The 70,061-nt window shown below is 34.2% G+C and overlaps 11 protein-coding genes, 2 non-coding genes and 1 pseudogene across 19 annotated transcripts; 5 read left to right on the top strand and 9 right to left on the bottom strand.

The window, feature by feature from the left end:
- Positions 1–18,731: 18,731 nt before the first annotated feature.
- Positions 18,732–22,663, bottom strand: LOC109193132 (U-box domain-containing protein 13-like). The gene is made up of 4 exons (XM_019343959.1): positions 21,833–22,663; positions 20,987–21,103; positions 20,416–20,868; positions 18,732–19,992 (listed from the first exon to the last, which is right to left on the bottom strand). The coding sequence occupies exons 1-4, from the start codon at positions 22,100–22,102 to the stop codon at positions 18,859–18,861; spliced, it is 1,974 nt and encodes a 657-aa protein (XP_019199504.1). The 5' UTR covers positions 22,103–22,663; the 3' UTR covers positions 18,732–18,858.
- Positions 22,664–28,886: 6,223 nt separating this feature from the next.
- LOC109192925 lies at positions 28,887–31,023 on the bottom strand (annotated as a pseudogene).
- A 473-nt stretch (positions 31,024–31,496) lies between these two features.
- On the top strand, positions 31,497–32,192 carry LOC109192879 (sugar transport protein 8-like). Its single transcript, XM_019343586.1, has 3 exons — positions 31,497–31,532; positions 31,665–31,758; positions 31,876–32,192. Exons 1-3 carry the CDS (start codon positions 31,497–31,499, stop codon positions 32,190–32,192), a joined length of 447 nt encoding a protein of 148 aa, XP_019199131.1.
- Positions 32,193–32,502: 310 nt separating this feature from the next.
- LOC109192775 (18.1 kDa class I heat shock protein-like) lies at positions 32,503–33,165 on the bottom strand. Its single transcript, XM_019343477.1, has one exon. The coding sequence runs from the start codon at positions 33,089–33,091 to the stop codon at positions 32,630–32,632; it is 462 nt and encodes a 153-aa protein (XP_019199022.1). The 5' UTR covers positions 33,092–33,165; the 3' UTR covers positions 32,503–32,629.
- Positions 33,166–33,594: 429 nt separating this feature from the next.
- LOC109192774 (ACT domain-containing protein ACR9-like) lies at positions 33,595–36,205 on the top strand. Its single transcript, XM_019343476.1, has 6 exons — positions 33,595–33,890; positions 34,223–34,435; positions 34,520–34,625; positions 34,805–35,162; positions 35,372–35,656; positions 35,794–36,205. The coding sequence occupies exons 1-6, from the start codon at positions 33,746–33,748 to the stop codon at positions 35,938–35,940; spliced, it is 1,254 nt and encodes a 417-aa protein (XP_019199021.1). The 5' UTR covers positions 33,595–33,745; the 3' UTR covers positions 35,941–36,205.
- A 1,753-nt stretch (positions 36,206–37,958) lies between these two features.
- LOC109193064 (THO complex subunit 4A-like) lies at positions 37,959–40,342 on the bottom strand. Its single transcript, XM_019343858.1, has 5 exons — positions 40,062–40,342; positions 39,789–39,947; positions 39,364–39,432; positions 39,109–39,284; positions 37,959–38,369 (listed from the first exon to the last, which is right to left on the bottom strand). The coding sequence occupies exons 1-5, from the start codon at positions 40,224–40,226 to the stop codon at positions 38,201–38,203; spliced, it is 738 nt and encodes a 245-aa protein (XP_019199403.1). The 5' UTR covers positions 40,227–40,342; the 3' UTR covers positions 37,959–38,200.
- Positions 40,343–40,439: 97 nt separating this feature from the next.
- On the top strand, positions 40,440–40,513 carry TRNAV-AAC. Its single transcript has one exon. It is a non-coding gene; the product is annotated as a tRNA-Val (tRNA).
- Positions 40,514–40,589: 76 nt separating this feature from the next.
- On the bottom strand, positions 40,590–40,661 carry TRNAC-GCA. The gene has a single exon. It is a non-coding gene; the product is annotated as a tRNA-Cys (tRNA).
- A 2,297-nt stretch (positions 40,662–42,958) lies between these two features.
- Positions 42,959–43,318, bottom strand: LOC109192876. The gene has a single exon (XM_019343585.1). It carries the CDS (start codon positions 43,316–43,318, stop codon positions 42,959–42,961), a length of 360 nt encoding a protein of 119 aa, XP_019199130.1.
- Positions 43,319–43,467: 149 nt separating this feature from the next.
- On the bottom strand, positions 43,468–44,123 carry LOC109193066 (histone H2B-like). Its single transcript, XM_019343861.1, has one exon. It carries the CDS (start codon positions 44,054–44,056, stop codon positions 43,595–43,597), a length of 462 nt encoding a protein of 153 aa, XP_019199406.1. The 5' UTR covers positions 44,057–44,123; the 3' UTR covers positions 43,468–43,594.
- A 5,359-nt stretch (positions 44,124–49,482) lies between these two features.
- On the top strand, positions 49,483–51,784 carry LOC109193065 (DNA-directed RNA polymerase III subunit RPC7-like). 4 transcript variants are annotated; one of them, XR_002056193.1, is made up of 3 exons: positions 49,483–49,887; positions 50,362–51,058; positions 51,326–51,784. XR_002056193.1 is itself a non-coding variant. In XM_019343859.1 (3 exons), the coding sequence occupies exon 2, from the start codon at positions 50,370–50,372 to the stop codon at positions 50,991–50,993; it is 624 nt and encodes a 207-aa protein (XP_019199404.1). In that variant the 5' UTR covers positions 49,483–49,887; positions 50,362–50,369; the 3' UTR covers positions 50,994–50,996; positions 51,326–51,784. The 4 variants fall into 4 exon arrangements, 2 of the variants coding, with proteins under 2 accessions (XP_019199404.1, XP_019199405.1); XR_002056194.1 differs by having other exon boundaries at positions 50,224–51,058; XM_019343859.1 differs by having other exon boundaries at positions 50,362–50,996.
- A 3,863-nt stretch (positions 51,785–55,647) lies between these two features.
- LOC109193101 (ras-related protein RABE1c) lies at positions 55,648–59,056 on the top strand. Of its 2 annotated transcripts, none has more exons than XM_019343918.1 (9): positions 55,648–55,835; positions 55,968–56,121; positions 57,052–57,124; positions 57,212–57,312; positions 57,815–57,880; positions 58,116–58,213; positions 58,379–58,441; positions 58,517–58,657; positions 58,692–58,730. In XM_019343918.1, exons 2-9 carry the CDS (start codon positions 56,049–56,051, stop codon positions 58,713–58,715), a joined length of 639 nt encoding a protein of 212 aa, XP_019199463.1. In that variant the 5' UTR covers positions 55,648–55,835; positions 55,968–56,048; the 3' UTR covers positions 58,716–58,730. The 2 variants fall into 2 exon arrangements, with proteins under 2 accessions (XP_019199463.1, XP_019199462.1); XM_019343917.1 differs by lacking the exon at positions 58,692–58,730 and adding an exon at positions 58,742–59,056 and having other exon boundaries at positions 55,651–55,835; positions 58,517–58,609.
- Positions 59,057–59,156: 100 nt separating this feature from the next.
- Positions 59,157–62,068, bottom strand: LOC109193100. 3 transcript variants are annotated; one of them, XM_019343916.1, is made up of 6 exons: positions 61,870–62,068; positions 61,655–61,716; positions 59,860–60,921; positions 59,714–59,779; positions 59,429–59,627; positions 59,157–59,349 (listed from the first exon to the last, which is right to left on the bottom strand). In XM_019343916.1, exons 2-6 carry the CDS (start codon positions 61,655–61,657, stop codon positions 59,285–59,287), a joined length of 1,395 nt encoding a protein of 464 aa, XP_019199461.1. In that variant the 5' UTR covers positions 61,658–61,716; positions 61,870–62,068; the 3' UTR covers positions 59,157–59,284. The 3 variants fall into 3 exon arrangements, with proteins under 3 accessions (XP_019199461.1, XP_019199460.1, XP_019199459.1); XM_019343915.1 differs by having other exon boundaries at positions 61,899–62,068; XM_019343914.1 differs by having other exon boundaries at positions 61,655–61,718; positions 61,902–62,068.
- Positions 62,069–64,039: 1,971 nt separating this feature from the next.
- Positions 64,040–64,697, bottom strand: LOC109193103 (zinc finger protein ZAT12-like). The gene has a single exon (XM_019343919.1). It carries the CDS (start codon positions 64,608–64,610, stop codon positions 64,098–64,100), a length of 513 nt encoding a protein of 170 aa, XP_019199464.1. The 5' UTR covers positions 64,611–64,697; the 3' UTR covers positions 64,040–64,097.
- Between the last annotated feature and the right edge of the window lie 5,364 nt (positions 64,698–70,061).

Genomic DNA, 70,061 nt, shown 5'->3' with positions numbered 1-70,061 from the left:
AAACCTTTGTGGCTATTTCCGATCACTTTTTGGTATTAAATTGATTTAAAATCACTTTCAGGTGGTCAAAAATTCCATAATTTCCAGTAGTAAAATACTCATATTGATTGTTAATTTAACTAAGTTAAACAACTAATAATCATCAAACAAGTTAAAATTGACTGATAAACTAACTATATTACCAAATACAGTCATACCAATGAAAATTTATCAGTACATAAAAGTGATAAATTTTGAGAAAATCCAAACAATAACTACCCAGAGTACCCGCTCCTCAAACTTGGAAGTAACATGGGACCTCGAGGCATCGTCACTCCTCAACCAATTAAAATTACAAGGGAATATTTTATTTTATTTTTTTTCTCATCACGTTTTCATTACATTTCTATAAAGTGGATGGAGCTAGTATATAATAATAATTGACTACTGACAAGTTATAATGAAGATTATATGCATGCATGATGATGACAAATAACGTAATAAAGAGATGCTATATTGCTATTGAATATACAAACACCAAACTAAATGCAAATTATATATGTAGGTATGCCGCCAACTAATTAAATAATTATCATCAAGAATCAAAATAAAGCTAGATTTGACAGGTTTCCTAATTTTTCTTTAAGACCGGACGACAATTTTAATTTTTTTTTTTTAAAGATTAAAATTAACAACAGTAATATTTGAAATTCAAATAAAAAATAGAAATATAAAGAAAGTAAAGTACATATGTCAACACATATTGAATACTTGTAGCTGAGGATTGAAATTAAAGGAGAAAGTTGAGAATGCGGCAAAGAAAAATATATACCAAAAGGTCTAAGATGAAGACTTCAATTCCTCCCTCTTGATAATTTTGATATTTTAAATCTTGAAAATTAAGTACCCTAGCAAGACCTCATTGTTTCTCCCTAATTGCTTTTAATTCGGATGAGCAGACAAAGATTCTTATTATTAGTACACAACACACGCACATTAAGCACACAAACAAAATACCTTTAGAACACAAATCACGCACGTTAAACACAAACTCACGCATGTTAATCACAAGCCTCAAGCACCTTAAGCACAGAACTCAGACACCTTTTAAGTTTCAACAACTACTAACATTAACACAAACCCACGCACGTTAAGCACAAAACTCACGCATGTTAAGCACAAAACTCATGCACCGTAAGCACAAAACTCACGCACTTAAGCACAAAACTCACTCACTTAAGTTTCAAAAAACTCACATTAAGCACATATCCATGCACATTAAGCACAAACCCCACGCACATTAAGCACAAGACTCATACACTTGAAGTACAAAACTGACGCACGTTAAAACCGCACAACCGCACGGGAAACACTTAAATGCACTAGAACTTAATTATATATATATCGATTCTCGTGCGGGTGAGCACTTCAGGTGCGATTGTGCAGTTTAATCTGAGCCATTCATTTCGCTTTAATCAACGTCCAAGATTACCAAAATTAAAAAAAAAAAAAACGTGGTGGCAATTTTGTAATTTTTGCATCTAGGTCAAAATTAAGGTGAGTGGTTTTGTGATTAATGTGCGTGAGTTTTGTATATAAGGTGCGTGAGTCTTGTGCGTAATGTGCGTGAGTTTTATGCTTAATGTGTGTGGGTTTGTGCTTAATGTGAATAGTTGTTAAAACTTAAAGTGTGTGGGCTTTTGTGCTTAAGGTGCGTGAGATTTATTCTTAAGGTGAGTGAAGTTTATGATTAATGTGCATGGGGTTTGTGCTTAATGTGCGTGGGGTTAGTGATTAATGTTAGTAGTTGTTGAAACTTAAAGTCTATGAGTTAATACTTAAAGTGTGTCAGTTTAATGCTTAATGTGCGTGAGGTTTGTGCTTAATGTGCGTGGATTTTGTACTTAATGTGCGTGAGTTTGTGCTTAATGTGAGACATTTTAAAATCTTAAGTGTGTGAGTTTTGTGTTCAATGTGCTTTGTTCTGTGCTTAATGTGCGTGGTTTTTGTACTTAAGGTAAGTGATTTGTGTTCTTAAGGTGCTTTGTTTGTGGACTTAAGGTGCGTTCAACCGCACGGGAAGTATTAACCGCACGTGAAACCTTCCCTATATATATATATATATATATATATATATATATATATATATATATAGTTATAGTTATAGTTATAAATAAAGTGTAATATTTTGATGAGCCAAATGTATTTTTGATAAATTAGAATTCTCCAATTTTATTTCAATTGAGTCAGTCTTGGTTCATGAAGTATGGTGCACCCATGTAATGCAATTCTCGTCAAATGCTAAGTCTTGAAGTACATATTTTGGTTGAGGAGAATTAAGCGGGATTATAGCTTAAAAATTTTTGGAGTACTCTTGTAACTAAAGGTTTAGTTAGAAAAGTTGGAAGAAGACTTAATATGGTCCATAGTTCAAATCCTAGTTTAAGCATTTTGTAAAATCCACATAGTTCGAATCCCAGTTTAAGCATTTTGTAAAATCCACAAGACGAGGTATTGCAACAAATACAAGATAAGCAATACTAAAAAGTACAAGACGATGCAACACAAGACCATGCAAAAATAGAAAGGAGTGCACTAGTCTTGAGCAATGCACAAGACGAGGCAAGTCAAAATTTTAGTCAACAAGACAAGATACCATGCCTAGACAAAGAAGAGATGCACAAGTATTACAAATGCAATACACGAGACAAGGCAAAAGTAGTATTACAAATGCAATACACGAGACAAGGCAAAAGTAGAAGGAGTGCACTAGTCTTGAAGAAGCAATGCACAATACGAGGCTAGTCAACATGTTAGTCAACAAGACAAGGTACCATGCCTTTGACAAAGAAGAGATGCACAAGTATTACAAGTGCAATACACAAGACAAGGCAAGTCAAAGGAGAAAGTCAACAAGACGATGCCCCAATATTCTACTAGACGAGATATACTACGAAGACATGATCTTTTACACGCACAACTACAAAGTCTTCACTGAGGTTCCAACACAACATAACTAATGGATGAAGATGACTGATTTAATTATGAAGGATACATATATATCAGCATTTACGATGGAATCAGAGACACACGAAGATGGCTGATTCGCAAAGATATCATTTCATACTCAAGCAATAATCAGCATATGAATTATTTGATCAATTTGATATGTCAGAACATTTATGAAGGACAAGAAATGTCAAGATAGTCACGCCTAACTTATGTTTTAAAAAACATTTTTAATCATAAATTCTATATTTGATATTACTTTTAAATATGTATAAAGTAAAAAAAAAAAAAAAATAGTTAATACAAAAGATTAAATTATATGGAGATTAAAATGAACTAGGTAGCATTTTGTTCTAGATATTAACTATTTTTTTAATCTTTTGTATTAACTATTTAAAAATTTTTTTTTTTACATATTTAAATTTCATATCAAATATAGCATTTATAATTAAAAATTTCTTTTAAAACATAAAATTAATAGAAATTAATTTTTCATTCAAATAATATGTACAATAGGGTAGAATGTGAAAAATTAAAAAGTGAGTACCTTAAGCATTCAAATGGCGCACCTTAAGTATACAAATTACGCACCTTAAGCACATAAACAAAGCACCTTAAAAACACAAATCACACACCTAAAGTTTTAAAATGATGAACCTTAAGTACAAAAATCACGCACTTTAAGCACTATCTAAACATTTGTTTATTTCAAAACTATTTACTTCGTATAATTTAATCTTTTGTATTAACTAATTTTTTTTAATATTTACATATTTAAAAATCATATCAAATATAACATACTCCGTACAATTTAATCTTTTGTATTAACTTTTTTATTTTTACATATTTAAAAATCATATTAAATATAACTTATAATTAAAATTGTCTTTTAAATTAGGCAAATTATATCGTGCACCGCGGTGCATAATCGATTATGCACTGAGCTTCAAAACGACGTCGTTTTGTTTAATGAAAAGAAACGACACCCGTTTCCCGCCGTTCCGCAAAAAGTATCTTTATTATCCAGTTTTATTTTGTATATACACTGCAGTTTCAGTTCAACACAATTACAGTTTTATTTCGATATAACTACAGTTTCATTCGACATTTATACACTCAAATATGTGAAAATATTATTTTATTTTATTTTATATACACTATAGTTTCATTAAAATACAAATACATGATTATTTCGATATAATTACAACTTCATTGTATAATATATACTCAAATATGTAAAATGTTATTCAATTTCATTTCACCACAACTACAGTATCATTTTAATATAACAGCAGTTTCATTTCATAATATAAAAATAATACGTGAGAAGCACAGCCTTATCTACACGCGTCACTAGACGCATCCTCATCCTCACACTCCTCACGCTACCAGATCTGGAAACTTCATTCTCTTCCTATCTTCCTATTTGATGTTGATAATCACAGGTTTCATATCTTGTTTGTAAAGCTTCGAAATCAATTCAGTATTAGCTAGATCTTCTCAGAAGTTTGTGATTTTATTGTTTCGTTCTTTAAGCGAGAATATGCTGGTGTTTATCGTTAGTCATCAGTTCATCAGTTGTTAGAGTATATATATATATATATATATATATATATATATATATATATACTCTAACAACTGATGAACTGATATATATATATAAAATTTAAACCGATTGGGTTCCAATTATGATTTTAGTTCGTACTATGTCTGGAAATAATTATCTAGGTTTTTTATATTTATCGTATAAACTAATTGATTCTACATGTAGAGGATCTCATGTTGGAAATTTATATAGTAATGGAGATTAAAGTTTCAGATGTACTACTGTGAAAAGCTTAAAATAATATTTGGAGTTGTGGAGTTATAAATATTATTTTAGTTTGATAGAAAGTTAATTGGAGAATGAGTTTGTTGGAAGGCTTGGTCTATTCCCCAACATTGGGAATTATTCCCCAACATTGGGGAGTTATTTCCCAATATAGGGGAATTATGTGTTTCATTTGGAAAATGATTATACAACACGTAAGCTTCCAATTTTCCAAACTTACATGCAAAAGTGTGCTAGAAAATTATAATATATATAAATATATTTGCACAGTTATTTGCATGCGGTTCACAACCTTAGAAAGGTTCATAATTACATATATATTCATGTTGAACATGATTTATGTAATTAATATTCTCCTATGATAAATATATCATTTAAGATATATTTTATGGAAGTTAAGTTTTAAATTCAAATAATTAACTTCAAATAATTAACTTCCAAGCAACTTCTCCAAACTTATTTATTTGCATCTATAAATATTTGGAGAATCATCTGAAAAAGATATGCAAAAGCAAAATTGCAGTACATTGGGATATTTCACAGTTCTACATCTCAACAAGAAATTCTCAAACAAAGCAACTTGAGAATTTCATTCATCTTCTTGTATCCCATAAGATTATATCTTGAACCTTGTTGCTTTTATAGAGGGAGATTTAAAGCTTATAGGAAAGTGATTACACGCTTGAAAATATCAAATGATCTAGTTTTGTTCCATGTTGTTTTCTGTATTTTGTTGTATTTCAAATGTATTACATATTACAAGTAATTTTTTCCAACATCTCATGCAGTCAGGCAGAGAAAATAGGAGTCTCGAACTTGATCCAGTCAGGATGACAAATTTTTGTAAGGAAAGCTTCATTGACATTTTCTTTAATTTGAAGCTCACTTCTTGATCTGGAAATGAACTGTGTGTCGTATATGCAAAATTTCTTTTAATTATTAATCATTTTTATTTCGGTAAAAAGAAAACCATAATTGACTCTATAGCCTATAGGTATACATCAACAGTAATGCATGCGGATTTCAAACATAAATTTCAACTTTAAACAGTAATGCAGGTTGATTTCAAACTTAGTAGATAGGTATTCATTTACCTTTATTCTCTGCTATATGTTCCCATAACTGCAGATTTTGTCTGTGAGTATTATTATTATTATGATTATTCTTGTATAACCTATATTTAGTTTGTATGGTGTTAGAATAAGTCTACAGTTAGTATCATATTAGATAGGAGTGATTAGAGGTATACTCAGATAATATACACTTTCGTAATCTGGTTATTGTAACTGTATTGTAATTTCAATTCTCATCTGGTATCAGAGCCTAAACGATCCATCCTCTCTACTCTCTCATATTAGAATTTCTTCATAATACTTTAAAAGAAAAAGAAAAAGAAAAGCATGGTTAGTTGGTTACTATATATTTAAACACATCAATGAAGGATTGTATATGTTACATAATAGGTAGGTATTCATTTACCTTTATTCTCTGCTATATGTTTCCCATAACTGCAGGTCTAGTCTGTGAGTATTATTATTATTATTATTATTATTCTTGTATAACCTATAGTTAGCTTGTATGGTGTTAGAATAAGTCTACAGTTAGTATCCTATTAGATAGGAGTGATTAGAGGTATACTCAGATATACAGTCTTGTAATCTGCTTGTTGTAACTGTATTGGAATTTGAATTCTCATCTGGTATCAGAGCCTAAACGATCCATCTTCTCTCATCTCTCATATTGGAATTTCTTCATAGTACTTTAAAAGAAAAAGAAAAAGAAAAGCATGGTTAGTTGGTTACTATATATTTAAACCCATCAATCAATGAAGGATTATACACTCTTGTAATCTGGTTGTTGTAACTGTATTAGAATTTGAATTTTCATATGGTATTAGAGCCTTTCATATGGTATCAGAGCCTTAACCTATAGTTAGCTTGTATGGTGTTAGAATAAGTCTACAGTTAATATCCTATTAGATAGGAGTTATTAGAGGTATACTCAGATATACACTCTTCTAATCTGGTTGTTGTAACTGTATTGAAATTTTAATTCTCATATGTTATCAGAGCCTAAACGATAAATCATCTATCCTCCCTCATATTGGAATTTCTTCCATATTGGTTAGGAATGAAAATATAACACAAAACTTATTCAATCCCAGGAAAAGGCCAAAAAGATGAATTAGAACAAAAAATGCTGAGTCCAAACTTGTTTTAAAAAAATCAAACTTCGAAAAGACATAACTGCCTTGGGTCACAACCACACAAACATGCACTATGATACTATCTATCACTGCCCTAATCAGATCTTGCTAATCAAATCTTCCAAAAATACAGAAATGTCCATGAACATCAAATCTTGCTAATCAAATCTTCCAAAAATGCAGAAATGTCCCTGAACGATGGGTGGTCGTCGAGTGTATCTGCCCAGCAGGTGATAATGAAGTCCTCCTAATACAACCTGCAGAAATTGTTTAATAAATACTATTATCTTATCTTATTTTAAAAATTAAAAAAAAAAAGTGAAAAACATATTTAATTAGGGCATACTGGATCTCTGAATGGTGACCCGTGGAAGAGCAGCTCCCATAGTACGTGGGAGAAACTGTAGACGTCAGCTTTGCTTTTCCCAGGGCTGCAGCTTGTTGTGTTGGCTTATCAATTCAGCACTACAATTTTTAGGGTGAATGGCAACTTCTTTCATGGATGCCAAAATCTGCATTAAGAAGTGTGATGATGTAAATTAAAGTTACATGTTTTATAACTGGAAAATTAAATAAAGGGAAAATTGCATCTTTAGTTCCTGAGTTATAACCAAGTTCCGACTCAGTCTCTAAGTTAGGACCATTTTCGAGTTTAGTCACTCAGTTATGAGCAAAGTGACGAGTTTGGCCCCTCGTATTAATATTCTGTCTACAACTAACGGAAAACTTTAAAAAAAATTAATAATAGAGCGGTAAAACAGGAATTTCAAATTATAATACTTATTCAATCCCATGAGTTATTTCAAAAGTATAACTTAAAAAATAAATATTTTTTTACTTATCTTTTGTGTGATGTATTGGAATTTGAATTCTCATCTGGTATCAGAGCCTAAACGATCCATCTTCTCTCCTCTCTTATATTGGATTTTCTTCATAGTACTTTAAAAGAAAAAGAAAAAGGAAAGCATGGTTAGTTGGTTACTATATATTTAAACCCATCAATCAATGAAGGATTATACACTCTTGTAATCTGGTTGTTGTAACTGTATTGGAATTTGAATTTTCATATGGTATCAGAGCCTTTCATATGGTATCAGAGCCTTAACCTATAGTTAGCTTGTATGGTGTTAGAATAAGTCTACAGTTAATATCCTATTAGATAGGAGTGATTAGAGGTATACTCAGATATACACTCTTGTAATCTGGTTGTTGTAACTGTATTGAAATTTTAATTCTCATATGGTATCAGAGCCTAAACGATAAATCATCTCTCCTCCCTCATATTGGAATTTCTTCCATATTGGTTAGGAATGAAAATATAACACAAAACTTATTCAATCCCAGGAAAAAGCCAAAAAGATGAATTAGAACAAAAAATGCTGAGTCCAAACTTGTTTTAAAAAAATCAAACTTCGAAAAGACATAACTACCTTGGGTCACAACCACACAAACATGCACTATGATACTATCTATCACTGTCCTAATCAGATCTTGCTAATCAAATCTTCCAAAAATGCAGAAATGTCCATGAACATCAAATCTTGCTAATCAAATCTTCCAAAAATGCAGAAATGTCCCTGAACGATGAGCGATCGTCGAGTGTATCTGCCCAGAAGGTGATAATGAAGTCCTTAATATTCATAGGAAGTCCTCCTAATACAACCTGCAGAAATTGTTTAATAAATACTATTATCTTATCTTATTTAAAAAAAAAAAAACAAAAAAAAATAAAAAGTGAAAAACATATTTAATCAGGGCATACTGGATCTCTGAATGGTGACCCGTGGAAGAGCAGCTCCCATAGTACGTGGGAGAAACTGTAGACGTCAGCTTTGCTTTTCTCAGGGCTGCAGCTTGTTGTGTTGGCTTATCAATTCAGCACCACGATTTTTAGGGTGAATGGCAACTTCTTTCATGGATGCCAAAATCTGTATTAAGAAGTATGATGATGTAAATTAAAGTTACATGTTTTATAACTGGAAAATTAAATAAAGGGAAAATTGCATCTTTAGTTCCTGAGTTATAACCAAGTTCCGACTCAGTCTCTAAGTTAGGACCGTTTTCGAGTTTAGTCACTCAGTTATGAGCAAAGTGGCGAGTTTGGCCCCTCGCATTAATATTCTGTCTACAGCTAACGGAAAACTTTTTACAAAAAAATTAATAATAGAGGGGTAAAATAGGAATTTCAAATTATAATACTTTTTTTTATGTTGAAACTCGTTGCGCAACAGTCATTCTTTTCTTCTTATACTTACAATTGAAGGTCTTTTTCTTCCCCAAACTCTGAAATCTCTTTTTTTATGTTGAAACTCGTTGCGCAACAGTCATTCTTTTCTTCTTATACTTACAATTGAAGGTCTTTTTCTTCCCCAAACTCTGAAATCTCTCACTTCCGTTAGATATAAGAAAGAAAATAATAACGGTTGCGCAATGGGTTTCAACATAAGGGTATTATTAAATTATTTTTAAATTTTCCGTTAGCTGCTGACAGAATATTAACGCTAGGGACCAAACTCGCCACTTTGCTCATAACTGAGGGACTAAAGTCGGATACTGTCATAACTTAGGGATGGAGTCGAAACTCTGTTATAACTCATTGACTAAAGATTTAATTTTCCCTTAAATAAATATAATAATACAAAGATCATTACCTCTGGGGCGGTCCACAAGCCCACATCATTTTCCTGCTCAGTTCGGAACAGAAATTCTCCAAATCTTTAAGTGGTTTAAGTCTCCAGTTAAAAAGATGTTGTCTGAAATTAAAGAAACAACATATATACATCAAGTTGATGAGAATTGAAAGTCTGGAATCACATTAACAACTACTCATTAGATGAAGATTGAAAGTTTGAATCACATTACTAAAGGACTGTACAGAAATAACATTAATAACTACTGATTAGATGAAGATTGAAAGTTTGAATCACATTACCAAAGAACTGTACAGAAATAACATTAACAACTACTAATCAAATGAAGATTGAAAGTTTGAATCACATTAACAACAAAGGATTGTACAGAAATAACATTAACAACTACTGATCAGATGAAGATTGAATGTTTGAATCACATTGTATCACATTAACAGATGAAGATTGAAAGTTTGAATCACATTAACAAAGAACTGAACAGATGAAGATTGAAAATTTGAATCACATTAACAAAGAACTGTACAGAAGTAATGAGTCCTAATACAATAGGACTATTTGATTAGTACAATAATATGAGTCCTAATACAACACAACTATTAGATTTCTAACAAAGTCATCCTAATACAACACAACTATTAGATTAGTACAATAATATGAGTCCTAATACAACCAAAGTTTGAATCACATTAACAAATGACTGTACATAAATAATATAAGAGTATAGTAATATATTTGAAAGTCTAATAAAGTCATCCAAAACAGTGGATTATAGTATTGTACTATATATGAAAGTTAATTGCAAGTCAAAATACTTGGTTGGAGACACCGGTGAACATGGAGTGAAAATGCTCCATTGCTCTACTAATATCCACAGCAAAACTCAACCATTTTTAAAAAGTCAAAATTGTAGCAGAATTGTTGTTGTAGCAGAATTGTTGAGAAACTCGTGAACAGAACCCTTCCCCATGTACTCTGTAACATAAACCAAATTGGGTTTAATGCTTGCTCCACTGCAGGTATAGCATTGTATTAATTGTTTAGTCGTAAATCCATCAAGTATAAAATTGAAGAATAAAATCTAAAATTTACTTACGCCTACAATGTTGGGATGGGTTCCCACTCTAGAACGCGTGCTGGCATATTTACAAAATAATTTCTTCAACCTTTCTTCATATATATCTCCAGTGATTGTCTTTATCACAACATCATCTTCAAAGTAGCTGTAATCACCATCATCATTTCATAGCGTGACTAACTTGGTCAGCACTCTCACACTATGTTGCGTGTTCGTCATCAAACATGACCATGCGTTATTCAGTGCATGTGAGACTTACTCGTTTTTGTGAATACATAAAAACATTCACATGATCATATCCTATCAAATGTAGACATCGTAATTAATCATTCATGGCCTAATACTCACATTCTATGCAATAAAATTTTGTCCACACTGTGTAAGTGTAATGCATGCTCTGTATACGTCATATTATACATAGGTTTACCTTATCACATTATTGTGATATCTGCGCAAATAGTATTTATGCATTCTTATATGCTATGTGTTGCAACTTCCCTATACTACTCAAGGTGCTCTTTTTCTGCCTGCTTGCCATTTGACATCTCTGTTGTATATACTTAATGTGTTCTCTATTATGATTGCCTCATACTCTTTAGTGTTAAAATTGTCTATTCACCTTATTCTTCTGCTTCAATGTGTCGTTTTTATATAATGACTGTTTCTCTCTATATGTTTCGATATACTACTTCCACTATGTGACCCATTTTCAATGCAGTGCCCATGTTGCAGTTATCCTCTTCACCATATTATACTTGTGAATATTAATACTGATTTCTCTTTATTTTTACATTCTCTAAAAATATTTACTCATTTGTGCTCTATAAATTGAAAACAATTTTTATTATTATTATTATTCTTATTTTTTGCAATCAGACATTAAAAAAAAAAAAAAAAAAAAAAATCTTTTAGATATGAGATCAATTATGTCAACTTGATTAAAAAGAATACTAAAATGGCATGCGGTATTGTCTTCCCTTCTCCCCATAATGAACTTCGGATTCCCTTCAAATTTCTGGAAATTTTAGACTGTATATGTGAAAGTAATGAACTTTGGATTCCTTTCAAATTTTTGGAAATTTTAGTAATAACATTGGTACGGCTAAATGTGTATATAATTAATTATTTATTGATTTAGGATCAAATAGTGTCCTATATGATTTTAGAGCTCAAATTTTACTTCCAGATATATTATAAATAATCAACCTACATCAGTACTATCTCATCTTCATATGAACAAAACTCATCATCCTTGAAATGGTGAAAACAATTAAGAGCCCCTCACTACAATTTTCCTCTTTGTAATCACAGTTTCTTTTGTATAACTTAAAAAATAAATGTTTCACATATAATAGTAAATGGAATTATAATATAGTAGAAAATAGGAATTAATATTATTGGTAAAGTATATATTGGTTGAATTTTGAAATTGTACTTATCTTTAGTAAATCTTTTTTTATACTTCTGGAAGATCCTTTTGCGCCTTCAACATGTGTGCATGTACACATACAGAACTATAAACTGCCATTTTTAGATTGAATTCATCTTTCATGTGTAGCTCACCAACTAATTTAATAAAGCTTATTTTGTAAGCAAATGTAAAATGAGTATTAACTAAAATCTTGGTAATATTGTTTCCATATTCACGTATTAATGTAATAACATAATACCATATAGAAAAGACATATTAGTTATATTCTATAATATAATAATATTTTTTGTAACAATATTGTTTGCAAATTCTCCGTATTTTTTTTACGTATTTATAATACCATGTAGAAAAGCATTGTTAGTTGGTTACTATATATTTAAACCCATCAATCAATGAACTTAGTACATAGTAGGTAGGTATTCATTTACCTTTATTCTCTGCTATATGTTTCCCATAACTGCAGATCTTGTCTGTGAGGGGGCGTTTGGTTCACGGAATCTTGGATTACCCCAGGTAATAGGATTACCTCCTGGAAGGTAATGTGAGATTTTGGGAATGTAAGATTACCTTGTGTGTTTGGTTTGGATGGTGTAATATAATATTATCTTGTTTGGTTCAGGGTTATATTTTAGGTTATATGAATCAATTTACAATAATGCCCTCAATAATATATATATATATATATATATATATATATATATATATATATATATATATATATATATATATATATATATAGAAGAGCGCTCATATGCGGCGGGGTCTTACGGTGCGGCGGTGCGGTCAAATTCCAGAATACACCAACAGTGTTAACAATATGCACCAACAGTGTAATAAAAACACACCCCAATGAAATGTAATAAAACATCACAAAATACACCACAGACTCAAAAAAACACACCATATAACTCACCACCCCCAATGGTGTATTTCCGAACAGTGTATGGTGTTTTTACTCACACCTAATGGTGTGTGTTTGGTGATGCAGGGCTTTGTTTACTCTGTTTTGTGTGGTGTATTTCCTAACGTTGATGGTGCATATTTGGTGAACTATTGGTGTTGCCGCACCGTAAGAAATAACCGCACCGTAAGACACTGCCGCACTTGAACCCGCCTATATATATATATATATATATATATATATATATATATATATATATATATATACATATATATATATATATATATATATGCATATATATATACATATTATATATATATAATATATATATATATATACATATATATATATAATATGTATATATATACATATATATATAATATGTATATAATATGTATATGCATATTATTATATATATATAATAATATGCATATACATATTATATACATATTATATATATACATATATATATATACATATATATATATATATATATATATATATATATATATATATATATATATATATATTATGTGTGTGTATTTATTTATTTATATGTATGAATGTATATCAAAATTTAAATATTAAAAAAAAAAAACTAAATATATAAATATACACATATGTATATTTGATTATATAAACATATATTAATTTCATTATTATTATTATTATTATTATTATTATTATTATTATTATTATTATTATTATTATTATTATTAGTTAACAATGGCAAAGTTGGAATAATTCAAGGTAATCTAAGATTACCTAAAAAAATGGGGGTAATCACATTACCTTGAAACATTACCGCCACATCAGCTTTCAGGTAATATAACATTACCTGGTAATCTCATAACTTGAACCAAACAAGGTAATATAACATTACCAGACTCAGATGACCTAGGTAATCCAAGATTCCGTGAACCAAACGCCCCCTGAGTATTATTATTATTATGATTATTCTTGTATAACCTATAGTTAGCTTGTATGGTGTTAGAATAAGTCTATCGTTAGTATCATATTAGATAGGAGTGATTAGAAGTATGCTCAGATATACACTCTTTTAATCTGGTTGTTGTAACTGTATTGGAATTTGAATTCTAATCTGGTATTAGAGCTTGGAATTTGAATTCTCATCTGGTATCAGAGCCTAAACGATCCATCCTCTCTCCTCTCTCACACTCTTTTAATCTGGTTGTTGTAACTGTATTGGAATTTGAATTCTCATTTGGTATCAGAGCTTGGAATTTGAATTCTCATCTGGTATCAGAGCCTAAACGATCCATCCTCTCTCCTCTCTCATATTGGAATTTCTTCATAGTACTTTAAAAGAAAAAGAAAAAGAAAAGTATGGTTAGTTGTTTACTATATATTTAAACACATCCATCAATGAAGGAGTATACACTCTTGTAATCTGGTTGTTGTAACTGTATTGAAATTTGAATTCTCAATTGGTATCAGAGCCTAAACGATCCATCCTCTCTCCTCTCTCCTCTCTCATATTGGAATTTCTTCATAGTACTTTAAAAGAAAAAAAAATAGAAAGCATGATTAGTTGGTTACTATATATTTAAACCCATCAATCAATGAACTAAGTACATAGTAGATAGGTATTCATTTACCTTTATTCTCAGCTATATGTTTCCCATAACTGCGGATCTTGTTTGTGAGTATTATTATTATTATTATTATTATTATTATTATTATTATGACTATTCTTGTATAACCTATAGTTAGCTTGTATGGTGTTAGAATAAGTCTACTGTTAATATCCTATTAGATATAAGTGATTAGAGTATACTTAGATATACACTCTTGTAATCTGGTCTAAGACAGTGGTAAACTGTTCCAAAGGAAGAAAAGTGCTCCATTGCTTTAGTTATGTTGAGGGCAAAACTCAATGCAGTTTCTAAACTCAACATTTTGTCAGGATCATCAAAAAGCTCTAGAAGAGAATCTCTCCCCATGTCCTCCATAACAAGAAGAATCCGATCAGGGGCAAAACTCAATGCAGTTTCTAAACTCAACATTTTGTCAGGATCATCAAAAAACTTTTGAAGAAAATCCCTCCCATGTCCTCCGTAACAATCCGATCTGGTCCAATGCTGACTCCACAAACCTGCAAGCATAACATGCATTATTATTTTGTTTAACTGTAAATATAAGTATAAAACTGAAGAAAAAAATATAAATGTACTTACAACTACAATATTATCATGCGTTCCACCCTGGAACGCATGCGTTGATAGCTACGAAATTCCTTGAGCCTTTGTCGGTCCATTTCACTAGTGAGTGTGTATATCAGAACATCACGGTTAAGGTACCTGTTATCACCATTATAGATACACAGTAGATTGAACTCTATAACAGCATAATTTCGATCTCAGCTTGTTCAAGAAAGAAAAGCGATAAAAGAGACATACTAACCTTCCTTTGTTAAGTCTGTTAAGTCTGCACTGAGGAAGCTCTCTGATAAGTGGCCCAATATTGGTACGGTGGATGACAATTGCATGATTCAGAGTTTGAACTTCAAAGATACACAATTTCAGTTAATTAAAGGTTATGATTATTTGATGACAAAATATAATTTTATTTTATTCTATTGAGTTAATAGATAGAGTTTATTCATTAGTTACATTAAGTACTGTGACACTTGTTTTGTTAATAATATTTTTATGTTGAATTAGCTTTCATTAATTTCTCATTTTACTAGACTTATTTTGCCTATCCGTGTCAAACTTAATTTGTTACTACTAATTTAATATATTTTTTTTATTTAAACCACAATGTGGTCCGGGTCTTTCTCTGTCCGTTTAACGGTCCAGGTTCACCTGGTTCGCTCCGAGAGGCACAAAAGCTGACCCAAAGGAAATCGTCACCGGATTATCCTGAAATTCTCTCCCACAAAAAGAGTTCATTTGCCACTTGAGCTACCCTATTGGGTTCACTAATAATTTAATATTGATATATTATCACTGATTTCTCTTTATTTTTACATTCTCTAAAAATATTTACTCATTTGTGCTCTATAAATTGGAAACAATTTTATTATTATTATTAGGGAAAATAGCACTTTTTTCCCCTGAGTTATATACTTATAGCGTTTTTTCCCCCTAAATTATTGAAGTGGCTGTTTTTCCCCCTGAAATGTTAAATGGACATATTTACCCTTAAACTAAATATTTAATTTATTTTTTTTTCCAACAAATTATGACCATTTGGTTCAAACTAAACAAACACTATAGCAACCAAATCGAAATATTCCAATTACAATTTAGAATCCAAATTCGATATTTAGAGTTTATAAAAATCGTGAACCGGAACGGACGGTTCATGTTCCGAACTGAAAAAATAAAATACATTTATTGTTGAATTTAGACTATTTTAAAATAAAAAATAAAATTTTAAAATAAAGACGGTTCAAAATCGCGAATCAAATCCGGAACCGTCGGTTCACGGTTCAAGATTCAATTTTTTTGATACATAATTTTAATAAATTGACATTTAAATATTGGGTTCTAGATCTGAATTATAACCGTAAACTATTAATTCGATTGCTTTAGTATCCGATTCAATTCAAACCGAACCGTGGTCATCCCTACGTATACGCAATAATTTGTTGGAGTAATAAAATAAATAAAATGTTTACTTTAAGGGTATAAATGTCAATTTAATATATTAGGGGGAAAAGGCACCACTTTTAGAATAATTGAGGGGGCTAATGTGCTTACCTAAATAATTGAGGGGGAAAAAGTGCTATAAGTATATAACTCAGGGGTAAAAAGTGCCATTTTCCCTTATTATTATTATTATTATTATTATTATTATTATTATTATTATTATTATTATTATTATTTGAAATCAGACATTAAAAAAAAAAAAAAAATCTTTTAGATATGAGATCAATTATGTCAAATTGATTAAAAAGAATACTAAAATGGTATGCGGTATTGTCTTCCCTTTTCCCATAATGAACTTCGGATTCCCTTCAATTTCTAGAAATTTTAGACTGCATATGTGAAAGTAATGAACTTTGGATTCCTTTCAAATTTTTGGAAATTTTAGTAATAACATTGGTACTGCTAAATGTGTATATAATTAATTATTTATTAATTTAGGATCAAAGAGTGCTCTATATAATTTTAGAGCTCAAATTTTACTTTCAGATATATTATAAATAATCAACCTACATCGTACTATCTTATCTTCATCAGTGACGGAGCCAAAGGGGGGGCAGGGGGGCAGCTGCCCCCCCATCCCACCCCCACCCCATATATAGTCTATGTATTTATATGTGTATATATAGTACAAGTTTTAGTATTAGTATAAAAAAAATTACTAAATGTCAATAAGAAGTGAGTTAGAGTAGTTAGAAATCCCGGCCGTTCTTTTTTTTTTTTAATTAATTTTTTTTGTTTAAAATTATTTTTAAAATCTAAAACCTACATGGCAGGTAAACAAGTCAATTTAGACCTAATTGCATAAATTTGTGTAGTTCAGGGACCTAATTGCATCTTTTTTGAGTTCGATGGCCTAATTATAGTTTGATGTGGAGTTCAGTGGCATATTTGACCCTTATTCCAAGATAAATTAAAAATATAACAGAAATATTTCAATAATAATATTATACATCATCAATTAAATCAAATGGAACGAAAATTAGGTAAAAATATCACTGCATATGACATTCTAATTGACTAAAAATATAAAAAGAATAATTTGCTAAAAATGAATTTGATATTACTAATTGACTTAAAATATAAAAGGATCGCTAATTTACTTATACTCTACCATTAAATATTTTCATCCGAGTCACCTATCCTAATGGACTGAAGGTGTTAGCTCTATACGATGATGGACAAGATTGCGTTGCTACTACCAATGTCGTCTACAAAGAAGTTTCAATAATGTGTAAATACAATCGTTGATATTATGTTTTTTTAAATGACAAAATTACTATATATCTAGACAAAAAAATATATACTCCATACAAATGAATTAAGATAGCAATTCATTCTTATAACTGAGTTGCTAGAGAACGAACACATTTGCCTAATTTATATATAAAAAAAATACTAAACAATGATAAATAAAATCTCCAAAGTTACAACACCGTATGCGTACATCTACACATTAGCTATTAATTTGAGCAATTATTTGTTCAAATTCAAACAATGAATAACATCAAAACACATAAATACTACAAATCATATCTTCAATTGTACTATATAATATTTGATGTTCTAATTTAAATAATTATATATCAATCCAAATATTTTTAATATATTATAACAAATTTATTCCGTACATTGCACGGGCGAAAATACTAGTTACAATGTAATATCTGTTTATACATACTTTCTATATGAGAGGTCTCAAGTTTGAATTGTGTTTCATATATATTATAGGTTTTTAGGAATCTCATATCTAAAAGATGTTATTGTTTTCTAGGGATACAATGGGTGTTGTGTGGAGGCCTGTTAGGGAGCCGCACTTGTATCTATTTCGATCGTTTCTTTCATGAGAGGGATATGATGCGTATTGTTGAGGATTCGGAATCTGTTTCCCTCAATGACAAAATTTTAGAAATTGTAGAACCAAATCTGAAAATTTTAATAGAAAGGAACCAAACGTGGAATTGGTTCCCCAATTGGAAATAACTCTTTCATGGATGTATACACCTTCAACACAGGATTAAAAAAATATGGGTAAATGTAGAAGATGAGGTGATCTTCCACCTCCATCCTCTAGAATACAGAAACAACAAAAGATCCATCTCAACCGTCCACGGTGGCCGGTGACTGCAACTGGTTCTCAGTTTGAGCAGGAGTCTCTGTCTGGGCCTGGGTTTGCTGCTCAGCAAATCTGTTTATCTTCTCTAGTAACTGGGCGGCTTTTCGGCGTCCTCTTTCGGTGCCGTTCTGGGCTAAATCAAGCAGAGGTCCCATTATTCCTAGTTCTTGAGCTTCTACTACGTGTTGTTCTCCGGAGCAGAGGTGAACCAGAACTGCAGCTGCGTTTTCTTTGTTCCTTGGGGACCCGTTGGCTATGACGCCCACCAGAACTGCCACAGCTTTTGCGCCTCCAATGGCTACCTTCCCTTCAGGATGACTAGCCAATATTGCCAGTATTGCTAATGCCTCGTCCACCATGTTGCCTTGTGGCTCGGTTAACAGCTGCATTAGCGTTGGCACGACCCCCGCCCTTACTGCCTTGCCCTTGTTGCCTTGATATATGCAGAGGTTGAAGAGTGCAGTTGCAGCGTCTTTCTTTCCTCGTTGGCTACCCTCGTTTAGGAGCGTTACGAGGGGAGAGATTGCCCCAGAACCCCCGATTATGATCTTGTTTTCGTCCACAACCGAGAGGCTAAAAAGAGTGGCAGCTGCGTTTTCCCGAGCTTCCATGCCTCCCTTCTTGAGCACATGGACAATCCCGGGCACTGCCCCAGAAGCTATGATGGCTCCTTTATTGTCCTCGCATATCGAGAGGTTAAGTAGCGCTGTAACCGCATGTTCTTGAGTGCGGGAATCGGGCGTGGATAAAAGGTTTACCAGCAGAGGAATGGCACCGGCTTCAGCTATTGCTATACGATTGTCCGCATTGCGCTTAGCAAGAAGGCGGATTTCACCCGCAGCAGTTCGTTGATCTTCGGGGTGGACAGATCTTAGCTTAGAGATTAGAGTTTCAATCTTGGACCCCTCAGCAGGTGAGCAAGCAGACGTCGTCTGACAGGACTGAGAACTACCAGCTCGTTTCGGCGGCTCAACCCCATTTGCCTCGCACCATTGATTTATAAGGCTTCGTAAAACATAGTTGGGAGTGAGGGTATTGCTAGTGAGCGGCTGTTGCGTCTTTGGGCAAGTTGTATGTCCTGCTTCCAGCCATTTCTCGATGCAAGAACGTTCATACGTCTGCAGTACAAATAAATAAATTGTAACCTGTTAGATGCAACGGGGCGAAATGACTTACAAGGTAGTATCTGTTCTATATTTTCTCTAACTAATGCAGCCCAAGGAGTCAATACCCCACCACCTGGATTCGATCCTGTGAACTTCCCTCAAGGGGAGCCACAGAGGTGACATCTGACCACAAAGTGTTTGGCATGGACACAAGTTAATATAACACAAAACATCTACTCCTGCCTGCACGGGTAGCTCAGTTGGTTCCTGTGTGCCAAATTGTGGCAAGAAAACATCTACTCCGTAGCCAACAATTTGGTGCAACCTTTTAACCTATTGGTTTAAATTTTGTACTTGAACAAGAGAAATTACATAAAGATGAACACTAATTTCAATCCAAAAACATAAAACGATGAATCGGCTATCATATCGTACCTGTCCTGTTGCAACAATGACTGGATCTCTCATCAGCTCCAGCGATATAGGACAACGGAAATCGTCTGGTATTACGGGGGTCTTGTGGCTCTCTCCCTCTGTAGACGACGCCTGCCCACAACTTGAAGACACTTCTTTTGCAGAGGAAATAATGTCGGGATTTTCAGTCTGCACAAAATCTTTAATCCTCCTTAATAGCATCGACATCTTTTCTATGGTCTCCTCCGGATCCCCACCAGTAGCAGCAACCATCTCGTGCAAAGCTAGAGATTCTTGCGTGAGGTCATTTATTCCAGCTAGTTGCAACTTTTCAACCAATCTCCTTAAGACACCCGGATCCACAGCAGTATCACTATTACCGTTGTAAAGGGATAACACATCTTCATAAAGTTCATCATCAGGTGTATCAGCTCTCGCTTTCGCCCTTCTGAACTGCGAAAGAACAAGCTCAACCTGGAAATAAAAGCATGTCAATGGTTGATAACTAACATTGACTTCAATACGTTATGTTTGTTCCAGAAAAGGTAAAAGTCACCAAAAACAAAAAGACCAAACCTAGTATGATACCAACCTGTTCTTTAACTTCGTCAGATATGTCAAGCTTTTCATATGAAATTTCACCCAAAGCTTGTTCCAACTGATTGGTCACTTCTTGAAATTGATTTGTAATTTGATCCCTTTCTAACACCTGCAAATAAAAAAGAAGTTAATACAATCTTTTCTAGTTTACAATAAACCCAATAGAAATGGACCGGTCATTTCATAGATTGACGCTACCAAACTGAAGCAATTTTCAGAACTTATGAAAATGCTATATACGAACAACTACAAGGCAAGAAAACATCTACCTAAAGATGGAATGTTAACAAAGTTGTAACCTCAAAGATCTTAGCTGTAACAACTTCCATAATTGATAGATACATAAAAGATCTCGAAAAAGCAGAAGATGTTATAAACTTCTAGACTGATTGCTTTTTCACTCATCTCCCAATTCTATCCTCCTTAAACTTCCACATATTTACAAATCCCATATCTTGTGATTCCCATTTCATTATTTAAAAGAAAATCCCTTCCAGATGCAATCTGGAACCATTTTGAAAACGAAACACATTTTCCATATCAGTGTAAGCTAAGCTTCAGAAGAGTTTTAGGGCCCCTCCAGAATGGTGAAGAAAAAGAAAAATACAGTTTCATAGGCTCTTTTGATCATCATATAAGGAATCAAATATCATTTAACCTAAACAAAGATTGCAGCCTTCCAAGTTTTAATCTCCAATTTGTGATCGAGCAAAAGAAATCCACTTTACAGTCTCAAAGAAACCGCATCGAACTAAAACAATTAAACCAGAAATGATAATATAATGAATCCTACAAATTTCATAAATATGAAGAGAGAAAATCAAAGTAGACATCTCACCAGGAAAATCTTGCTGCCTTCCCCGCCAAATTTGAGCAAATCCTTAGCCGATTCGAGAGCAGCCTTCAAAGAGAGCAGGGCTTTCAAGGAGGCTTCAGGGAGGGGCTCTTTGCTATCGCGAATCTCTTCAAACATTGGAGTCAAGAGCTTCAGCCGCCTAGCAAGGTTGCAGTACTGCTTCTTCACCATGGACTTGAAGTCAGAAATGGCCGATATTTCGTTCGCCAACTCAATAAGCTCCCTCGCTATAGCTTCTTTCTCTTCCCCCATGATTATTCCAGGAATCCAATCAACTAAAATCCAAAAAAGATTAAAACTTTTTGGAAAGGGGGGGAGGGAATTGCAAATTTGCAACGAAACTATTGCCTATTGCTATTGCTATTGCTCTCTCCTCCGCTGCTAAATCCGATCGAAGCGATGCGACCGCTGACCTGACCAGACGGTCGTCCCCGCCGCCATTGCAGACCTCATACCAAAGAAACGGAAAAGAAAAAGGAAGAAAGGAGAGAGCTTTGGCCTTTGGGTCGAAGTTAAGGTGGGGTTTTTACAGAGTCGCCGGAAAACGGAAGGGATGAAAGTGAAGAGGCGGTGAGGTATTTGAGAGAAGGTGGGCGGTGGGGCCTGGGAAGAAGACGAGTACAGCAAATCAGCAATGGGTCTTCGCAGGGTAAACGTTACAGGATGGGTGTGAATGCTTGGACGCGTCAGTGTAAGTACAGATGATGTTAACTCACAGCCATGAGCTGAGCTTTTTCCTCTTTAATTTGACTCCATCTCTATTCTCCCTCATCAAACAACAACCAGAACCAGTTATGACTTTACTTGAATCTTATGTCTATAATTGGATCTAAATTTGGTTATTTTTTATAGGAAAATGACAAAGTGTTTTTTTTTTTTTTATATTGTTTTAAATAAATTTTTGTATTGTTTTATATATGATTTTACCCGTTAATATCCAATTTAATCCTCGATTATAGTAGTTTTTTTGAATTTAATCTTAAACAATGTATGTGTTTAATTAAGTTATCAACTTTGATAGTTTTATCCAATTGAGGCATCTGATCTGTTAAGATAGTTTGATGATAATCTTCGACTATAGTAGTTTACTCAAGTTAGTCTTTGACTATAGTGATTTTACTCAATTTAGTCATCAACTATAGTAGTTTTTGCAGATTTAGTCTTTGATTCTAACAGCCGATGACTTAATTGAGTAAAACCATCCAAGTTGAGGACCTAAATCACCTAATTAAGCACAAAAAGTCGTTTATGACTAAATTAAGAAAAATTACTATAGTCGATGACTAAATTGGTATTACCTTATTGATAATCAATGAATTTAGTACAAATATAGCAATAGCATAAAGTATTTGGTAAACGAAATACTAATGTACCTGCAAGTATATAAGAGAGGTAAACTACATTAGAAAGATCACATGTGACGAGATCAATCAAAAGATTGTTCACGAACTCAACAAGATAGCATTGACAATAATCAAATTCGTGATCTTTAAATACAAGAATCATGTTCCATCTATTTTACCACTCTTTTCGATATTGAAATGTGTTATTTTGTTTGTTACCAAAGGTGGGAATGAGACACCACATGATTTCTAGTAAAGTAGTTAGTTGAGGGGGCTCCTTGTGCGCAGTAAGCAAATGTCTGATCTCTGATGTTTAGTTGAGTTACTATGATTTACATCTTCTTAGATGTTCTGTCGGAGGTGTGAGGGGCCTTTGGGGTTGGGAATTCAACCTTATAGAAAGAATGAAAAGTATAATTTAATTAGTGAGCTGATTGTGCGATTTGTGTGATTTTAAAGGTAAGATTTTGTGAACTTAGGATTAGTTAGGGCCAAATTGGGATCACCGCACAGTTAGGTGTAATCGCTTTGTTTTCAAACAGGATAGTGGATACCTTTAATCTGGGAAAAAATTTAATAGAGAATTTTGGATCTGAATTAACCCACAACATTAACATTGAGAATCTTGAAACCATGTGATGTGTTTCTTTACACGTGGACCAATTGGTATTATACTACAAGTTTGTCCAAACTTTAATAATTTCCCTACGTAACACAGTATTAATAAGTAAAAGAGTACAATGATAAACCAAGACAATATTAATAACACATACCATCTCAAATTCTCAATATTAAAGTACAATTATAATTGTTGAGGTTACATTGAATGTATAGATCGAGTTCAAGATTGACTTCAACGTATATCAGCTTTAGGATTGTTTGTACGCAATGATTAACCTGCGGATCTAATGGTGTATTATCTTAATAGTAATTGATGGATATATTAAAATCGAAATAAATCGATTCGTAAAAACGGAGCGAGAAGGTGTAAAGCAGACCGGGACTCTCGAGATTGAGCCCCGTGCTTGGCCCATAAGGGGTTGGGCCAGGAAAGGGGTCGGCCAAAAGGGGTCGGCTGGTCGAGCGAAAGACCCGGGCCCTGGGCTCGGTCAACTCGAATCTAACCGACCCTGTCATTTTATGGGGTATGGCTTGTATAAATACCTCTCATTTTGTCCTATTGAGACATCTTCATCACTATTGTCTTAATCAATCGTTGTAATAACTTATTTATCGTTATTTAATACAATATACGATCCTCGCGGCCTTACGACATCGTTCTACCTATCCATTTCTTATTTACGTTACTTATCAAGTTTAGTAATTCGAACTATTCCGGGTAATTAAATCCATCAGTAATCTTTATAAAAAGTAATTTATTTCCCCATTATAATGGAGGAAAATTAATTGTTGTTAAATTAAACTATAATAAAATTATCTCAAATATAATTTAAAATTAATAGTATGTACTATTAGTATACATACAAGAGCACCTGCATCCACCAAGAAGCGCTATATATAGGACATCAAACCCCTCGTTTTTGCAAATGCTATTGGCATGATGTGACCAAAAGCTTTGTAATGCACTGATTATGGCTTGTTTGGATAATAGCTAATTTGCCATTTTTGGCGGACTTGACCATAGTTAACGTTTTGACTGAGTCAAAATAGTGATTACAACATATGGTAATCAACGGTTTGACTCTAAACCACTGAAACCGAAACGCTGCAATTAGAAATGACAATTTTATCTGCACTCTATGGGTTTCACGCATCTCCGCCTCCCAGCATTTACGAGTTTAAAAATACTCGCACAATTTGAGTAATGAGTGCGGGTATGGGGCAGGTGCAGAGGAGGGATCCCCGTCGCGCACCCGCACTTTTATGTGTATATATATATATATATATATATATATATATATATATATATGTGTGTGTGTGTGTGTGTGTGTGTGTGTGTGTGTGTGTGTGTGTGTGTGTGTGTGTGTGTGTGTGTGTGTGTGTGTGTGTGTGTGTGTGTGTGTGTGTGTGTGTGTGTTTTATTAGTATTCATTTATTATATAAGTTTATGTATATTTTATAATTAAAAATGCATAATGAATTAAACTTCTTTATGGGCTAGTGCCTTAGTGATCCTATTGAATTATCACCTATTTGTCATAGTTTTTTGTTTATGAAAATTGAATAGAAACAACACAAATAACATAATGAGTAAGCACTTAATACAATTTATACTACCAAGTACCAACACAATTTTAGTTCCAATTAAGGACTAACTTCATTCGCTCTTATTAAATTTTATTTATTATAGTTATGTTCAAACTTATAAAAGAAATCAATGTGATAATTATAATTGTAGTATAAATTTTTTATTAGATTTAAGTGTAATATTAATAATTAGAGTTGCCGCTTTAAAAAAAATAATTAGAGTTGTCAGTTGGGTATTACTCGCACCCGCAATATCCCCGTGGGAACAGGTATGGAGTAGGAATTTCATTACCCGCGCGGGTGCAGGTGCGGGGAGTAGGTTGGGAATGCGGGTGCGAGGGCGGGGGTTATATCTCCCGCACCCACCCCGCCCTATTGCCATTCTTAACTGCAACTAGTCGCGTTTCGGAGAAAGGTTAAAGGGTAAAGTAATAATAATAAAATATTAAAATTAAAATAATATAAATAATTCATTTAAACAAATAATTAAATCAATAATTTTTAGTTTCTGTTAGGCTCTAATTTTATTTGTAGATGTAGAAATACTCAGACCATTTTTTTCAACAATAGCCTTTACATAATTCAATACGGATGCTACATGCTTTTATTTGAGTTTGTTTCCATTTTATATCTTGATCAATCGTACAATACAAACGCATCAAATTCACAAAAAATTAGGGATGGAAATTTATTCTTCTTGGTTAGATCTGATGAAATTTGAGACAAAGAAAAGGATATGATAGTATTTTGGTAATTTTTCTAACTGTAAAAATATAACTATAGAGTGCATTTCTAGATAAATTCTAAAATCTAAACAAAAAAAATATATATAAATTATAAATACTAAACTCTAAATCGTAAAAAATTGAACACTTAAACCAAATTAACCCCCAAAATAGTAATTTAAACCAAAAAAAAATTGAACTCTGATTGCACTACACTTAGTATAATATTGCATAGTGCACTTTTAAGGTTAGAAAACTGTATCAAAATGTTGCAGTTATTTATTTTAAACTTTTTTCTCCATAATTGTTAAATCTAACTAAATAAACGACTTACATTGATTCTCAATTTTCATATAATCATTTTCGTGCATATATATTATTCTCCTTCTTCCTTTCTTATTTGAGGATTCAGCGTCGTTGATAATTTGTTTGGCCGAATTTCTTTTTTGAAAAAAAAAAAAATATTCATAATTCTTTACAAAATAGTATATGTTCCATACTTTCTAAATATTTTTTAGTTCAAAAAATTGATGCCCCCACTACTAGAGTTTGATCTTATGAAATATTCATTTAAAATGGTAATAAATGTGTCATTACATTACATATTAATTCGCGGTCAAATTTCTAAAATTGATGAAAATTCAAAAAAAAAAAAAATACATTAATGCATGCATGCAGGCATAAGTTTAGAAGGGTCCACTATTGATCTCACAATGCAAGTCAAGCTCCAATTAAAGGCCAAAGTCGCCGCCCGCCAGCGACCAAGATAGGCTTGACCATACAGAATTTTATTACATAAGTTCATTCATTTATATTAGTATAATATTTTTAAAATTTAAAACGTAAGTGTGACAGACACAAAAAAAAATTATAAAAAATTAGACTCGTAAGTTTCGAATATAAAAATTATATATGTTTTATCAATTGCCAACCTCTTTCAAGTAATTTAATGCATTTTTTCATGTTATTAATGATTTCCATTTTATGGGATTCATATTACCTTTTATTTTCTGTTTAAAATTAAAACAAAAAAAATAATCACATTGAAAATAGAAAAAAAGGTTGAAAAGAGAATTAGGGCAATTGGGCGGTTGGCCCCTAACAAAACATGTGGGTGACGAGTGAATTATACGGTGTCGGTCCCAACATAAACGCGTCGTGATCGTATCATGGGGTTGAAGCCCAATGGCACACGGAAAATGTTGTTTTTAGTAATCCATATATACAAGCTACCTGCCCTTCACATCATCATTACTATATATGAGATTATTTGTTAATTATTGATCATTAATTATTTGTGTTACATTGTTGATGAGTGGCTCAGCTCCCTCTAATTCAAACTTTTATTTAAAAAAAAAAAAAAAAAAAAAAAAGTTGGCAAGAATAGAATACATGAATGAAAGTTTGATATGACCCTGATCGGCATACACATAATTAAATACAGCTATATTATTTAATCAGTTGTTTGAAATTATTGATATTTTTTAGTATTAGCAATTTAATTAGTTTGAATAGGGGGTAAATTTCTGAGGCAATTTATATCATGGATTGAGGTTCACGCACATAGTATTATGGATCTTGGATTAAAATGATGAGATACAGAATTTATACTATTTTATAATATAAAATACAAAAAATCATAAGACAAGGCTTATACACATGTTATATATTTACTTATTTTTTAAATCTGATTTAGGTAATAATTGGTGTTCATAGGCGCAAAATTTCACAACAGAAGACACAAAATTAAATTCATAACATAAGAAACAATTACTAATTTGTTTCAGGTATAGATCAAAATCATACTCTTAAGGTAAACAAGACATAAAATGTCACAATACAAAACACATACACATGATGACATGAACCAGGGTCCACAATGCAGTGTGACCCCTGGTCCATGGTATAAGGATTGAAATTCTGAGGTAATCCCAACAAAGTTAATCGGACTTCTAGCTTAGTAATCATAAGGTTACAAGTTCGACTCTCCATGAGAGTTGTCTATTGACCCTTCTTGGTTTGAACCGTCAACTATGAGAAACTTAGGATTATTTATTTCTTTATGATTTTTTACCAACTAGGGTCACAAGGAGAACTTCACCCAAAGCATATATTCAGGAAGTTGCTGCAAAGCCCAACAATGAAAAAAATAGAGTCTAGCTAGTGTACTATATGTGACTCTTTCTAAATTAGAGATTAATATATAAGGCGTGGAGTTTACCTCTCATGATTTATGAGTTATTGTATAGAGTTTACTTCGTATATACCATTAAATAGTGATTATAAATTTTTCTTACTATTAAAAAAAAACTATTAAAATGAATTATTGTCACAGTTCATTAGATCAGATTTTTGAATTATCAAATTCGGTGTCGTAATAGACTAGGCAACACGCAATTAATAGATTGAATAGGCAGTGTATTGCTTTGGATAGCAATTAAATAACAAACCTTTGTATGCATATAATAACTATAACTATTTATTTCTAATTATAATTAATTTGAAACTTTATTTATGAATGTGAGTACATTAATATTTATTTACAAGATATGGAATTTATAGCATCCTTAGGGTGTGTTTGGTTCGCACGTGAGAATTAGAATCGAAATGAGAATCAAATACTTACTAATGGTAATGGATTTTAGTAAAAATATTTTACATTTTTTATTATCTAGACTGAATATGCATTCATTCATATTGGAAGTATGCATCATGCATGATATATAAGCTAGACTGAATAGTCATTCATTATTCTAATAATTAAAAATAAGGTACAGGAATTGAGGTTCGTAATAAATGTGTAAAATAAAAATTAAAGCCTAACATAAGAATTCAAATTACAATAATAAATCTAACAATTAAAATTCTTAGAAAAACAATGAAATAACATATGATATAGTTGATATATACTGAGTTTCAAATTATCTTTAATTGCACTTAATTAGCCGAATCAGTGTTGGCATCGTCCTTTTCATAAAAGCATCTCTTCCACAACCAGTGCTTCTTCCACACTCTTTCGTTCATCTCATCAATGGGGATTCCCTTGGTTTCAGGCAGGAAGAACACAACAAACAACCCCATAACCAAGACGAAGGAAGCAAACATGAAAAAGATGGCGGATTTCATTGTGCAAAGCATGGTAAGAAAAGCCTGCGCCACAACAAAAGTGAATATCATATTGGTGCTAACCGCGAAGAAAAATCCTGCCGTTCTGGTCTCCAGTGGATATATTTCACTAGCAACCAACCACCCTAATGGACCCCAAGACCAGGCGAAACCCATCACAAACACACAAATCATCACCAACACAATTACTGCCGCAAACTTTGGTATCATATTTGTAGCTTTGAGATATGCTGAGAGAATAATTCCCCCTACCACACCCTGGGCTACAAGCATTTGGATGGCACCTTCAATCAGTAACACTCTTCTCCCAAAATAATCAGCACCAAAGATTGCCACAACTGTGGAAAGTGAATTAACTGATCCGAGTAGACAATAGAGATGCATTTGCTCCTAACCCCATTGTTTGGAACAACACAGGAGCGTAGAACATGACAACGTTGATGCCGGTCAACTGTACTGCTGAAATACCTGAATAATGGTGCCACATAAAAGTTGAGGCCAGCTAGAACGCTTCATTAGGTTTCTAAATGGGGTTTTGATCTTTTTAGCCATCTCAGTGTTTCGTAAAATGTCGTTGTACTCTTTCTCTACGTTTTTCACGCCCCTAATCTTCTTCAGCGCTCGCAAACCCTCCTCATTCTTCCCTCATTCAATCAAACTGGTAGGAGTCTCGACGATTATCAAAGAGCCCAAAGCTAGAAAAATGGAAGGAATTGCAGCTACACCGAGAGATACCCTCCAGCCATTGGAGCGTATATATTTAGAAGATAAATAATTGACAATATTGGCAAAGAAAATGCCTATTGTGATCAAGAATTGAAAAAGAACATTGAGAAGTCCTCTTTTGTTTGAAGGAGCAATTTCCGATATGAATAGTGGCACTGCCTGAAAGAATGAAACAATGCATTAATATCTTAAAATCATAGTTCAAAGCTAGATGACAAATTTAGAACAATAATATGTATATATATTTTATAGATTAGAGAATAAATAAATACCTGGTTGTCAAAACCGACACCTGCCCCGAGAAAGAGACGTCCGAAGATGAGCATCATAAGATTAACAGCCGTGGTATTGAGGACAACTCCAATGATGAAAAAGATAGAAGCGAGTTGAATGGTAAGTTTCCTCCCATAGCGCTTGCAACAATGGGAAGCGAAGAAACTAGCGACAATAGCAGCAAGGTAGAGGGAAGATGTGAAAAGCTGAAGAATCTGACTGTCATATTTGCAATAGTTATCTTCATGAATCATGTGTTTTTTCACGTATACCGCTGGAAAGAATTTTTTCAAAAATTCATCCATTGAAGTCACTCCACCTACAATAAATTAAAAATAATTTGGTTAAACCAAGAACGGAACGAATAGTACGTTACAATTAAGAGAAATAATTGATCTGATGCATGTAAGCAGTAACATACCAGAAATTCCAATATCATAACCGAACATTAGACCAGCAAAGGCAGCTATGATAGAGCATATTATTACTTGTGTAGTGAGTTTCGCCGGGACGTCATCTTCATTACCCTTCTCTAAAGACATGATTTGGGCCACCATTGTTATAAATTTCTAAGACCTTCTACGTTCGTCTGGCTACTAAACTACAATCAATCAAAAACTTCTCAAGATTATATGGAGATTGAAGAGAGCTGTGGGTTGAGGATGATGGAATGGCGAATAAGAATCCCTTTTTATAGGTGTGTATTGTATCCATGTCCGTATAGAAATTAAATGAGATATTTTTGAATCGAATTCGACTCAATTTGGGATTTGGGCAGCACCGCCTCCCGTGCCATCATCCAAATTTAGTTAAACTAGGATTACAAAAAATAAATAAAAATTCCCCGGCTCAATTTAAATATGTTTTATTGTTTTAATCATTAATTCTTCCCAAACTAAAATTCCCGCCTCAAATTGAATATGTTTTAATAATTAATGATTTAGGGTCGATTGTAAAATTAGAAAATGGCTCTTGAAAAATTATCTTTGAGATTTTAAGTGTTTAGTTACCAACAAAAAAAATGAAGATGAATAAAATACTCGTTCCGATGAAAAGAAAGATGACTTAATTCGAAAAATGATTTAGCTACAGATTATCATTAGTCACGTATAAAAAGGATCCGAATTGATTCAAGTTAAGAAATTGATTATCTAAGATTACATAATAACTTATTTAAATTCCGTGAGATACAAGTAAAAGAGTAAAATCAATCTAAAATTTAAACAAGGCATGCATGGTCTCGCAATGTCCTCACTAGCTTATTGTGTTACCATTCTTCAGGTATTTATGCAGTTGACCAGCATCAACGTTGTCATATTCTACGTTCCTGTGTTGTTTCAAACAATGGGGTTAGGAGCAATGCATCTCTATTGTCTATTCTTATCACTGGATCAGTTAATTCATTTTCCACAGTTAGTTGTGGCAATCTTTGGTGTTGATTATTTCGGGAGAAGAGCGTTACTGATTGAAGGTGTCATCCAAATGCTTAATTGTAGCGTAGGATGTGGTAGGGAGAATTCTCGCAACATATCTCAAAGCTACAAATATGATATCGCGGCAGTAATTGTGTAGGTGATGATTTGTGTGTTGGTGATGGGTTTTGCCTGATCTTGGGGTCCATTAGGGTGGTTGGTTGCTAGTGAAATATATCTACTGGAGATAAGAACAGCAGGATTTTTCTTTGCGGTTAGCACTAATATGATATTCACTTTTATTGTGGCGGTGCAAGCTCTTCTTACCATGCTTTGCACAATGAAATCCGCCATCTTCTTCATGTTTGCTTCATTCGCTTTGGTTATGGGGCTGCTTGTTGTGTTCTTGTTGCCTGAAACCAAGGGAATCCCCATTGATGAGATGAACGAAAGAGTGTGGAAGAAACATTGGTTGTGGAAGAGATGCTTTGATGAGAAGGAGGATGCCAACACTAATTCAGTTAATTAAGTGCCAGTAAAAAAAGTTTGAAACTCAATATCTCTTTTCATTGTTTTTCTAAGAATTTTATTTTTAGATTTATTATTATTGTAATTCGAATTCTTATATTGGGCTTTAATTTTTATTTTATATTTATTAAAAACCTCAATTCTAGTCTGTACCTTGTGTTTAATTATATTATTTGAATGAATGAAGATTATATTCAGTCTAGCTTACTTGAATTGGTCTCCAAATTAAACCAGCACTTATATTTTGCCATTTTAATTTTTTTTTAATGGACGTAGACAAGCAGGTAATAATAATAATAATAATATTAGGATGAGGAAAACAGAAATTCAAATTATTACATTATGAAGCAAAGTCACAAGCACACAACATACAAACAGTACAGTTTTATTAATTTTATGCTGGAATTCAAAGTACTAAGATAGTCTTGCTTAACAAGTTTAACCAGAAATATCAATGGCCTTCACCTCTGGTTTCTTGGCCTCAATTTTTGGCACAGTGACTGTCAGCACTCCGTTTTCCATGCCGGCTTTCACCTCATCCATCTTCGCATTTTCCGGCAGCCGGAACCTCCTGAGGAACTTCCCACTGCTGCGCTCAATGCGATGCCACTTATCATTCTTCTCCTCTTTCTCTTTGCTCCTCTCTCCGCTGATCTGAAGAACCCTCCCATCCTCCACCTCAACTTTCACTTCCTCCTTCTTCATCCCGGGAAGATCAGCTTTGAAAATGTGAGCCTCCGGGGTCTCTTTCCAGTCAATCCTCGCCGCAGCGAATGCAGAGGTTTCGCTCGCCGGAGAAGAAGGAGAGAAGAGGCCTTCCAAGGGATCCCAGAGGTCAAGAGATAGAGGATCAAAGACGTTGCTTCGCCGGCCACCAAAGAAGCTTGGGATGAGAGACATTATTTTCTGGGAATTGAATGATCAAGAAAAGCTCTAAATTAAAGCAGATCGATTTCTTTCAATGGAAACTTGTTGATTGATGAGAGAGAGGAGCTGAGCCAGCATATATACTTATGGTGATAGAAGAGGAATCTGGAATGTGCATGAATATTGTATAGTGATGGGTGATTAATCAACGTAACAATGACCAGAGGGTTCTGGTATTCTCATCACAATAATTTTTTATTTTTATATTATTAGAATGATTTTTATATTTTAAAGAGCACTATTTTTTATGAGAAAATCATAACATACATGAATAATAATATTAATTTTTTTCTTTTCAAAATACTATCCTATTAAATCAGCTATATTCGTGCAGACACAATAATAATATTAATTTTAGTCGATTCATCTTTGGCTCGTTAAGCTTCATCTCTAATACATTTTTTTTGTATAATAATGGCTGTCAATTTTTGGTGTAAATCATTAGAAGTATTTGTATAGAGAAATAATAAAAATGTAAAATTCAGGAGCTAAACCAATATACGCAGTCCTGGCAGGTTCGAGAAGTCCTTTATCTAGAATATTTCCGAGCTAGAATCGGGTTGGGTTCTATAATCTCTGGAATTTTCTTCGTCTAGAATCAAGGCCAATTCAATTCAATTCAATTCAATGCCGGACGATTCTGTTGTGATTCAGAATGGGAACAAACCCGGCGACCCTTACATGATTACCGTGAATTGTCTGGATAAGCTCGGCCTCGGTTGCGAAATTTGTCGAATCATCCTCGATTTCGGCCTCAACATCAAAAAAGGAGGTACCTATGAATTCTGTTTATGTTTTATTTACCTGCTGTTGAAATCTGGCTTAATTACCCTCTTCCTTGTATACATTGAATGGATCATGGTTTTAACAATGAAAAGGTTTCTGTTTTACATTTGAAACCCTTATATTGACTGATCAGGGTTAGTTCGGATTCATAGCCTGGTTTTTGTTTTAATTTGCACCAAATTGAGCTGCTAGATGAATCAAATTTAGGTTCTTTTAATTCACACATACATTTGCTAAAATGTTAACTAGATAGATCCCATTCTTCATTAGTTTCATTGCTAAACTAACCTCCAATGCGCAAATTCGTCTTGGAATCAGATGTTTCAACTGATGGGAGATGGTGCTATGTAGTGATGTGGGTGTTTCCTCAATCTTCCACGCCTATTGTGACATGGGCGAAATTGAAGGACCGCCTTTGGTCAGTCTGCCCGCCATACTCCAATTTAATTTACTTACCATCCCCCAAAACTCCCGCTACCTCTTCCTACCTCATGACGCTTTATTGTATTGGTCGGACCGGATTATTGCATGGTACGGTAATGAAGAATGCCCTTGATTCAACCATGTTATTGTTGATTAATGCTCCAGTCTAATGTTGTGGTGTAAATTTGGTAGATGTTACCCAATTTCTCTGCGAGTGTGAGCTCTACATCGAAAGAGTAAAAGTGATGACAACTCCAGATGATCGTGTGCTGGATGTTTTCATAATAAAAGATCACTTGTAAGAAATACTTGTCTCTGTATTTCTATATAATTCTTGTATTCATGTACATTAGCATTAATTAAGAAATGATTTTTTTAGGGTCTAGGTTTTAATTATCATTCCTCTACTCTTATTAGTATGACCTCATTCATTTCAATGTTTAATTTTTTGTTATGGCTATCGTGCTTGATTGTCAGGGAGCTCCTAAATATAAAAGAGAAACAAGAGGAATTGTGTGAGCAGTTGCGTGCTGTTCTAGGTGAATCATGCATTAGTTGTGAGCTGAAGCTAGTAGCCCCAGGTCCACTGTATGAAAACCTTCCGTGTTTCTCTGCTCTCTCCCCTTCAGTCACCAATGAATTATTTAGATGTGAATTATCGGAAAATGAAACTCACTTACAAGAGCTTAGCCCAGATGTGATGAAATTGAAGAAATCTATTGTGACAATAGATAATGCCTTGAGCTCTGCTCATACATTGATTCAGATTAGTTGCGTTGATTACAAGAGCTTCCTTTATGACATTACACGAGCGTTGAAGGGCTGCAATGTTCAGGTGATAATTTATAGTTTAATTCAAACACGTTAAATCATCTTTCTTAAGATTTTCTTTACTTGATATTCCTTGCCTTTTGTATCAGCCCATACTTTTGTCTTAAACCATTGTGTTTCCACACTTGTAAACTTAATTGTAGTTGGCAGGAGGATGACAAATTGGGTAAAGCATTACAACTGTTAATAACACTTGTACATTCTTGTTTTTAGATAACATATGCCCGTTTCTCTGCTGCTAATAAGGGCCAGCGGGAACTAGATGTTTTTGTCCAACACAAAAATGGGGAAAAAATTCTGGATCCTGAGAAACAAGCTTCATTATGTTATTGTTTGAAAGTGGAATTGCTTCACCCTTTACGGGTGGTTATCTCAAATCGTGGGCCGGATACTGAACTTCTGGTAGCCAATCCATTGGAGCTATCAGGAATGGGAAGACCACGTGTTTTCTATGACGTGACATTTGCCCTAAAGACCCTTGGGATCTGCATATTTTCAGTAAGGAAATGGTTCTTAATTTGAATGAACTTTCTAAACAAAAATGGAATAGGGATTGATTCAGTTGACTACTTGACTATATTAATTGTTACATTTGTGAGCCCCAGTTAATGGCATCATAACCTCCTATTTTGCAGGCAGAAATCGAAACACATTCAGCAGTAAATCGTGAATGGGAGGTCTTCAGATTTCTCTTAGACGAGAATTGCAACTTTGACTTGTCGACAATGGTAGATAAAAATCATATAGTAGATAGGGTGAGGAGAACATTGATGGGCTGGTGAGGTTTTCCTTTGTTCAAGTTGTATCACTCCCCTATATTATACACTAAGCAACAACCCCCACCCACTAGTTTGTACTCCCAAGACCCAAGAATTTGTACAGTGCATCAAAGTTTCTTGATCCCACGGTAAGTTGGTTATGTTTACTTCAATTTTTCAGTTTTTTTTTTTTCTCCAGAAAAATGGAGAATTTTTATTTTTTTTTGGGGTAAATGCACCCTTATAGTCATGCTATTCTTGGGTTTAAGATAGCTTTATTGATGTATTAGATTAGATTGTTGGGCTTAGAAGTATAGTATAGGCAAGTTTTTTAAATTATCTGTAGTGGTGTTAAATTGCATCATTAGAGGAGTTTCAACGACTGCATTAGTCTGGTTTTGGGGGTAAATTGTAGGGGTGGGCATCTTGGGATTCGATTTAGTTTTTCCGGTTTTGATTTTGGTATCGGTATTTTGACATTTTTTTAAAAAAAAAAATTGTACCATTCAATTTAACATTATAGTTCGGTTTCGACTCGGTATTTGATTTGGTTTAAGAACTTCAATTTTCAAACTTTTTTTAATTTTTCAAATGCACTACCAAACAATACATTAGTTCAAATTCAAAGTCTAAATATTATATACAGAGTAACAAAATTATAATGCAAAGTTCAATTACACTACTAAGTACTAATTACCATTTTGCTCAATTGACTTCTCAGTTGACTTAATAATTTTAGGCACAATCTGTTATTGTCTGGTAAAATATATTTTTAATGCATTGGAATTTGGCAAAATATATTTTCAATGCATTAAAATATTAAAATGATGTTGAAGTACATTAATTTCATAGAAAATGAAATCAAAGAAAATGCTAAATTTTGTAAAAATAACTCAAGTTAGAGATAATTGTGAGACAAAGAATAATTGTAACAAATAATAAAAAGTGCAAGGTAAAAAACAAGTCATAAAGAAATTAAATAGAAAATAACAAAGGATCGATCCGTTCAGTTGTTTAGTATATTATCGAATTGAACTGGTTTGGGAAAATCGAACCAAATTCCCAACCCCTAATAAATTGGTTGTTAGGACTTAGAAACATTCCAGTTGGTTTACTTGAGACATCAGAAAACAACTTTTATGTTGATGCCTTCATGTTTGTAAGGTAACAAAATTTGTAACTGTTATACCATATAAAAGTATAAAACCATTAGTTTCCACATGGTGGCTCTATTTGGAATCTATAAACCAAAGCAGCAATTAAATGTTCTTCAGGTTACACTAATTAAATTGATCATTCATGTACTCAATGCATACTACTAGTCTGTATATCTTTGGTATAAACTCGGTCCTAGGATTGCGTGCCCAAAAGCGAGTCGAACATCATCAAAATATGCATAGTCCCTGTACTGCACTTTCATTCAAAGGGAAGCATAAAAACCATAGCCCTTGAGATGAAGAAAACTAACCAATTGAATAAGCATCAAGCCAAAACTCCACAAGTTGCCATTCAAAACTGCACATCTGGAACTTCCCATCAGCATCATGAACCCAATCCGAACACCAGGAAAAGAAACAACTACTGTATTTCTGAATGTGAAAAAGTACAGCTTTAACTTGTACAACTACACATTAGGAAAGTCATCTCAGTCATCAACAAATTGCAACATCTTTCATTCTTTCCTATGTCACCACCTCACAGAAATCCAACATTGAAGTCTATGGCCATATATCAACCTAGAAACAAAAAGAAATTGAATTTTAAAAAAGGAAAAAGAATACTGTTTAAGCACCACGTTTAGCCGGAAAGGGAGGACATCCAACCTAAAAAAAAAAAAAAAAAAAACAGATCCAACAGAAATTGTAAAATCTACCTCAAAGTTGATGCCACGGTGAATGAAGCAATAAGCACTAGAAAGCACATCATCACAGCAAGTATCAGGGCTCCAACTGCTTTCATTCGAAAAATATGATCCTCTGGCTTACAAGCAACTCCATCTGACTGTCAACTTCTCATAATCAATTAGGAATTTTGTGTAAGAAAAAAAACTAAGGAACTCAGTACATTGCATAAATCCATCCAACGCAATACCAAATTGAAGAGCAACAATATGTCACAAATCTCAAGCCCCAAACATCAGAGGTACAAGTCTCCCTATTAGTACTTCCTTGTAATCATAAAAGAGCCAAACATTGCTAAAAATACAAAAGACCCATGAAACCATCACGCATAGGTTCACAGTATAGTCACAGAGTCTGGAGAAACAATGATATGGAATCTCCTATCAATTTGTCTGCATAGCTTCAGCATGGTACTTCTCTAAATCAGCATCAAGATCATCTGCAGACACCTTTTCTCCACGGTCTCTTCCTCGCCCTCGACCTGCTTGAAATCCACGCCCTCTTCCCCTACCTCCACGCAACCTTCCAAAACCTCCACCTCTTCCTTGTCCACTATTTATAACCAACAAAATATAATAAGAGCACATTAGACAGGTAGTCAAACCCAATTATCAAAGTCAAAATTTCATAACTACCGATAGGGAAAGACAAAAAGAATGGGAAAGAAAAAAAGAGGTAACAATAAAGTTACTGAAATAGATCACTACTGAAGACGAAATGCATCATTACACTTATCAGTTAAAATTAATCTCTGCTTTATTATTTAATCAATTAGCCATTGCCATTTCTTCGGTTTATATACTAGCAAGTTATGCAATGGCCTGTGGGTCATGGAATTGCATGATGTAGTCTTCAAAGTAAAGCTGGTTTATTTCTTTTTGTTCAACTTTTTCAAATATTTGCAGAAGTATATTTATAACACCTTTACAAATCCCTCATATGTAACTGTCAACTTAAAAGTGCAATCCTCTTTTGACTATAAGTTTCACATAGTAATTAACAAATTGACAACACTAATGAGAAGGTAAAAACTTGTATTGATAAATTGATATATTCATTACTGCTCTCATTTAAACATACTGTTGAGAATGGTACATGCCAGATCAAAAATCTCCAACAATAAAAACAATGTTCCATGAACACACAAAGTAGCCTTTTTGTTTTAAAGCAAGTGTAGGTCATCCAATATGTGAAGCAGTAAACTAATAGTAAAAGTGACACATCAGAAAACCAAAAGAGATAGTTCAAAGAAATGGTATGCATTTTTTGTCTCTGTATCTAAGCTACATACCTACGGGGAATTCCGTTAGAATTTCCAACAGAACCAACGGTAGATGGAGGAGCAGTGACAATGTTTGTGCCAACAATCTCTATCTTCATTGGTTTTCCATCAAGCTGAACATTGTTATATCTTTTAACAGCTGCTAAAGCATCTTGTCGGCGCGAGTAAACAACTTCTGCTGTTCCCTAGAGAAATTGATTTTCCTTAACCAAAGAAGAATATGCACGAGTAGCCAGAAAACCGAATTCTTCCTAGCATATATACCTTTGATCTCCCACTCCTATCATAATGGATTCCATAGCGTTTCAGGTCACCAACTTCTGAAAAGAGTTCCTGCATTAAATGACATCGTATTATATAAGAAAGAATAATATGTTTAAACTAGTTTAAACTTCAGATGAATTCAGAAAATATGTTTAGGCTACCGAAATCAACCAATTAAACATTGTCAACTACATATGCTACTGATATCAAAATAAAAGAAGAATAAAAACCTCCATAACTAATTTAGACACTGGGGGAGAAGCCAAATGTTGTTTAAGTATTAGATTTAGAGTATCCATTAACAGCATAGCATCATACATGTTAACTTCTTCAAAAGCACTCATAATTTCGGCAAAATTTAACACACTATATCAAGGGAATCAAAGGCAATCCTTCAAGAGAAACTAAAAATTCCAGGAAAAAACCTTAATATCTTCGTTAGAGACGCCATATTCTAGATTTGAGACATAAAGCTTAGTGCCGGTCTCTATCGAAGAGGCTCGAGCACCACCGACGATGTGCCCGTCAAACGCCATAGGCTGATCCGTCGCGAACATATCGTGATTCCAAGCTGAGTCCGGTGCCTGATCCAAAAACAATTGTAACAACTAAGTAGAATATAAATCGAAAGTAACCTTCTAAGTAGTTAATCTGATAACAGTTTCCGTACAAAAATCTTTAAAAAAAATGGTAGACACCTTGGCAGTTGCGTAAGGGGCGGATCGGTTAGCGGAGCGATTGGGGATACGTCGAGCTGGTCCGGGTGCCGATCCACGACCTCTGCCGCGAGAATTACCTCCTCCGGACCTCTTATTTTTCTTAATGAGATCGTCCAAACTCATGCTCAGAGCAGCATCTGCCATTTTTCTAATGAGAGAGAGATAGGGAATGAAGGTGTGAATGGGGGGGGGGGGGGGGGGGTAGGGTTTGAGCCTCTGAGGAATGACGATGAAGGAAAAAGGGAGAAGGGTCGACGAAAGTAATTGAATATTGCCTCTAATCCTGCAAGTGGGGAAGACTAAGCCGCCATAAAAACTACTGGCCATATACTTTAAAATCAAAAACCATTTCACGAAGGTGTCGTGGTGTAGTTGGTTATCACGTCAGTCTAACACACTGAAGGTCTCCGGTTCGAGTCCGGGCGACGCCATTATTTTACGTCCTCTTTTTCCCAAGACGAACAAGAAACCAAAAACAAAGCGTAACGTTAACATTAATTTTTAAAAAGGGCCCAACCGGGTTCGAACCGGTGACCTCTTGATCTGCAGTCAAATGCTCTACCACTGAGCTATGGACCCTCATTGGTTATTGTTCTACATAAAGCTTAACAATATGATTGCTTTCCTATATTCCTTAATTTAATTTTAAATGAATAATTTTTTTTTATAAAAATTAAATTAACTCCCATTATACAAAATGATAATAGAGGAAGTACTATAAATGTTTTATATTATCACCATTGACTTCATTATGGGAGTAACTAACCTACCACAGTTATTGACAAGCAATTGAGTTATTTACACTTCATTTATAAAAATAAAAAAGAAATGTTGAAAATAGCATTGCTATCAAAATCTTATCTCTAGACTCTAGCATATCTTAATATTATTCGGACAGCTCATAAGTGTTTCAGCGTTATTAGTGTGTTTTAATTTTAGTCGTTGCTTTATGGATTTTGACATTTTTTCAATTTAGCATTTATGTATTATTATTAAGGGTGAATCAACGATTTGGTCCCTCACTTATTCGCGACTTGTCAATGTTGCCCTTGAATCACGTATTCATCAATTTAGTCCCCGAAAATAATTGTTTTTCGTCAAATCAGTCCCTATGGCCATATTCCGTCAAGTCTCAGGCGAGAGCTCCGATTTGCCATAGGCATTTTGGTCTTTTCACGCCTTCTTCTTCATTAACTCTGACCAAGCTTCGCCGGATAAGCTCAAGCTCGTCGGAGGGAGCTCCATCTCTTCTCTGCTCGTCGAAATGAGCTCATCCGCAGTAGTGATTCATCTTTCCTCGCCGGCAATTGTATATGGATTTACGCTGGAGTAGTTGCATTGGTTATTGGGATTTGAAGATTGTGCTGTTCGGAGACCTTTTGCAAAAATTGAAGCACGACGGCGTCTTTTGCCGCCACCATGGATCTTTCTTGGACCAAGAGATCGTGCTCCCGGTTCATTCTCGACATCTCTTGAACTCTCCACGCTTCCTCTCTCTCACCATCCGGTCGCGTTCCCGCTTCTCGAGAGCTTCTAGAAACCTCTTCTGCAGCTCATCCTGTTTCTCAATCACATCCTTCATCAGCCGCTCGAAGAAGTCCTTCCACTTCCTCTTCCACTGGTGCCGCCTCTGGATATCCTCGTCCGACGAAGTAGACGACGATGTCGAATCCGACATCGAGCTCCCAGGAACATTCCGTTGAGACGGAAACCCACCGGTATTCGCGGCCGGCAGCGGCGGCAGCGACAACGATCTCGTCTGGGATGACGGTGGAAATGTCGGAGCATTGATCGGATTATGAATGCTCGCACCAAAAGGGTTTTGCCTAGATGGAACAGTAACCTGGGATGGCACTGGCGTCGGCGCCACCATTGGCGATACCTACGACATTCCATCGTCGCTAGACACATTTCCTAAACACCAAACTTTAAATTTTCAGGGCACAAATGCTAAAGACAATATTCCTCAATTATTAAAAGGAAACATCAAGAATCAAAATCACTACTGCGAATGAGCTCATTTCCACGAGCAGAGAAGAGATGGAGCTCCCTCCGGCGAAGCTTGGTCAGAGTTAATGAAGAAGAAAGCGCGAAAATATCAAAATGTCCAGGGCAAATCAGAGCTCTCGCCTGAGACTTGACGGAATACGGCCATAAGGACTGATTTGACGAAAAACAATTATTTTCGGGGACTAAATCGATGAATACGTGACTCAGGGGCAACATTGACAAGTCGCGAATAAGTGAGGGACCAAATCATTGATTCACCCTATTATTAATGAAAAATATTTCAATGGATCGATTAACTTAACACAATTACCCAACCCAAACAACAACACAAAGGAGCAAGAAATTCTCATAGAAGTCAATGGGAAAGGCTAGTGGTTGTATTCCTTCGAGCGTAGGACAATGCACTCGTTAAGGTGCAAGAGAGATCTAGTCCTAAATTTTTTTTTGATTACCCAAGAGTATCCCTCTGTTAGTGATGTTAATATTATTAGTATTAATATTATTGTTATGTGAATTGTTGTAACTATTGTATAGGATTTAGTTTATAAGTAATAGCCTCTTATATAGGTCTATAGTTTATGACTCCTATTTCTAATTAAGCTTACTATTGAGAATTCAATTCACAAACTTATCACTTCATCCCCTCAAGCCAATAACTAGATTACAAATCATGTCTAAGAATATAAACGACAAAAGGTACGCACGAAATCTTAAATGTTTTAGACAACAAAACATGAAACAGAATATTAAATCATTAAATGCTTGCTGTTTTGTTCTTTGATCGTAGTTATGCATAGGAATGAAAAAACCGTAAATTGCTACACAGAGGCCCAGATCGAAAGGAAAATGAAGGACAGAACATGAAATCAATAGTAATCATTTTCAAATTCCCAGAAGCCTACGCTTCGAATCATGTAAGCCGAGGTGGAGACAAGCAGAGCAGCAAACACAACAGGCACCAGGAGATCCCATTCCGACCTCTTCATCAAGCCAACCGGCAGGCAAAACTTCTCCGCCGGAACATCCAGCGGAACCCTAACAAAACCGGCGTTACACGGCGGCGAGGAAGGCGACAACGCGGACACGTACGCAAGCTGCGCCAACGACGAAGCCACCCCGACGGTTATGAGCAGGAGGAGCGTCCACACGGCGGCGTACACTAGCAGCGGCCATGCCCTGCTGAAAAATCGGACAGTAGAGTGAAGCAAAATCAATGTCCATGACATTATGGAATGAATAAATCAATCAATGAATCATTCGGATCCTGTGATGCTTCGTAGTTATAGAATGAGATGGACGAGGGAGCGCGGAACTATAGACGAGGGAATCTGTAACTGCCTGGATGGCGGTTAAATTAACACATGTATTATATAAGATAAGAAAAACAACTTTCATTGATTTAGAACAGACCAATTTAATTACACAAAATACCTATTCCGCAATTCCATTAATTTTCCCAAAACACAACATAACCTAGATTTGAAATTAAGGATTAAATCAATTCAGGAGCTAGTAAACTTAGTCACGGCCTTTGTGCCTTCAGACACGGCATGTTTCGCTAATTCGCCGGGGAGGACAAGGCGGACGGCGGTCTGGATCTCGCGGGAGGTGATTGTGGGCTTCTTGTTGTAACGGGCGAGCCTGGAGGACTCTTGCGCCAGTTTCTCAAAGATGTCGTTGATGAAGCTGTTCATAATCCCCATCGCCTTGCTGGAGATTCCGATGTCGGGGTGGACCTGCTTGAGGACCTTGAAGATGTAGATCTTGTAGGTCTCGGTGCTCTTCTTCACCCGCTTCTTCTTCTTGTCGCCGGCAGCGGCGCCTCCTTCCTTGGGGAGCTTCTTCCCGGCCTTTGGCTTCTTCTCCGCCGGAGCTTTCTCGGCGACGCTGGTCTTCTTCTCCTCCGTCGGCTTCTCGGAGGCGGGCTTCTTCTCGGCGGGCCTTTTCTCTGCCTTGGGAGCCATGGAAATTCTTCGAAAGGATTTGAGTGTTTTGAAGAGAGAATAAGAAAAGTGATTGTTTGCGATGAGAATGGAGGTTGAGTGGTTTCTGTTTTATAGTGGTTATGAGGTCGATGTTTATTCGAGGATTGGGAGTAGCGCGGATCGATGCGCTGGACAAACACGACGCGTCGATTACAGATTGGGTTTTTTCTCAGATCGACGGCTCTGAAGGGACCAGATTATCGTTGATCCTCGTACAATTTGTATCTCTGCCCACGTGGTGAGTGGTCATTGGATGCTCAGTCTCTCACTGGATCGTTGACTGGACTACTAGGGATCCCAAATGTTGGGAGTTTTAAAAATGCGCTCGTAACACATTTTAAAAAATTTCGCACCCGCCATGTCGTCGCGCCATGGATTAAATTTCAATGAGAAAATATAAAATTTCAGTTTAGTAATCAAACTATTATGCTATTGTAATATTTAATTGTTAATTTTACAATTTTAATAACAATGTCATACTTGCTTTTCTATTATAATTTTTATAATCTCCCTTTTATATTACTATTATTTTTTAAAAAAAATCAAAAACTACAAAATAAATCAACCAACTAGTAAGGTAACTGAGTTTTCATGAAAAAATTGTTGGGAATTCAACATTTTAAGAAGAATAAAAAAAACTCTATCAAATTAGTTATTTATTATACGTTTATTTATCATCTCATAAACTATCATTTATTTAAATAAATTCTATTTATTTATTATCAATGGTACATATTGCGCTCGTCAGTCGAGTGTCTGATGTGCGCCTAGGCAGTCAATTTTTTTTTTTTATATGTTGGCAGTTTCAACTTTCAACATAATTAATGAATTCTAGAGTATCAATTATGTATGTATAAATTATGGAATCATGAAACAATGAATTATAGATCTACAAACCTAATAAGAGCCAATAAAATTATGCCTCTAACAGAAACTAAAAAATATTGGTATAATTATTTGTTGAAAAGAAAAATTCATGTTATTTTGATTTAGTATTATTTTTTTATTATTTGTCATCATTATCTTCTATTATATCATTTACTTTTTCTAAATACCACTACTTTTTGTCACTATCAACCTTAGTCATGTTCTCTCCCTCTCTTAGTTTTGAACCACACCCCAATCATAATTGTTAAACGAGTTAATTTCACTTTTGGTCGTATGACTATTGGAGTATTGTTAATTTGTAATAGTTATGATGTGGAACCGTGTTCACCATGCGCATGGTGAACACGGGATAGATCCATAATTTCTAAGCTGTAGATTTATAATTTATATATTGTAGATTCATAAATTATATATTGTAGATTCATAATTTATGTACTATAGATTCATAATATCTGTAATGCGAAGACGTTTGCGAAGAGAGAAACGTCGTTAACAACAAATGAAAAACACAATTATGAATCTACAGCATAGAAATTATGAATCTACCCATGTGTTTACCATGCGCATGGTGAACACGTTTCCACAACATAATTTGCAGTTAATTTGAGTCCACAGGTTTCAAAACTAACAATTTAGTATCCTAGATATTCAATTTTTATCAATTTTAGTCAGTATGACGAAATTGTCGCTGGAATCTTTTAATTCAATGTTAAAAAGGAAGTTAATTTGTAAACCATTGTTTGAATTACTACAGAGGCAGGTGGGATGTGGATACGAATTGGCGACAATTGGCCGAATTGATTAAAATTGAATATTTATGGTATTAAATTGTTAGTTTTGAAAGTTGTGGACTGAAATTGACAACAGCCCAAAAATTTTGGGACCAAAAGTGAGATTAACTAATTGTTAAACATATATTATGATTATGTTAGAGTGTATTAAAAAATACAATATAAATCAGTTAAATCTTAACATGAACTTTGGTCAATTAATTAAAATCACACATGAGCCATTGATGAAACGGTACACATAATTTACAGTATATATTCAACACATATAAAAAATTATGCCTATTATCAGTGCCTTTTTGGGAAATGATGATTTGGTTCTGTTTTTTAATATGCACTACACCAAGACACTAAAATTGCAGTGAAGAATATCAGTGGACTAGATTAATTCAATAATTCATTTTTGGCGGAAGTGGCAGCAAGATGAAGTATGGATCACGCCAATTAATAGAGTTTTGTGTTTCAAAAATTATGTTTGGTTGATGGTGTTTCCCTCTAAAACTTATATTGGACCATTTAATTTTATGAAAAATTATGCCACATGTCATAGTTATGCATTTTTGAAACATTTACTTTTTATGAAAAATTTAATTATTTTGCATTGATATACGCCATGATATTGAATCATGCATTGATAAATTATGAAACACTAATTAAAAAATACACATTGGTTTTGAACTATTCACGCAATGCGCGTGTGATAAGTAGTACTAAGATAAGTATATAACATTATAACATATAACACTATGATTTTGCGATAGGATGGTACCTACTAGGCGAAGGATGAGAAGTCACGAACGAGCAACCAAGGACGAGCATATTGTAGGAGTCGACAAGAGTACTTCAACTTTGCGATGCCAATGATAGACGACAGAGAGCATACGACATGTGACGAAACACTTAAGCAAAGGCGCAGAGCACTACATGGAGTTTAGATGGCAGAGCACTACAACTGAAGCAAAGTTTAGAGATATGTATGATTTAAGTAGGGTGAAAGCTACAAGTTCGTTGCGTTTTAATGTTTCTACAATGTGGATCTCCACATACATGATGTTTCATACTACATTGCTCTACTATAACGTGTTTGAAGTGTATGAAGATCATGATACATCTTTTACTACTGATTTGGGTGGGAATATACATAGTTTTATAGAGTGGAATTTTGTTCAATCATTGATTAACATTCGGAAATCTTTATATGAAATGATAGTTAAGATATATAGTTCTTTGTACAAGACTTCTATTACTTTTTTCTCTGAAGTTTATGATATGTCATGCATATTAAATGAAATGGAGGGAGTTGAATCTATGCAGTGTTTAAATGTTTAAAGTATGATAAAGAATATGAGGGTAAGATTTGATAAATCTTGAGGTGATCCATATAAGATGAATTTTATGATATTATATACAAATGTCTTGGACCCAGGGACAATATATAATACATGTTATATCATTTTAATAAATTATATGGTGATGTAAATGGTGACCGAAAGAATGAAAGTGAATCAGTAAATTTAATTTCAGTAAACTTTTTTTTTTTTTAAATATGTTTATAACTAATTTCTCAACGAGTTAATTACCGAAATGATATATTGACTATAGCGAAATTACCAATTTGGTCCTTAACAATTTTTGTTACCCAATTAAGTCCTTCAAATATGAAAATGTTAACCAATTTGGTCCTTTGTTCGGGCAGCTGTCTAAAATCTGTCAAATGTGAGGGTCGTGTGGGAATTTCACTTTGCATGTGTCATTTATACCCTCATATAACATAATAACCCTAGATGATTGCCATTATTTTTCCTTATACGCATCCAAACTGCTAAACCTCTTCATTAGACGACGATGTTTCCCAGCAACGATAATATGTTGTCGACTCTTCCGCAATAGCAGACGGCACCACGATGCTTGGCTGCACCACTACTTTCTCCATCTTCTTCATGTCAACCGATGGCGGGCTTTGCTAGAACTGGTAATTGTAACTGTTCATGAGGTGGAAGATACTGGTGAAACTGAAGTGATCGCTCACTATGCTTTTAGACGATTGATCGGAGTGGACTGATGAATTAGGACGAAGAGAAGCTCAGTACATGCTTACCGTCCAACGGTGAGCCTGTAGATTGCTCGGAGTGGACTGGTGAATTAGGACGACTCCGACTCGCCGCCCTCGTTGCCTTTTCTGCTGTGTCGTAAGTCCCCATCCATAGTCGGATCTCCGTCACCCACCACCCCGACGACCTTTGTTGTACGCCCACAAATCTTCACGTAGCAGATTTCGTTATCTCAACTTTGTTGCCGGCACGATTAGTAATTGCAGGAGTTTCTTGAACCATTAACACCTTGCATATTCCCTCTCAAGCTTTTCTCGGCGTGCCACTCAAACTAGCAGTCCTCTAGAACCACCCTCTTGAACCAGCATATCGGACCAACAACATGATTTTGCAAATTGGGAATTAGGGATTTTTTAGTCTTTTTGAACCAAATCTTAACCTTTGACTCTAAACCTCTAATTACAAAGTCTGACATAACGGAGGACCAACTTGTCAAACGTAATTACCTCTTTCTCAACATACTGAAGTACAAAGAGTTAATACTGCCTCCATTGAGACTCGAACCCACAATCTCCCATTTGGGAAAGCAACTTGGTGTCACTAGATGGTCCTCATTTTCTGCAACAAAATAGGAGGCGGGTCTAAATTTGACAACAAAGCAAAATACCCAAGCATCCAAAAATTAGTAAACTATTTAACTATCACATTTTTTAAAATTTAATTTGTTAATCAATAACGAAATTTATGAGATATATTAAAAAAATTGACGGGTTAAGTACCTTACATACCTAACGGGTTTACAAAAATAATTACACGGATTGGGAGTGGAAAACAAAAATCGAAATACGTTCCGGTGGATTTTCCGTCCACTCAATTCGTATGATCACCGTCCGATACTCTCCTCTATATACAATGCAAAATAGATTATTGTCCATGGTATAATTTGTCGTGGAAGTTAAGGTTGTCTTTTAGCGTTTGGATATGATCCTTGGTCAAATTTAGCATGTTTAAATTGTGAATAATGACGTGGAGCTAATTTTTTGCTCTTTCATGTTTAGCTTTTAAAATAGAATTGTGGGAGAATTGTACTTTTCATTCCTAAATTATAAAACAATTATAAGATTCATCATTATTTGTTGATTATGCTCACTTTTAATTTTTAAGCTATAATTAACATTACAAATTGTGTCCATTTTCTAACAAAACAAATTATGGACAAAATTTATAACGTTAGTATAATTTAAGAAAGAAAAGTGAGCACGACCTATTAGAAAAATGACGAAATTTGTAACGTTAATTATAATATAAAGACGAAAAGTAAACACAATTAATAAATATAGACGAATTATATAATTGCCCTATAATTTAGGACAAAAAATACAAATTTCATACAACTATCAAAACAATCCATTTACCCGGACTATGTGGTTTAATAGTACTCGGGTTGGACTTCCATTTAGAAAGTTATGAGTTCGAGCCTCAATGGAGGCGTTATTGGTTCTTTGTGTTTCAGTAGGTTGAGAAAGTATATGAACATCTACTACAATATAATAGAGCCAGTAGCATTAAAAAAAAAAACAAAACAATCCATTTCATCGGTTTAATCCACTTATTAAACATTTAAACGAGTTCCGATATATTTTTAGACTTCTTGATAACTCGTACAGTTTAGGTTTTTGGTCCGACACTCCGACATAAATAACTGGTGGGTTATGTAGATTGAACCTTGTTACCCGTCCCTAAACGCTAAACAGACTGTAAACAGGCAAAACCTTCACTCCCTAAACCTAATTTCCTCAATTCAGAATTTCAGCAGGACAACAACGCAGCAGCCATTCTTCCATTTCAGATTTTCTTTGTTTCTGCTGCTTTCTGGGAAGGACAACGCACTCTTCCCGCTCCAGATTCCAGGCTACGCACCTCTCGGATTCTGCGAGGTCCGTGACAGACAACAACACAACGTGCGGCACCTACGGCGATATCCGCGACATCTTCCTCTCTCTCTCTCTCCCGCTCGGCGTTCTTGGTTTCTGGCGAGTGGTGATAGGCAGCGTCACCTGATTTCATTCTCAAAGACTCAAAGGTGAAATCTATCTCCCTGGTTGAATTGTGCATAGTGTATTGTGTTTATTACACTAATTTGTTATTTGCACACCAGATAATTGTAGAATTGATCCTATATTTTGGTAATAAATATGTTGCAAAAATCACTGTTTTACGCTTAATTTTTGTGCATGGAGCCTGTTACTGATGGTGTGAATTTATGCTAATTAACAGAATGGTTGTGTGCTTAGTTATTAGGTACAATGATGTTACTCTAGTTATGATGCGTTTCCAGGGATAGATTTTGAGATGTTTTTAAAGATTTATCTAACCATATATGGAAGATGCTTATTTGCTGAACTTTACTATTTGATAGTGCATTTGAAATATTCACTTGAGTAGGAACCTCTATTGCTCAACTTTGGGATCACCCCCTGATTTTCCCTAAAGAAACCATAGCAAATAAGAAGCTTTAAGCTCACTAATTCTTACTCTGAAGCTCTTCTGTGTTTAGAATTTCAAATGGCATTTAGAGGGAGAGGACGAGGACGTGGTGGGTTTGGCGGTGGCTTTAGAATAGCTAAGCAGGAACCATTTGAACTATTTCCAACAATCAATGATCAAGATTTGGGTAATGCATCAAATGTGACTGAAAGATTATCTTTAGCAGTTTGGTATACGAAGTTGCAGAAGTACTGGAATTCCTCGCCTTACTATCTTGGAGATGAAAGTGATAATTCAAAGAAGACAAAAAGTATGGATATAGAAAGGTTTTCAGACAGGAACTCGGATAAAGCCAAGAAAAGACTCCCAATTTCGCATTTCATTACAGTGGACCCTGCCTATTTCCCCGGTGAATTAGCTAAAGGTGAAAGGGCAGGGAGGCATGCTGCGAAAAGGGTTCGCTGGAATCAAGAAAAAGATCTGCAAAAATTGGATCTCTTTGAGAAGCTTGAACAGAAGTCCAAGGGCCAGGATGAAAAGAAAACAAATGAAGGTGAAGAAGATGAGGAAGAAAATGAGAATGTTGAAGAGGATGAGGATGAGGCTAGCGATGGTGATGACTATATTCAGAATATTGATTTCGATGACGATGAAGATGACTTCAACCTGGCTGATGACAATGATGATGAGGGTACCTTCTGAAAGGTACTGCTTGAAATCCTTGAATGATTTTGCTAGGCCTACTACATCTTGTTATCAATATTCAGATAATACAATGAATTTATTCTTCAGGTAAAATCAATATAGCTATCTTACAGCCATGCTTTTGCTATTCTGGAAAACTCAACAGAATCTAAATTTGGAATTCATCATCATAGTGATACACAAAGCTTTAAGAAGAAGAAGAAGAAGAAAAAACTGACAATAAAATAACAGTCCATAATATAATAAACATGAAATCTCAGTGTAAATGCATTGCCAAAGGATCGAAAGTTGCCCAAGTTAATTAGCTAGTCAGCTTGGTTGCTTCACAGGTACACTCTTGCTAATCCTCGTACCACGCAGACAATAAGGATTGCCATCCTTTTCCTCCATTGGAACTCGACCGTGTAAGCAAAGAAAGCTGCAGTGGAACTGGAAGAGAGAAAAGAAATGGAGGAAGGTGATGGGAATACACAGAGCTGAGGGTTCACTTCACTTTTAAGGAATGGGACTTGGTTGGTGGACACAGGATCTTCTCGGTATATGCCTCAAGCATTAACTTCGTTTTTTTGCCTTTTTCTTTTTTAATCATTTTTTCTGCCCAGTTATTACTATTTCTAAATTATATTCTTTTTAGGAGCATGGTATAATATTATTACAATTAAGCATATGTACACATAGACAAAGCCGTGCATGTGTCATTGCCTAACTGTCGCACATAAAACTAAAGTTAGTCAAGTTGTTGTAACCAATGTTTAATTGACAAGGTTTCATTGAGGTTTTTTCTTCAAGTTTTTTTATGGGCCCTAACGTTCATCTCATCATCAACTATCACACCCAGAGTATCCCCAATTGTGGTTTTTGGGAGGTTTTTACAAATGAAAAAAAATGATGGGTTAGTTTTTTGGCTAATGGGAAGACTGATTTTTTAGGGTATTTTTCTTCTGCAAGAGACTGGTTTTTGCAGGAATTTAAAAAAAAAAAAAAAAACAGTGAGATGTGCAATTGCGTCTCATTGTCCACTCAGAGGACGCGATGAGGAAAAAGTCAACTACAATGTAATGTGATGACATGATGAAAGGAAGAGGGAAAACTTGCGCCCAACAACCCCAACCAAGTATCGATCCTTCAACCTCAAGCATTGTTCGCCCAAAAGCATTTATTCATCCATATATTTCCGTTTCTTCAAATAGAGAATGTTGATTTTGGATTCTGCAATTTCCTAGAAAAATGGAAGAATGGAGATAGAATTATGGTTGGAAAATTAAATTTAGTAAACAAATTTTTCATTTTTTCACTTCTATATATATATATATATATATATATGAAAATCTTCCATTTTTTCACTTTGATAAACAACCCTAGTGTTCTCATTAATTTGTAACCATGAAACCAGTTTTTTCTCTAAAAAAACTCAATAAAAACTACAATTGGTGTTGCAATAAATGAATCGAAATGTACTGTTAGTATATGAAAACTAAGTTATGCATGTTGGATTACTTTTTCCAATTACTTTTACTAGTTTTAGATAACTTTAAATATGAGAAATATGCTAAATAATTCATGGTTTTAAAAGTGTTATTATTATTATTATTATTATTATTATTATTATTATAATAATAATTATTATTATTATTATTATATTATTATTATTATAGTGTACTTTTTTTTTTTAATATTTAATCCTCTCTCTCTCTCTCTCACACACACTATATAAAGAATAATAGTGCTTCAAAAAAAAAAAAAAAGAATAATAGGGTTTTCAACTTTATATTTATATGAAATAAAAATTTAGTCCATCAACTCTAAATGTGAGTAATATTAACTTTTTTTTTTTTGAAACAAAAGAACGAAAGTTATATTAAGAAAGGTCTATGCTTAAAGCCTGAGCAATGGAAGGAAAAGGAGACAACGAACAGTCCGAACAGTTAGGCATAGACAGGACTTTTCGAGCTAGCAAATGAGTAACCCTGTTCGCAGACCGCTTTGCAAACAAAAAGCATAAGTTACTAAAACTTTAAGCTATTTTCCTAACATCATTAATAATTAAGTCAAAAGAAGAAAATAAATCATGTGCATGGGATAAGCCGTTGATAACTTGGAAGCAGTCACTTTCTAACTGCAGATTGTTGATGCTTAAGCTCTTGATCCACTTCAATGCTTCACGAACTCCTATTGCTTCAGCTTCATTCGGCTTGAAAACAAAAAACCATGGGAGACGCCGAGCTGCAACCAGCGAACCAGTGGAGTCACGAAGAATAAATCCGAAGCCCATCTTTCTATTAGCAGCATCCAGTGTAGCGTCAACATTGAGTTTGTGCATGCCCGGAAGAGGTCTGGTCCAAGCTTCATTGTAACCTGGGACCCTGGCAGTGGAGTTAATAGTAAAATTTGCATTAGACCATTCAAATAGATAAGTGCTTGCAGATTGACACATGTAGGATGCAGTAAGTATTTTGTGATTTCATATTTTTTCATTCCTAGCCTCCCATATTTTCCAACAATTTTTTCATAAGGTGGTAGTTTTTATCCCTTACTATTGGAGACCATTAAAATTGATCACATTTGTATTGCATATATGTTGTGCATATTAGTAAATATAGAGAAAAAAAAGTTGCAATTTGCAATATTAGATCATTAACATTGTTATTAACAAGTTGAGGAACTAAATTTGTCAAACCTACCATCCCGTGAAAGTTTATAGAATTAATAATGCTCATGTCAATAATTGAGGGACTGAAAAATATGATATTTTTCTTATAAGTGTGTTATTAAATTTGCAACTTATTCTAGTACTAGTAAGTTGCATGTCACACACTATCACAAATGTATTACTTGTTAATTTTATGCACATTAAAACATCATCCCTTTCAACATAAAACAATCAAGTAAAAGTAAAATAGAAAATACAAGCATGATGCATCAAAAGTGATCAATAATTTACTCTTTTTTTTTTTTTTTTCGCATTTTATTATCATATTATTATTGAAAATAATGCACCAATCATGTGTCAATAATTATATACCGAATATGCCAAGCTTATTGATCAGCTCCAAGTTGAATTGAGCTTCCAATGCTGGTGCTGATGGAGCTGACAATACTATCTCTCAATATTCTTCTTCTTTGTAATTAACCTCACCTCGCATGTGATGAAAAAGTATCCAATTATTGAAGAAGCAATTATAATGCATCCACATGCACAACACTATAATATCAATTACAAAATTCAGCGGAATTATGATGATTATGTTTAAAGTGAATAGATTCTTGTGCGCACCGACATTTGATTCTGTCTGCTGAGTCATTGAGTCACCGTGATTTATATCTCCAAATACTCTGTCGGGTCAGGATGTGAGGCCTTTGAGGTTGAAGATTCAACCTTGTGGAGAAGAAAATACATACATACATACATACATACATACATATATATATATATATATATATATATATATATATATATATATATATATAATGCCAGAATTTTTGTATAATTTCAGATTGATGTTACAATGTCATAATAGATTTTTTTAGAAGTAACTTGTAATTATAATTTATTTATATTATTATTGATGGATTTAATTAATCTGGGGTAGCTCGAATTACTAAACCCGATAAATAAGGAATAAATAATAAAATGGAAAAAGACAAGTATTATATGTTGCGGAGACAATTCTTGTATTGATAATAGTCTGTAGAACAATTACAAGAAAAATGTAATCTAAAAACATAATAAGTCTCAATCAAAGTTATACCCCTCATTTATGTCCATGTTTTTAATGCTAAACATTTTGTACATTGTACTTTTAGAGTTGTACTATATAATTTTTTGGACAAAAATATCCTTACCCCGTTATAACTTCCGTTATCTTTTACATTACTTTTACCATACACTTGCATCTACCGCATCTTTTCTTATATTCTTTAATTATAACAATATTTGTAAAACATTATATATTAAATTAATATAATAAATAAATTTTATTTCACTTAGATTATAATTAGTAAAAATTTGTTAGTTATTTTTAAAAATATAAATATTGGGCATATATTTTTGCGCATCGCGCATAGAAAAGACTAGTATGTAGATAAGATGTTGGATGTCCTAAACAAGATCCAAGAATGCCTATTTTTATACCAAGCTCCCATCTAACCGCCCCATGAGAATAGGGTGGGGGGTTGGATCACCTTTAACCGGGTTCACGTGCACACTCGAGGCCTAGGACACCTCCACCGAAGTCGTCTTCCGCTACAAGCCCCCGACCTTGGATCAACCTCGGCCTCGACCTTAGCTGGGGTCCATCTTGACCGAGGTCGACCCGTGCCGGGGTCGCCCTTGGCCTTTCATGTCGCGTCAAGTCCTCTCCAAGTTGATCTATTCTGAGCCCGTCTCTAATATGTCCATCAATTATTAACCCTTGATTTTATATTAGGAAATGGAAATAATTAGTTTTTTGTCGAGGAATACAATAATTTATGTTGTTGTTTTTCTAAACCCATATTTTTAGCAATTATCATCTGACAGTTGTACTTAGCCAACGAGGCGAGGATCTTTGTACAAATTATTAAAAAAAAAAAAAAGAAGAATTCAGCCAAGGGAATATGACTTTGTACTACAGCGCACTGCCGCTCCAATAAAACGCACCCAACGCAACGCGACGCTTCTCTGCGAGCGCGTGAGAACCGCAAATATCCCAACCCCTCTCTCTCTCTCTTGCTGCTAACGTGCGCGAGGGCAGAACTCGGCGTACGCTAAAGTAAAAAACCAAGGAGGAGAAGAGGGACTTGTGCGCACCATAGCCATCGCCATACGGGGGAACAGATCACGCTGTGTCTCCTATTCCGGTAAATCCACACTTCTTTTTCTCTCTCGAAGCTGAAAACTGACCTGTTTTCTCCCCTATGTATTTGTAGGTGTTTGCTAACTTGGTGATTTTCTGTGTGTATATGTATGTATGTATGTGTGTGTGTGTATAGAGGCTGAGTGAAAGTAGGCGTTTGGTTATCGATACAAAGGATTTGGGGCTTTTTTGAGATTGTGAAGCGATCGTTTTCTCGATGGCCGCACCTCCGGCGAGAGCTCGAGCCGACTACGATTACCTCATAAAGCTCCTCCTCATCGGCGACAGCGGTCAGTCTGATTTGCATTCTCGTTTCCGATTGATTTGTTTCAATGTGATGAAATCTGCTCCGTTTTCTGAATTAACTTCTGCCAAGTATAGGATTTGACCTTTGCATCGATCTAGCAGACTTTTGAATTAATCTGCTCCTCGTTACCTCTCTTTTGAATGCTTTATTGTGTCCATGGTTTGGTTTTGGTTTTCTATTCTGTTTCGTGATCTCTTGTGGTGAATGGGGCAATAGATGGATGACTATGCCCTCAATTTTAGTATTCATGTGATGTAGAAATGTATTGAGTAGATAGACAATACAACCTTCATTGGAAGGTTGTTTCTATTTTGTAAGAGTTATGTTCTTAACCTTGAATAGTGCTTTCATTGGGTGCTTTATCCGATCTCCATGTCACGTTGCACACCTCTTAGATAGCATGTTTACATGAGTGAAGTAGTGGCAGTGATGGATAATGTTTTGCAATATATACTTCTCTACCAAGACTACTCTTATGCATGGATGGCTAGATGTTGAAATTCAGTGTGTCACCTTGGGTTTTTATTTTGAGGAAGTATAGTCAAACCATGGATGGCTAGACTACTCCATTAAACTTCTCTCATCTTTTTATTTTACTCTTGCTACAAGTGAGTCATTTCTTCAATACTATCAAATTAATGAAAATCAAGTTTACTTAGCCTTGCTACTTCATTCTATATCTCCTTAATTTCTTCTATGGATTTGTATTTTTTAAAAAAATAATATATGAGGCTATAATTCTCATGGAGAAACTTCCTCGAGCTGCACTATTTTGAATTTTCTAGCCCTTTTGTAATGTGATGTGTCTACTGTTGCTATAGTTCTTTTGGAAAAACTTCCTTAAGCTTGCTTTCTTCTTATGAGTTCTATTCGCTGCAAGCTGCATTACATTAACCTGCCATGAACTCTTCAGGTGTTGGCAAGAGTTGTCTACTCTTGCGTTTTTCAGATGGTTCCTTCACTACAAGTTTTATCACCACCATAGGGTGAGTTTTCTTTGCAGGAATTGTGCGGTACTTGCTTTATAACACTATGGAGAAATGCTATTGATTGTAACTGTTGTTTTTTTGTAGGATTGATTTTAAGATACGAACCATTGAACTGGATGGCAAGCGCATCAAACTCCAAATTTGGGATACTGCTGGTCAGGAACGGTTCCGAACAATCACTACTGGTAGGTTGTTGGATTTTTCTATCAAAATGGAAAAACAAAGAAAGTGAAATGTGTGCTTGTTCAATCTAAAAAGTTAAGAAATTATTGACTTCTAGTTTTTCCATTGGATAAGATGACAACTATATTCTTATTTATGTTTGAATTCATCTTGTCAAAGGCACTTTCTTATCTAATAATGGCTCCATGCAACTTGTTAGGCCAGTGTTCCCCAGGCTTGGCCCATGTAAAAGTGGTTCCCAGCCTGGAGGCACTTTCTGTAATAAGTGAAATTGATTAGAATTAAGGGGTGGGTGAAAATCAAGTATTGACATTTTAACATGGATAATCACATGATTGGGCAATTGAGGTCTTTAATCGACGATGTACATGATGTTGGGATCAATCCTGAAAATAGCTTCTCTTACATTTCTTAATCATTTCTTTGCATATCTTTCTTGCTTTGAAACTGCATTTTCCATGCACACTAATTACTGTTTATTTTTGTGATAATGATTCCTTCCAGCGTACTATCGAGGAGCCATGGGTATATTGTTGGTTTATGACGTTACAGATGAGTCATCTTTTAACAGTAAGGTTTCTTTTCACTGATGCATTCTGTATCATCAGTAATTATAAAGCTCTGATCCTACTGTATACCAATATCTCTTGATTTTCTGGTATTGTAGTAGTGTAGTTAATCTCCAGTTAACTTTGGTTTCTAGGTATTTGTGTTCTATTGAATTTTCATTCCCAATCTTTGCATGTATGTATAGTCCCTTGCAACATGACATTCTTATGACTTCCATCTGTGCTTATCTTCTCAGATATTAGGAACTGGATTCGAAATATTGAGCAACATGCCTCCGACAATGTAAACAAAATACTTGTAGGAAACAAAGCTGACATGGACGAAAGCAAAAGAGTATGCTCTTGTTCTCATTAATTCTACTTAGATATAGAAACTGAGAGGAAGGAAGATTAATAGTTTCCTTTTTACTAATTGAAGGAATAGCCATTGTGTTATTCAGTACGTTTCTTACACACCACCAACTTTGCCAAATCTAATTTAATTTTGAAATCTATGTAGGCTGTGCCAACATCTAAGGGACAAGCACTCGCTGATGAGTATGGGATTAAGTTTTTTGAAACTGTAAGTATATTGGAACTACCAATAAAAACATTCAATGTTGGTTTCTTTTCTTACTAAGGTAATATTTCCCTGCAGAGTGCTAAAACAAATCTTAATGTGGAACAAGTTTTCTTTTCAATAGCAAAGGATATAAAGCAAAGGCTTTCAGACACAGACTCAAAGGCAGAGGTAAATATGCTGATTCAATTAGTGCAAGTGCTTATGTTATGTTTTAAAATTTTTGTCTTACAATTTATATGTGGGGTATAAATTAATTTTTGTTTCAAGCAATTGAAAATTTACAATTATATATGATGGCAGCCTTCCACAATCAAGATCAACCAACCTGAGGCGGGAGCTGCATCTGGTCAACTTGCCCAAAAATCTGCTTGTTGTGGTTCATAAGGGGTGGCTGTTTGAGTGGAGATTTAACCCTGTACCTATTCCTGTTCCCTACCATCAGGGTCATGAAAAGACTAGAGAAGGGCTAACTTTTATGACAAAATATATATTGGGTTGCTTGTATTTTTCTTATTTTAGTTTATTTTATTGTTTTGAATCTTGTGTGTGAAAGATAGATTTATGTTGATTTGATGAGAATCGTATTCCTTTTCAGTACTTCATTCTCCCTGTCCACATTGCTTAATCACATTTCATAAGGTGCTGCTTATAGTTTGTTCATACTGTATTTCTATGACTTGTCCAAAAAGATGATATGATGAGATAACAAGTGACCTAAAACCGCAATGCTTGAAACTTGAAAGATTAGGAAATCTTACAAATTCAACACAACCAAAAAAAATTGAAGGTTTCTTATGTACACAATCAAGACATCTTATCTTACAAGCAGCACATGAGTACAACCTACATATTTAGTTCTTCCTTCCCATATATTCGCTGAAGCTCCCGAGTGGCAGCCTGGTACGACTCTGAAATTACGAGCAACAAGGGTCAGCATTAAGTTTATGCAGCACAGTGATGGGATGAAATAGAAGAGAGGGGATTAACCTTTCCAAATTCTGAAAGCTTTTTGGTTGATTGGGGAACCAGTCACAGTTTGAATTGCATCAAACAACTCACCCTCTCTTGTGCTTCTTAGCTCCTGAACAATCTGATAAATGGTCTTACCATTCTCAAAGTATATGTGATTGTTTGGGTGCTTTGTCTTGCAACCAGCGTGACGCTCAAATTCATAAGCATTAAGTGCCTTCAAAAGGTTGTATTATTTGAAGATGATATGGGAACTCAAAACAAAGAAAAATTACAATAGACAAAGGATAAGGGAAGGCTTACCTTAGAATAGTTACATGATTGGCAACCACACAGATATCCTGAACCTTTTATAACCCCAAGCAGCTCCTTATTATATTCACGGAGATTTGCAATAAGTCAAAGACCAGCAAAGCTGACAGAATGTAGAATGCATTAAAAAATTGTACCTCTCGGGAAACAGATATATATTTTACAGGCACCCCATCAAGCATTCCAGTTGCAATCAAACTTCGAACATTTGATGGAAAACTGTTTGGAGCTTCTTTCTTAGCAGCAGGTTTTGCTTCTAGCTTATTCTTAGGCACAGGATCAATTCTGGGTTGAATCACTTGAGTGGTGCAAACAGTTGTATTCACGTTCAACCCATCTAACTCCTTGTTACCTTCTGTTTCTGATGATTGTACTGTAGATTGATTATAAAAATACTCATAGCTACTAATTGGTCTTCCCAGAGCATCAATATCAGGTTCCTCTTGATATCCACCAAAGAATATTGTACTAGAGTCCCCCTTCTTGAATGAGTGAATGCGTGATAATGAATTATTACCATCTTTCTCCAAGGTGGAATCTATTTGTCTCATATTTGCATCATGGTTGTCATAGGAATGATCAATCAATGACACATTTTCATCTTGCTTACCATAACCTTGCCCCATTGGTATGAAAGTGGTTTCAGACCCCTCACTGAACACCTGATTCATGGGCAAACCAAGATTTTGTTCCATGTGTGCATTTAAGCCATCATCAGAGTCCTTAACCTGATTCACTTTTACTTTCCTAAGTCCACTGTAACTAATGCAGGCCTCGGGTTCTTCAATGCCGTAAGACATTGACAAACCAACAAATGAATCGTTTCCAAACTGTTCATCAATCGCCTTTTTCCTCAAATTGGAATCTGTGCCAGCAGGAGACAAGTTTCTTTCACCTAAACTTACGGACCCTGTTGCATCAGATCCAAAAAGCCGATCTATGAATTGGTTTGGCACTGACTGAAAAGTAGAAGAATTCTCCCAAGATAGAGAACTTGCCAGAGCAATCCCTGAAGCTGACTTGCTGACTGACGCATCAACGGCTTGTTTTTTATTAGAAATTAGTTCCGGTTCAGTAGCTTCAGATAACCACTGGTGAGTACGCTTTGCTTCAAGTCTAGATGAGCCATCAAACACTGTGTCACCATCCACTGGATGCCCAACCCCTTTCGGTATCCAAAATTCCTTGCCATGGAAAGACTAGAGAGAAATAAATAGAAGTACACCAGTCAGAATTTTTAGCTTATGCAAGTAGAAGCAAATAAATGGTTGCAACTAACAGAAAGCATAAAATCTGAGATTTGAAAGAAAGTAACTCCGGTCTACCACCCAAAAATCCACCATGAAAGAAAATATTTGTAAGACCCTAGGATGTAAAGCCTAACTGTCAGTCCAAGATATATGAAAGAAGAGCTTAATGAAAGAAGAGCTTAATGAAAGAAGAGCAAGCTATCTTTGTTTGATCAGCATTGCCCTTTAACACTGAAATTTAATGACAGTTCCTGATTCCAATCACTAACATACGATGATCACCACTTAAAAGATGCAAGGTAATATTAACAACAAGTGCTCAAGTGAAATTCAAGAACATCCATCACTGATTTACCAGGTAGACCATCATAAATGCATTGAATAAGAAATAAATCATTAAAAGAGTCAGTACCATAGAAAGCAAAATGATGAACAAAAAAGTGAATTCATGTAGAAATAGTTTACTTGAAGTGTTGGGAGATAGGATCAAAATTACTAGTCTTAAACAGTAATTGAGTACCCTGATAACCATACCAAACTATCACATTCTCAAACCATTACAAGAATCAGCAAACTACTAACATTTAAGCACATTTGACATTTCCACCACAAAGCTATAGATTAATAAATGAAAAACTCAGAATTGAGATTTTGAATAGAAAAGTAAATAATCAGAGCCTACCATGTTGCAGCTTCTACTTCAACCGATCAATTCACAAGCCACGATGCACAATCAGAAAACTCCTGCTTTCCAATTCCACACAAAAAAAAAAAAAAAGTAAATACAAAATTTCCATTTCGTAATAAGCTGATTTTTTTTTTCCAATTCGCAATTAGTAAAAGACATTAGAAAAAACAATCAGGTCTCTATATGAGGAAAATCGAAGGAACCCTAACCCTAACACTGAAAGAAATAGAGATCGTACCCCTTGCGATGGAGCAGTTAAAAATACTCTCCGATGATGTTTCCGACGAAAAAAAAAAAGGCGGGCTACGGAGAGGGAGAGCGTTTTGTGGAGGAGAAAAGATTTGTTATGGTGGCTGAAGAGCACAGGATCTTTGCTCGCGAAGGGGTTGTACGATTGTAGAGAGACTGGCAACATTGGATTACTGTTAGGGGGCGTTTGGTTCAGGTTATATAACATAACCAAGGGAACGTGACATTCCAAAGTTCACATAACAGTGTTTGGTTCATATTATCTTAGGGAATGTAACATTCCCAAGGAATGTCACATTCCCTCCACATAGGATTTTGAAGGGAATGTGATTCCCTTCAAAATCTTAGGTAATGTAAGATAACTTTGGTTATGTTAGTTTATTATATATATATATATATATATATATATATATATATATATAATTATTTTTGTAATTATATATTTTTTAATTTTTATTATGTTATGTTAGCATATAAAATAATTTTGTTTCTCAAGTTCAAAATTTTAGAGTTAATATTTTAAAATCATGTAATTATATATGATACCGTTATCTTATTTATTTATTTTAATTTTTAAATTTATTAAAATATATGAAAATATGTTAAGGATATTATAGTGTGTATAAAAGATAACCCTAAACCAAACATGATTATATTACATACCCCAATTTTAACCAAACACAGGAATCTAACATTCCCAGTAATCTAACATTCCCAGCAATCTAACATTCCCTAAGGTAATCTGACATTCCGTGAACCAAACGGCCCCTTACAGTTATCATGGACGTACACGTGCCCCACTAGTACTCAATCTGTGCCGTTTGTTTTCTATTTCTGCCTTTTTGCCCTTTTATCGATCAAAGGGATTAAGATCTGGTGGGACTGGGACTCCAGCTTCCTTCATCATTGAGGCCCATTTTTTATTTTTTTTTAAAAATTTTTTTTTATTAAAAATTACGACATCCAAAATTTATTATAGAGAATCTACACTTGAGATATAACTGTCATTTTTTTCTTTTAAAATATATAGGTTATTTTCTACTTTCCATTTTTTAAATTTTTATGATTTTCTCTTTTATTAAAAAGTTTAAAAATGTATTCAAATTTAACAATTTTAAATTTATATTACTTATATTGGAATCAGTAAAATTTGTGTAAGACGACTTACGAAATGTATGAAAAAGTTGTTTTTTTTTTTTTTTTAAATAAAATCATAAGCTTTTTTGCTGAATACATGTCATTTCATTTCGACCCAATTGACTTGTTTAGTCATTGTTTCGTGAGGAGCGTTAAACTCACATGAATGATGTGCAGAGTTGTTAAAATAGACTGGGAATTTAGAGGCATGTCTCGTCCCATTGTGCAATCATTATTGCGTAATGATTGCTAAAAAAATAAGTGAAGATGGGATATGAGTTTTATAAATATTGTAATCCTATTTATTTATTTTTCTACTCTACCATTGATTATATATATATATATATATATATATATATATATATATATATATATATATATATATATATATATATAAAATTTTGGGATCGATGAATTTGGGTACTTGCATATTGTGTTAAATAGGTATGAGACGGATACAAGTATCATTCTATCGAGTAGTATGCCTAGTATGCACTAAGAATAATAACCACCTAATTAACTTAAAGTCAGCACTTCGGTGGCGGAGTAAGGGTTCGACTCCCACTAACAACATCTTAGAGTTAGGGCTCGTCGAATTGGTGAAAGTATAGAGATATGGATCAACGACAAGTAGGACTCCCCAAACTAAAATTTGTACCTTTAGTCTCCCCAAGTTAGTGGAAGCTAAGTGTCCACTTCACCCCGGCCCAAATGGTAACTTTGAGACACCATATCAAAATTAGGGTTTGGAATTCCATATTGTGAGTGCAATACTGCATAGCTAGGTTAGTGGTGAAAATACATACAGTTGATGTAAGCGACAAGCCAACAGACGTGTGTTTCCTCTATCCAAGAAACCAGCATCAATCACGCATAGTACTCTACCATCGAATTGCAGATAATAGATGGCTGGGAGAAATTGGATCATGAAAAACAAGTATATAATATATATTCAGTTCAAACTAATTAATATTAAGTGAATATCAATCAATCCATTATATATATACATACAAAAAGAAACAACAAAGTATAAAAATTAACAAAAGTTAACTCAATTTAAGCGAATCTCTGCGGCTAGAATCAATTCCTTGATTTCATTCTCGCGCGGAGTCAAATTCAAATCCCAAGAAACCACCGCCGCCGCCGCCGCCTCCTCCTTCTTAACGCTGTCCTCCGATGAATCCTCGTTGACGACAACCTTCGAATCATCACTGTTATTATTAATATTATGTTGTGCAGGGAGAGGGAGCGGTTGGGTGTGAGTGCGGTGTTTGCTCATGTGACCGCCCAAAGCCTGCCCTCTCTCGAACTCCAACCCGCAAACACTGCAAACATGTTTCTTCTCACTCAAGTAACCACCCAGCAACCTCGGCCGCTTGTGGCTAGCCCTGTGGCCGCCTAGGGCTTGGAACGAATGGAACTTTTTCCGGCAAGTCTTGCACTCGTAAACCTGACCCGATATCGCTATCTGTTCCTCGTCCATACGAGATATCAGCATCAGACAATTCGCCATGGCTAAGCTCTCCACATCGTTGTCTCTGGTTCTCCTCTTTAGCACCACCATCTCAACAACAACAACTATTGTATTCTCTGTAAAGTCAGATACTACTTTGTAATAGAGTCAATAGTATTCAAAAAAAAATTTAAACTCAGGCCAACTGTGAATGTGAATTGAATTTTATGCAATAATAAATACGATGAGCTTCACAAATATATATAGGATGGATTTGTATTACGACAAGGATTTGGAGTGTGTAGATATATGGGAATATATACTATTCCTTGGGGACTAAGAAAAGGGAATCAAACGCAACGCGGAAGCTACTACTCCGGAGTCCGGATTATAGTAACTATCCTATCTTAGTTTCACTAATCCTGCTTCTAATGGGATTACGTTATTACTTGCCTAGGAAATTCAGGATAGGTTAATAATAACGGTGATATTAATATAGCCGTCACCGCCTACGAATGTTTTTTTTTTTTTTTTTTTTTTTTTTTTTTTAAATTTTTAGATTATTTATATAATAAACAAAATATGGGTCAAAAGTCAAAACAAGTGGAAGACTAGACAATGAAAGTTATGTGAAGGGAGTCTTGGACAACACGTTTATTGTATCAGTAGCCCTAACTTGGATTAAGCAAACTTTTTTTATTTTTAATTAAAAAAGTCACAGATAAAGTGTGAAGAAGGAAATATATATCACACTTTTTGTCTATGGATAGATGTGTTATATAATTAAGTAATTTATTGTTAATTTTTAAAATTTAGTCTCTTAATTATTCGAAACGTTGTTAATTTATGGTATGAAGGGAAATTCTGGGAGTTATGTGCAATTTTTTTAAAACCAAACAAAACATTAAATAACCAGAAGTTTACTGTCAAGCACCTTGTACTCAGATGGCACCCGGGTTGAACTCCCATATGGGAGGTTGCAGCAGGTTGAGAAAGTAGTTATGAACAGATACTACATTATAATAGAGTAAGTAATAATTAAGAGACTGGAATGTTTTCTCTGAAAAGAAATTAAAGTAATTTTTTTTTTCCTTTTTTTTTTTTTTTTTTTTTTTTAAAGTCTATGTCAAACCTGAGCAGGTTATTCAATCACTAATTCGTCGGGCTATGTTTGACAGAGCTTATTTAAGAGTTTATAGTTTATTTTAAGCTACTAATAAGTTATAAGGTATGTTTGGTAATGCTCCCAAAATAAGGCTAATAGTTTAAAATAAAAGCTTATTTTGAAAAGCTACCTTAGGTAACATTTTAAAAATAATTTTTTCTATCACCTCCTGCATAGAGGAGCAACTTGATACCATTGGACTACAAGGTCCTTGGTATAAATGACATCTTTTTACCATTCCCAATTAATTTTTTTTTTTTATATTTATAGATGTTTTTATTCATCTTCCTTGCAACTCTTTTAAAATTCTAACTCCAATCATCTATTTATAAATAAATGACATCATTTACCCTTACCAATTAAAACTTTTTTCTTTTATTTTAATTTAATATATATCTCATATTTATTATAAAAACAATTTTTTATAAATTAAATATATCTCATATATTTAATAATATAAAAACAATATAATAAGCGCATCATTTAAATTTTATGAAAATGTCATTTTTAGTCTTTCTACATTTATCAGCTTATCAAAAAGCTAATCTTACCAAACACTTTTAAGCATAATCAGACATTCATGATAGTTAACAGCTCTTCAATTTTAAGTTTTTAGCTTATAACTTTACTTTTCAACTTTCGGCTAGGTTTGCCAAATATAACCTAATTCATCCTATGACCCTATACCAGCACTTATGTCGAGATTCATTAACTGTAAGAATAAATCAAAATATATTATTTTTAACATCAAACTATGACCAAATAGTAAATACTATGAATTTTCATCTTAAAAGCTTTAGACAATTCTTACGAAAATTCATTGGTGTGTGTGTGTATAAATATAAATATATATAATGAAGTATGATTGCACTAAGTCTAATATCTTGTTTGAGAAGCTCATTGAATTAAGTGAATGACTAAGAAGCTTCCCTCATTGGTCCTTTTCAAATTTTATAAATATCACATTGCTATACTCCTACTTATTCACCACTGAATTCAAGTACAAAAATATAGGCAATCTATTATTTAAACATTTTGTCCTGTTTTCTAAATCTTTGATAATTTCCAATTTAAAACCATACTAGCTAACTTTAACGCCTTGAAGCTTTCGGGGAGAAAATTCACGGTTTCAATTAAGCTGAAAAATAAAATATAATACATTTTGATTGTTTTAATTTTGTTAAAAGAACCAAATGTGACAACAAGTTGAAAATTATTGGTTGAAAGAGAGTATATCAAGAAAGAAAATCAAACGTAAGAAAATGGGAGATTTGAACGACATATACAAGGTTAGTTAAAGGTTTAGAATTGGAAGAAATTGAGCAGCCCCACAAAAGAAAAGAAAAAAAAAACTCGATCTATATCATATTTCATGTATATTATCACTTAACGAAATATACATATGTCAATGTTATTTTTAGACCATGATCCATAATGCAACATACACCTTAGCTTGGTTCATGGCAAAATTTGTCTCATGTAAAATATATAAGGTTAGAGGTGTACATTTAGACTTAGAGGAAACTGAGTGGCCAAAAAAAAATAAAAAATCATAGATTTGCCACATTTTCCTTCCTAAAACGCATGCATGAAAAGTCAATTTCTTTAGCATGCAATTATGAGTAGTTTAAAGTAAGAACTCAATTAATATAACATGCCTAACAAAATTTCATTTGCTTGTTATTTGGGCAAGCTATATAAGATAATCCACATTTCATATTAACACACTTTACAAGTTTATTATGAATCTAACTCACAAACACATTTCTTATGATAAACATAATATCTAATTTTAAAAAACTAAAATCGTGGCCCGTGGGGTATATCCTTCAACCCGTTAAGCACAACCCAAAAAATTCAATGGGCCTAAAATGTGAAACTATGCCCAACACGCCCAGACACAAATTTTACAGCAATTATACTGTGGACCATGGTCCAAAACGACATACACTATAATGAGTGGTTATATCATAGACCGCGGTACATATATACCGCGATAAAAAACGGCGTAGTTTCTTTACTCTTTAAGTAAAGAAACGGCCCGCCGTTATAGTTAACGGAGTCCGTTTGTTTGATGTATTAAACACCAACTGACACTACAGTATATTTAAACCGACACTGCAGTTATATCAAAATGATACTGTAGTTATAGTTAAATGAAACTGCAATGTATATAAACTGAAACTGAATAACATTTCACATATTTGAGTGTATATTGTACAATAAAACTGTAATTATATCAAAATGATTATGTAGTTGTGTTTTAATGAAACTATAGTGTATATAAAATAAAATTAAACAACATTTTTACATATTTGAGTCTATAAATATCGAATGAAACTATAGTTATATCGAAATGAAACTGTAGTTGTGTTGAACTGAAACTGCAGTGTATACAAAATGACACTGAATAACAGGGTTACTTTTTGCAAAAGGGTGCGAAACGGCGGAAAACAAACACCATTTCTTTTCATCTAAAAAAGGACGCACGATGCAATTTGCCCACTATTTTTTTTTCGGTGTAAACCACACATTGTGATCCAGGTCTTTCTCTATCCGTTAAACGGTCCAGGTCCACCCAAATCGTCACTTTTGGGAATTGAGCCCAAGTTATCCCAGAATTCTCCCCACAAAGAGAGCTCATTTGCCACTTGAGCTACCCTGTTGGGTTATAATTTACCCACTATAATGTATCTAAATTGGCAAATTATGCTATGCATCCGTATGCAAAAACAACGTCATTTTGCATCAAAACGCGCGTTCTACATAAAATAAAAGTCAATTTCGATTTCCACCAACAACATTATGTTGTTATTTTTTAGTTTATTCATTCTGAATTTTTAGTTATGAAATTATGAATGTGTAGGTATGCAATTCTAGATTTATAGTTATGAAATTATGGATGTGTAATTATGCATGGTGTAGTTATGCAATTCTGGATTTTATAGTTATGAAGTTATGAATGTATAATTATGCAATTCTGGATGTATAGTTATGAAGTTATGGATGTGTAGTTATGCAATTCTGGATTTATAGTTATGAAATTATGAATGTGTATTTATGTAATTCTTGATTTTTTTAAGTTAGACGTTAAAACGATGTCGTTTTTGCATCCGTATGCACCATGCACGGTGCATACTGATGCACAACATAACGATTAATCTAAATCAGGGCCGGCCCTACACATGTTTGCCCAGGGCCATTGCACAGACCCCCAATTTTTGGGGGCCCCATATTGTCCATATATCATATGATATATATACTATACAGCAAGCAACAACATGTTGTATAGTATGTATACATATACCTTTTTTTTTTTTTTTTTTTTTTTTTTACAATTGGGCCCCCACAATTTGGGGGCCAATTGTAAAAAAGAAAAAAGAATTATATACATATATTAGAGTTAATTTCATTTTTTATTCTAGATTTATTGGTGTCAGTTTATTTTAAGTCATTTTTTTTTTTAATTAAAACACCCACTTGTGGTTATAGTATTATTGTGACATGACAATTTTTTGTCCATTATCAACAAAATAGTTTTAATATCATTAAATACAAGGACATTTCGATCTTCAATTGTAGATGTTTTGAGAAAAATAAACATAAAAAATATAGCGGTTCAACCTACTTTGTATAAAAAAGATTAAAATATTCATCTGGATATGAGAAGCGTAAAAAGAAAAGAAAAATTGAGCAATTAACTTAATCTAAAAAGGAAGCTCTTGAAAAATTCGTTACAAAAGAATATCAAATAGATGAGCAAAAGGATAACGTAAATGAAAATTTGTTAGATGCTTGATAGTACTAATTGCCACGTAATGCGGTAATTAAATAAACATAAGACCAAATAAAGCAATTAAATCTTTTATTGGTCGAGGTGAAGGCCCTAAGTACAATCTAAGTGGTTGCTCTGAGTACCGACTGACAGCGGTCGGGATTCTCCAACAACAACCTATCGATCGTCCAAAAGTCCCCCACACTGCTGCTATCGCGGGTATTTATAGCCACGGGGCCGAAGACACAAATCCGGCCGTCCGGCATGTCGCCCACGTAGCAATCACGTGTCGTCCTCCCGGGTGCCCTGCCTGTCAACACATAGCGCTGCCACGTGTATCTTCTTAGTTCTCTCGCTAAGGGCTACCGCTCGGTGGTCGACCACGCCGGTCGGGTGATGCCCGGTCGGGAACCGACCGGGTTCTTCGTGAGAAATCCGACCCGTAACCTGCATAAATAAGAAGAAAAGGACGAAGGCATGTCGGTCGGGGTATTCCCTACCAATGCTAATCTTCATAAAAAAGATCAAGGTGATTGTGATATCAGGTTGGAAAAAAATTTAAATGATAGTGTGCACAACAATGATAAGTATCACTGTGACGATGAAAATGATAAGAATGTTG

The sequence above is a fragment of the Ipomoea nil genome, unplaced genomic scaffold (assembly GCF_001879475.1).
Source record: "Ipomoea nil cultivar Tokyo-kokei standard unplaced genomic scaffold, Asagao_1.1 scaffold1834, whole genome shotgun sequence".
In the NCBI taxonomy this organism is placed as follows: Eukaryota; Viridiplantae; Streptophyta; class Magnoliopsida; order Solanales; family Convolvulaceae; genus Ipomoea; species Ipomoea nil.
The sequence above is the reverse complement of the archived record's forward strand: the minus strand, read 5'-3'. Positions and strand labels throughout refer to the sequence as shown.

Bases quoted from the DNA above. Each gene is read 5' to 3' on its own strand.
- LOC109193132 (XM_019343959.1), bottom strand. From the start codon at position 22,102: ATGGGGGAAGAGAAAGAAGCTATAGCGAGGGAGCTTATTGAGTTGGCG. The intron at 21,104-21,832 runs GTGAGATGTCTA...TTTTATTTGCAG, and splicing joins AAGGCAGCAAGATTTTCCTG to GTGTTAGAAAGGGATCAAAT. The intron at 20,869-20,986 runs GTTGGTATCATA...TTTTATTTCCAG, and splicing joins CTGACGAAGTTAAAGAACAG to GTTGAGCTTGTTCTTTCGCA.
- LOC109192879 (XM_019343586.1), top strand. From the start codon at position 31,497: ATGTCCTCACTAGCTTATTGTGTTACCATTCTTCAG. The intron at 31,533-31,664 runs GTATTTATGCAG...CATTTTCCACAG, and splicing joins ATTGTGTTACCATTCTTCAG to TTAGTTGTGGCAATCTTTGG. The intron at 31,759-31,875 runs GTAGGGAGAATT...GGGGTCCATTAG, and splicing joins TAATTGTAGCGTAGGATGTG to GGTGGTTGGTTGCTAGTGAA.
- LOC109192775 (XM_019343477.1), bottom strand. From the start codon at position 33,091: ATGTCTCTCATCCCAAGCTTCTTTGGTGGCCGGCGAAGCAACGTCTTT.
- LOC109192774 (XM_019343476.1), top strand. From the start codon at position 33,746: ATGCCGGACGATTCTGTTGTGATTCAGAATGGGAACAAACCCGGCGAC. The intron at 34,626-34,804 runs GTAAGAAATACT...CTTGATTGTCAG, and splicing joins TTCATAATAAAAGATCACTT to GGAGCTCCTAAATATAAAAG. The intron at 35,657-35,793 runs GTAAGGAAATGG...CCTATTTTGCAG, and splicing joins TTGGGATCTGCATATTTTCA to GCAGAAATCGAAACACATTC.
- LOC109193064 (XM_019343858.1), bottom strand. From the start codon at position 40,226: ATGGCAGATGCTGCTCTGAGCATGAGTTTGGACGATCTCATTAAGAAA. The intron at 39,948-40,061 runs GTGTCTACCATT...TTTTTGGATCAG, and splicing joins CCCCTTACGCAACTGCCAAG to GCACCGGACTCAGCTTGGAA. The intron at 38,370-39,108 runs GTATGTAGCTTA...GGTTATAAATAG, and splicing joins TCTAACGGAATTCCCCGTAG to TGGACAAGGAAGAGGTGGAG.
- LOC109192876 (XM_019343585.1), bottom strand. From the start codon at position 43,318: ATGTCATGGACATTGATTTTGCTTCACTCTACTGTCCGATTTTTCAGC.
- LOC109193066 (XM_019343861.1), bottom strand. From the start codon at position 44,056: ATGGCTCCCAAGGCAGAGAAAAGGCCCGCCGAGAAGAAGCCCGCCTCC.
- LOC109193065 (XM_019343859.1), top strand. From the start codon at position 50,370: ATGGCATTTAGAGGGAGAGGACGAGGACGTGGTGGGTTTGGCGGTGGC.
- LOC109193101 (XM_019343917.1), top strand. From the start codon at position 56,049: ATGGCCGCACCTCCGGCGAGAGCTCGAGCCGACTACGATTACCTCATA. The intron at 56,122-57,051 runs GTCAGTCTGATT...TGAACTCTTCAG, and splicing joins CCTCCTCATCGGCGACAGCG to GTGTTGGCAAGAGTTGTCTA. The intron at 58,442-58,516 runs GTAAGTATATTG...ATTTCCCTGCAG, and splicing joins GGATTAAGTTTTTTGAAACT to AGTGCTAAAACAAATCTTAA.
- LOC109193100 (XM_019343916.1), bottom strand. The intron at 59,628-59,713 runs GTAAGCCTTCCC...AACCTTTTGAAG, and splicing joins AATCATGTAACTATTCTAAG to GCACTTAATGCTTATGAATT. The intron at 59,350-59,428 runs GTTAATCCCCTC...TCGTAATTTCAG, and splicing joins AGCTTTCAGAATTTGGAAAG to AGTCGTACCAGGCTGCCACT.
- LOC109193103 (XM_019343919.1), bottom strand. From the start codon at position 64,610: ATGGTGGTGCTAAAGAGGAGAACCAGAGACAACGATGTGGAGAGCTTA.